Genomic DNA, 72,089 nt, shown 5'->3' with positions numbered 1-72,089 from the left:
CGGTTTCAACCATGGACTGGTCACAGACCCTGTGTTCTTAGTTGTCACCAGGGCTTTTCACCGTGTCTGGGACGAATGCCTCCTTTTCAAACTCCATCTCTCTCGCTTTGCCTCCCCCCTCTTCAGTATTATACAGAGCTTCCTTTCGCATCGGCAATTCGTCGTGTCATCGGGCGACTTTCTCACCTCAACGCGACAAGCGGGGGCGCCGCCAGGCTCTCTCCTCAGCCCCTTCTACTCAATTATGTGATTGATTTACCATTTTCTTTGCTTACTCCTTTACACGTGTATGCTGACGTCGCTGCATTATCCCGACAGCGCCATACTAATATTACGAAACTTAACACTTATTTCACAACTGGACGCGAACTTGGAAAATCAGAATCAATGCAGATAAGAGCACACTTTGAATGTGCATGCAAATTACTCTCGCATATTCCTTTACTATTCAATAAACAGGATTCCGCGAGCGTTTTCTCATCGCTGTCTGGGTATAGTCTTGGATTTATAGCTTTCCATCTTGCCGCACTTAGAATATTGCAGCCGAAAAGCATTAGTCGCGAGGAACCAAATTGTCTTCCTTACTGCCATTGGTTCCTTTCTCATGCCAGCTAAAAGAATAAAAGAATTCCACCACCTCATTCACCTTCCACGGCCTTTCATCACGCCATCAGACCGAAGACCTTCTCGAGGACCTACGCGCCCTGGGAATTAACACTTGCCGTTGCCGACAGTTCTCAGCACAAGGAAAACCCATCGGTGTCGCTGTCGCGATTGCTACATCAAAAGATTGGCCGATCTCAGCCATTAGGCGAAATTAGGTTTCGCATTAAGTGCGAAAAGTGGCGCACTGATAAGTAATGCCGCGAGGAACAACCACTGCGAAATTGCAGTGGACACCGCAGGTGCGGCACGTTATCTATGCCGGCAATTTCACCGCTAAATCCCATATTTGAATGTACCTTTTGTTACCTAGCAACTTCCAAACTGGCGACGAGAATTCGCCAATAGAGGCATCTTTCCGTCCATTGAAGATTCCGATATCCTCGCGCAGCTGCAAACGCTAAACTTCCCTGTGGTTTTTGCACGCTGCATTTTTCTACCCGCCCTTCGGACATTGAGAGGTCCGCAGGCATTAATGAAATCGCCCACTACCTGATGACGACATGCCATGTTGCTTGCAAGAGTTCCCTTGACACGTAGGCTTTTATACAATTCAATCCCATGCAGGTTTACACATCACTGTCACTATTTACCGTAAAACCAATGAATCAGTGCAATGCCAGGCGCAGGCATGGGAAACGTCGAAAAGCAGCCGCCGGCGAAACGCAAGTACAAATGCCATTTTGGGGCCATTTGCTCCAAAATAGTACGACAGTGATGCGGTCTTTTGGGCACTTCGCTTGCCAATTTTCCTAGGGACTGAAGGAGCCCTGCAAAATTCTTGTCGGAATCACACAAGTTCCTTGGAAGAGCTCCATTTTCTACCTGGGCATGCTGCTCGACAAGCACCTTACTATGAAGAACCTTGTCTAGCCAGCAACCGGCATCACAGCATCCGCTGGCGCCCATCCTCACACCACGTCTTTCGCTCCGAAGGAGACCAGCTGTTCACGGCGGTGCTATGCCCGATCCTCACTTAAGCGGTACACGCGTCGTGTGGCATTATGGGCAAGGCCACTGTGAACGTGCTGTGCACTGTGGATAGGAAGAACCTGTGGGCGACACTGCGTCTTGGTTGGACTCCGGGCAACGAGGCGCTCAGGGAGATTGCCGGCCTTCCACCGCTGGATGCTGTACTTAGGGAGCGGAATGTGCCCTCCCTGGAGTGTGCAGCGTCTTCCTCATGGTATCACAATGACGGGGTCTTTCGGGCACTTTGTTCGTCAGCCATTTCGCTACAAAATGGTATGAAAGTGGTGGAGTCCCTTAGGACTGCATTTCTCCAAGAAAAACACAGCTGAGCAGCAATACTGGGCAGCGGCAGGAGCCAGTGTGAAATCAGCCGGACGACCAATTTGGCAATAAGGCATCCGGCTGTGAGCTTAACCAGCCTTTATTTGGACCTGATCTACATTTCACTCTTTGAGACAACGCAAATAAGGCATCACACATATCCTCAACCTGCTGAGCCATATTCCTGCATCTGCAGTGGACAAGGCCCTAACTTCTCCTCATGCCATGGCGGCTTCTTCATCCCTGGTGCATCCTGTCCTTGATCTCCAGTGGTCCAGGATGGATTTATCTTCCGAATGAGGATTAAAGTTCTCGCCCGTTCTCAAGGAGACGCCGATACTGCATCCTTGGCCAGGCGTTTATCGGCCATTCACCTTGCAGAGCGATGATGCCTTGAAGGGCTTGAAGGGAAGGGAAGGAGGATGCCTTGAATGCATGTCGGCCGAAGCTTTCGCGCCGCTATCGACTGGCAATTCTTTCTGCCCGTGACCACTCATCTGAGTCAGTCACGGGCGGTCCCTATGGCTAAGGACTCGGCTCCAGCAGCAGCCCTGGGTTAATCTGATGCTTCTCTGCCATACGAGTGTTTCGCGATCTGATCTGGACCTCTGTCTCCGATCAAATATTCACCATTGCGTACGGCAAATTGTCCACTTGTGTTCAATGTTCTATGACATACTTTAGATCTCTGCATGTGGCGCTTACAACCGCAGATGTCCACATGCGACATTGGCAGGGAGAAAACCACCTCCTTCACCTTCAGGACTTTCTTTGCAGCACGAATTTGGTTTGCATTATTTATACAAAAGCTCTGAATGGTGAAAAGATTTGAATTGTCTTTGTGAAGATGTTTTTGTTTAATTTTCGTGAATATTACTCATTGACGTGAAGGACTGAGTGGAGCTCAATATAAGAAGGCACATCAAGCAAAAGAACATGCTCAAAAGAAAGTTCTCCGAAAAAAAGTGAAATCAGTTTCTTGGGTTCAAAAAAAACTTTTGAGAAACTGCAGGTGCCATCGAAGAAGTACCAAACATCGAGAGGAATGAATCAATTTCGGCAAGAAAAGATCAAGGTGTGAGGTTTAATCAAGGTGCGAGGTCAAGATCAATAGCCTGAGGTTTAAATTTTGATGTCAAGTCTGGCCCGGTCTGGTCAAGTGTAATCTGTAAAGGCGCTTCGCAGCGTGGGGAACATTTCCGAGCACCTTTACGTGTATAGAGATCCACAGCTGTGCTATTGCTGATCTTAATTCGGCCACAGGAGCTTATTTGTATGGTGTTTCCTCTATGCCGGCATTTGTCCAAGGGCCACAGCCTGCAGGTGTCCCACGGACGGGTGCTGAGAAGTGCCCAAGCTGTGGCCGTGACCATGCCACTATTTTGCCTACAGGCGAAAAGTGGAAAGCCGAAAAATAATGCCGCGAGGACAAGTCTCCGTGAAAGCGCCGCGAATGTCGCGGGAAAGGTGCCACCGTCATGGCTGGGAACTCCAAAGCTGGAAAATTCCATCTTCTACTTCTACTCTCATTGCCGTCAAGCAGCCGGCTTCGTTGGGAACGAATGCATGGCGAGGAGTTGACGCATCTCACGGCCCTGCACCAAAACGCCCTGACCTGCATCTGCGCCTTGGAGTATTTCTCTGTGTTGCTGATGCCTGCTGCAAACATCTCGCAGATGGCTGCTTCTCTTCGTATTCCATTATGCAAACATAGTCGTCTCCAAGCATTGGCGCCTCACCAACCATTGGTCCTTTCGGGGACCACGTCCGACTCCATCACCACACTGTCGATACTGCTGACAGAAATGACCTTCTCAGCATCCTTGGGATGCTGCCCACCATCTCAGCTGCCTTGCAGTCGCAGCCTCATGTGCTCTCGACAACGCTGCGGCAGCTGCCTGCTCTTCCCCAGGCCCGCAATGGATAATTCCCTGATAGATGCCGAAACATTGCCATCGCATCCTGGAATGGAGGCGCCGTGGCGAGAAAGACGCCTTAGCTCCATGTATTTCTGTCTTGACAGAGATGAGAGGTTGCACTACTGCAGGAAATATTCCTTGGGCCAGAGGATCGGTTAACAGTTCCCGGATTATGCATCTTTCTGAACCAGTCGCGCTGAAGAGGGACAGTGATATTGATCGCAGATCACCTGCTCGCAGTGGTTCCTGCTGCAGCCTTTTCTTTCCACAGAAGGCCCTACCATAGACATGGTGAGGCAAAGGACCCCTTTGGCTTGCTTTGGTCCACATTCCACCACAGTTCCTTGCAGAGAAACTCACAGCAATTTTCGTGGGATCAGTTTCTGCGAATCATGGCAGGGGACTTTATTGAAGGACCCAGATTGGAAACACTCGGGGATTGCACCTGCGGAGGTGGACTTTGTCTCAGCGGCTTGCTGCCATCGGTCCTCTTACGCCCACTAATTTTGCTTAGTGCAGAACAAGCGACATCTTGGACATCGCTGTGCACGCCAGGTTGCCTACGGAGCTCTCTGCGAGTGCTTTTCCCGTTGGACAGTGATCATCTGCCGTTCCTCTTCCAGCTTGGGAGACATCAGATGGAGGCTGAGAAACGGCCAATCTGGGACTATGCCGCAGCTGACTGGGTTCTCCTATGACGCAAGATTACGGATGACATGACTAATGTCTCGCTGCCTCCGGCCATCAGTTGTCCTGATGAAATCGATCGTCAGGTTGATTTTATTAAGATTATTATTTATTTTAAAACGTGCAGCCAGCAGTCGCGGCTGCAATTCCCAAACGCTGTGCTTGAACTTGGAACCACCTGGCACTTCTGAGGTCCATCCGGGAGGAAATTCAGGAGAAAAATTGGCTTCGCTGTTTCAGACTCCCAATGCCTGGTGGATAACTCTTCTTAATGCTGCCCGGCACAAATCTGCAATAACATACATCTACATATCTTGGCCTTTAGGACCACCAGCTGGGAGAGGAAAGTTTCTAATCTCTCTCCGGAAGATGGCTCCTTGTGGGGCTTAACAAGGTGCCTCAGGGTTGTCATGGGAGGAGGCTCCGCTGCATGATTCTACGGGGATGCTGCAAACGCCGGAGAAAGCCACGGCTATAGCGGTCCATGTAGAGGAAGTATTTTCTCCCTTACAGGACAACATTGACCAGCCAGATCTCTCGATTTTGCATGTATTTCCGCCAATGACGCCCGTCACGTTCGCGACCACGAGCTGCCACCAACAATTTCATTTTGAAGGCAGTAATCACCTAGATGCATATTTCTCTCGCCATCGGGTATATCCCATCCTGGTGGAAGGAGGCTGACGATGTGCATACCGAAGGCCGGGAAATCTTTGCTCGCATATTACCATCCACTTTCGTTGATCAACGTCCTGGGAAAGCTGTTCAAGTGGGTTCTCTTTGAGCATCTTGACAACGTCAGGGAACTTAATGTTCTTCCCGGGCACCAGTTTAACTTCCGCAGCAAATATTCTTCAACACAGTTATGCACCTTCTGAATTTTCTCCGGGAAAATTCCTGAAAGCCCTAAGATTACGCCAACAGACACAATGTAAATGGTTCTGCAGAATCAGGAGATTAAACTACCTGCCTCAGTTCCCAAATTTCCTCTCCTTCCAGATTTCTTTAATCATTGTTACCTTATATCCCATTTCCTGTCTCCTTAGAAAACAAGGAAAGTTATTCTGCTTCTGAAGCCAGGGTAGATGCAACAATCATGGGTTATTGTCGCCCAATTACCCCTTTATTGAACCTGTGTAAAATTTTTCAGCTCTCGGTCTGTTCCATCCTGAGCCAATCCAATTTGGTTTTTGCTCTTGCATTACCGCAACCCAACAAATTCTTTGATAGTGGAAACGTATTTTGCACGGCTTCAACCTCAGTTGATCCACGGATGCTGTGTTCCTTGACATCACCCATGCATTCAGTAGAGTATGGCATAAAGGACTTCTGTACAAATCGCCAGCTTATATATAAATTGCTCTCCAGCTCATAAGCTTCTCGATAACATACGGCTCTTTCAAGGAGAACGGACGTGTCTTTCGTGCGCTCCTTCCTTTGGGTTTTTGTGTATTTTGGTAGTACGAGCCTTTGTGGTTCATCGTGCCGACCGGCGGGTCCCTTGATCCGGCCGACGAGCAACGACCCCGCCCGCCGGGGCCGGTCGCTTGCCTCCCCTCCTCCCCGGAGCCGCCCTGGCGCTCGCCCCGCCCGAGCATTCCCTCTTTCCTCGCCCGCCCCCCTCTCCTTCCCTTTCCATCGTCGAGAGCAACATCTCCGATGTGTCAGGTGAACAGACAATGAGAATAAAAAGCTCTACTCCGCGTCACCATGAATCTGGACCGCTTCGTCACCCGCGCGGTGCGCATGACGTCTCAATAAACATTGGTTTGCGTGGCAATAGCCGTACGACTTCATCGCCTGTGGCGTTAACAAAAGTTTCAACAACCGCTATAACGTGTGATACGAATTCGTGTTTCGCCATGAACGCTACCCCATTGACAACAGAGAGCTTGCGCAAAGCGCTCGCGGCCCTTTCGGTGAGCGAAAGGGACGCAATCCTCGACAATTTCCGTCCTTCGACCGCCTCTGCTCCTACTTCGCCCAAGGACTTGCCTTCTGCCGTTCTCTACGCGACATCCTCGCCTTCAGCAGGAGTCAGCACTACTTCCATCCTTGATGCTCGCCACTCGGCTTCCACACCTGTCCCGGCCGAGCCCATGGAGACCAGCTCCGCTCAGGATGCGGTGAGTGATTCCTTCCTTGCCGGTCATTCAATTCTTGATCCCAATGCGCGACCTGTGCCTGACCGCCAGTGTCAGCAGAGCGCATCCCTTGGCACTGTAAACGAGGTTTCAAATGAAGGTATTTCATCCGGGGAATATTTCCAGGTGGTGTCATCGAAGCGCCGGCGACACATGGCCACAGGCGCTTTATCTGCATTCCCAATCGCTCCGGTTGCGATTTCTAACAAATATTCATTGAATGGAATCAAAGGAATTGAATGTTCCTCACGTAACATATCAACTCCCGTGCAATCGTCGGCGGGAATTCGCGATCAAGGGCATCCTTCCGGCAATCGAGGAATCGGAAATAACGACGCACTTGCAATCTCTAGGCTTCCCGGTGATATTCGCTCGCCATATTTTTTCAACCCGCCCGTCGGACATTGAAAGGTCCCACAAAATTAAAGAAGTCGCCCGTTGTCCCACTACTACTTGCCATATAGCTTGCGAAAGCTCCGTCGACACGGAAGCTTTCCTTCAAATCCAATCCCTCGCGGGCTTACGCGTCGCGGTTTCTATTTTCCGCAAACCCAACGAACCGGTGCAATGCCATCGTTTAGGACATACGAAAAACCATTTTTTATTGCAACCTATTTGCGTTGGATGCGGTGGCAAACATCTGAGCAGTGAATGTACGAAGCCCCGGGAGGAGGCTGCATTGTTTCCTCTGTGGTAACGCCCATCCGGCGAATTATCGCGGTTGCGAGGTCCACAAAGAAGCCAAGAGGTTGCAAGCGGAGCGTAAGAAGATCGCGCCCGCTGTTCCTTCGGCGACGGCTCCCCCTCCCCTCTCTCGCTCCTTCGCCCGGGCAGTGACCTCCAGAGTGGAGTTCCCTCCGCTCACAGTTTCTAAGTCTTCCCCTCCGCCGCTGCCAGCCTGCCACGCGCCCCTTCCCTCCCCGGCCTTCAGCAACCTCCCCTCCTTTCCTCCGCTGCTTCCGATACTACGGACATCCTGCAATGGTTCCGCGGAATAATGTCCGTCATTCAGTAGGCCCCGACTATCGAAGCGAAAAAGATTTTCATTCTCGAGCAACTTCTCCGTCTACACGTTTAATTCCCCGTGTACTTCGTTGCGTCGCTCACTAAAAATCCTATCCTGGAATTGCAATAGCCTGCTAAACAAAAAACACGAACTTTTAAACTATGCCGCGTTACACCACATTGACATACTGCTTCTTCAGGGGACCTTTCTGAAGCCACAATTCTCCTTTTACTCTCCGGAGTACTACACACACCGTCTTGACAGAAACAAACCCGGCGGAGTTGCTATCCTCATTAAGCGGGATATTCCTCATTCCCTTCTTACTGTTCCCATTCTTTCCAGCATGGAAGCTCTAGGAATCGAAGTACATACAACGCACGGTACTATTTACATATTCTCCATTTACCAACTATGCGGTAGACCGAATAAATTGAATAAAGACGACCTCGCGCGCCTGATTTCCCCACGAAAATCGGGCTTATTCATCGGCGATTGGAACGCACGCAGCTTCCATTGGAACTGTTCTAAAAAAAATTACAACGGGAGAATTCTGCAGTCCTTCATTGAATCCCAGTCAGCGCCCATATTGGCTCCTTCCGAGCCGACGCATATTTCCCGATCCCCTTCCTCCGTCAGCATCATACTCTCCCTTAATCTTCCATTCATCTCTCCTCCTTCCGTGGTTCACGGATTCACTTCGGACCATCTTCCCATCCTTTTCCATCTCCCTCTCTCCTCGCCACGTACGCAACCTCCCCCGACCCAGTCCTTTTCCTGGAACCGCTTTCCAGATGCCCTCGCAGACGTCCTGGCGAAAATTTCTCCTCTTTCGTCCTCCTCCCCCGAGGACCTAGACCACCGTGCCGAGGCCGTTTCGGAAGCCTTTGCGGAAGCAAAGCGCCGTATTACGTCATTAGTCCCTCCCAATCTGGGAGAAAAACCGCGGACTCCCTAATCCTTCGCTTGTGCCAAAGTATTTCGCACGGCTTTAACCTTTGTCGCTCCACGGACGCGGTATTTCTTGATATCGCTCGTGCGTTCGACAGGGTATGGCACAACGGTCTCCTTTTCAAAATGAACCTTTCCTCCTCCTATCATCCTAACGGTACGCAGTTTTCTCGCCAATCGCCGATTTCGGGTTTTTTTGGGGAATTCCCTTTCATCTGTAAAGACAGCCGCCGCCGGCGTCCCGCAGGGCTCTCTCTTAAGCCTGTTCTTATTCAATGTATTCGTTAATGATATACCGTCCACGCCCCACACGTCTCTCTACATGTACGCAGATGACACCGCCATTGCTGCCTCGTCCCGGGTACGCTCGGCGAACATTCGGCGCATCAACACGCACCTACGCAAACTGCAAAAGTGGACGTCTACATGGAAAATTAAGATAAACGCCGAAAAAAGCACACACGTCCACTTCGCCCGACGACGCCAACGCACTCCTCACCTTCCTATAACGCTCCAAAAACATGTGATTCCTAGAGCTTCCTCGCACCGCTTCCTTGGCGTCATTCTCGACGATAAACTGACCTTCCGACCACATTTGGACCATTGCCGAACGACGGCGATTGTCGCAAGGAACAAGCTGTCTTGCCTCACCTTGACGACATCGCCACTCAGTCACAAGGACCGAATGCGCCTTTACAAGGCGATCATTCGGCCCATTCTGCCAGCTCCATTTTCGAAAATCGTAAAACTACATGGCGTCACCTGGAAACCATTCAAAACAAATCCATCCGGGGCTTATTGCACATAAGCCGCAGGACACGAATGGCCGAGGTCCGTGCCGCCCACGATATCCCGGCCGTCGCGGACTTTATTCACACGCAGGCAACCAAAATTCCATTCGCGCCTGAAATCAGCGGGCAATTCACTCCTCACGGCCATTTGGGATTACGATATAAATCGGAAACATGCCTATACACTGCCTAAAGATATTACTCGACTATGAGTCTTTCCTATGTCTACTCTTAAATGTACGGCACTTTCTTCGCCATTTTTTCCTACTGGTTATTTTTACTGATGTTTCCCCGAAATGTTCCTGTTTCCTGTCAGCTCGTTCAACTTATATTGTAAATTGTTAGGGTGTAACAGTCCTGTTGCACTTGCGTATTAAGTTTCTCGCTTCTCACAAACACACACGCATACTTTCGTCAGGTTTTTCGCAATGCAAAGGGTTTTATTTATGTAAAATGACCGGTAAAGGTGGGTATCGCCCACCGGGACGGTATAATATGCGCCCGCAAGGGCCGACAATGATAGGGCTGTGTCATAAGCTTCTCTTCTCATGAACAACACGCACACTGACGTTGGTTTTTTTTCATCATGCCATGGTTTTAATTTGTTGTGAATCGACCTGTTAAGGTTGTTTGCACCCACCAGCATGGTACGTGTGCCCACAAGGGCTTTCAATGAGCCATTTCAGACATTAGGTGCGGTAATGCCAAAATCGACTACACAAAGGGTTTCTTTAAAAGGTGACTTTCTATTCAATGGGTATGGCGGCCAAAGGCCAAAATGCCTCCTAAGGGCAAACAACACCAGCCCTTAATTTAAATATGTTGAATGGTTTTTTCCTAAATGTTCACCGAGATCAAAGACGACTTCATTATAACTATTTTAAAATCCCCATTCTATTAGACAAAACTAATACATCCACCACTACTGCTAATGTGCCTTCACAACAGGTAGATAATTAGCTGAATTCAATCCAAACTCAATCTATCATGCTGTAGGCCATATAGAAATTATAATTTAGCTTCTCAGCTCTCTTTAGGTTCTCAGCCCAAACCACTTTGGTGGACAATTAGGTTACCACAAACACATCTGCTGCAGTGTGCCCTCTTTCAGCTGTAAAGACTGCAAAACATTTGACTTACCTTTTCACATTGCTGACACTAGCAATTGGCTGTTGATTAACAACGAAATAATTAAACTCTGTGGCATACTCCCAATACATTACTTGACTAGTACAACAATTATGGTAATAAAATGTTCCACTGTTCATGAATATCGAAGTAGGTAAAATTCTGAAATCCATGACTGTCCCTTTGACACATACCAACTCCCTGGAGACAGAAAATATAATTTTCACTGAGGAGTCTCTTCCTTTCCATTGAAGATGAAGGCAAACAGAATTGAAAAGCCAAGTTTCCCAAGGGTATCAGTTAGCGGAATATGCTCTTCTCGTCCCTCTTACATCCAGCATGCCTTAGGTATCCAATTTGTGGCCAAATATCCTACAACTTGTCACCTGGTTTTTGAAAATTCAGTACATACCCAAGCCCTGTAATTAAAAACCAATCTAGCAGGTCTGGCAATCAAAATAGACTATTTAAAATAATTTCCATTACCTGTGTAGGGCCATAGGTGCCCAGCCATTGGTCATGCAAAAATCACAGCACCTGTCTTTTAAACTGTTTGCTGTGGCTAAGACCACACCACCTCCAAATGTCAAAATTCCAAAGACACCCAGCCATGTGATATCTCTGCAAACAAGACCACACTGCCAATTATCGAGGGTGCCCGGTCCACAAAAACACAAAACAAGTTTTGCTATTGCACTGAGGAAATGCTGGACTTCTTACCACAGCACCTTGTCCAGCCTCTCTCACACAATCCTTCTCTGCTGCTCTCACCAATAACAACTCCTTTCCCTCTTTAACCCATTATTCACCTACAACACCATTCTCTCAACAAAAGACTGATATGAATGAATCTATAGCTTAAATGCCCTTCTTCAGGGACACTTGAGCAAAAATGTCTTCCCTTCCCTTAAGGAAAAGAAATTGTTCTCGCTAGAAAAATGTTTCTCTTCCAGACTGAACTAACAACATTACACTTCCAAACACATCACAACATATATGAACAATCCTGGAATTGCAACAGCATACTACACACACAGAAAGACCATTTATTGAAATACATAGACAAAAACAAATTAGACATTACACTTTTACAAGAAACATTTCTAAAACCATAATTTCTATTACTCTCATAATCACAACATACATCCACCAGACAGAAACATCCCTGGTCACCATATGGAATTTAGACAATCCTCCTTATCCATCTTCATTTTTGACACCCTTGAGGCCCTTGGTATCATGCTACACACATCACAAGGAAACCTACACATTTACTCCATATACCAGCCACCTGGTAAATATGTGAAGAGACGACTTCACAAAACTACTCTCACTTCATGACAGGGCCTTGTACAAAGGAACTGGAATGGCAAAAATAGTGACTGGAATACAATAAAGTCCAGGATTTCTACATGCATTCAGTTAAGTACCTATATCTTTGAGTATGATGTTTATAGGATTGTGTGCATAAAACGACTTGAGCTACCGGGGAGGGAAGGTTTTTGGGAGATCCTTTGGACACTCCTGTCGATCTGCAAGCGGGCACAGCAGGCCTGTGGCCAGGAATCCCCCCATCTTAGCACCCTATGAAATGGACCCACCCAGGTCCTACAGAAGTGCAATGGGAGGCAGGCTTCCTTCTGAGTGTACTGGATTAGATGACCAATTGGGGACACAGCTCGAATGCTTCCAAAAGGTGAGAAGGAGGGACTTAGTTAGCCTCCCCCTTTTGGAGGCTCAGCTGAGGACAGCTTGAATCGTTGTGTATGTCTATTAATCTTTATTTCAACTGTTAATGTCATTGAACATCATGCTCACTTTCCAAAATTGTTGTCCACGACATTCAGTGGTAAAATCAGAACCACAGGACAACCGGGCAGGCAAAGATCCAAGGAAGGGCTGAGAGCAACATTCAATTCCCATGGCCACTAATTATCTATATCTCCATCCAGACCTCTTGCATTGATTCCCTGCTTTCATGGTCCATACTCAGAAAGTGAGTAAGTTGCATGAGAAGAAAATTTATATTCTAGAAGAGGTACTTCAAATGTACACATAATATATGATTTTGTCGTTATTGCATGCGGTTTTTTTTTTCTTTTTCTTTTCTAAATTATGGGTGGTGTCCTAGCACCCCCCGCCACACGCCCTTGCGGCGGCTTGCGGGGTATTGAGTAGATGTAGATGTAGATAATTAATGCTTGCCATCGTCTTTGCGCTTAGACAATACAATTCTTTCCCAGAAATGTAACAACATTCACTGCATAAAGCATGAACTTTTATAGCATCCTACCACACACCACATTGACATAATACTTTCACAGGAAACTTTACTTAAGCTGCACATTTTCTTTTATGGGCGGAATGACACTACACACTAATTCAATAGGCATTCACAATGAGTAACTGTTCTGGTTGAGTGCAATCTCCAATTCTTTTTTAGACGTCCTCGTTCTTACTAATAAAAAGCTCTCTGAATAACTCTTCATCCAACACAAGGATTTTAAACATATTTTCAATTTACCAATGTGGGGTTCTTTCACTCATTTCGGAAAAGAATGACTTTCCTTGGTTTACATCCAAGAGAAAGAACAGATGGTTCTTTGGGGGTTGAAATTCACATCATGGTGCAGCTAATTGTTCCAGCACGGAGAGTAGCAGCTGTATCCTGCTTCCTTCATCACAGGCAAACCTGTCTCTATCCTAGCTCTTCTTGAGCCCACCCAAGTCACCAGGTCCCCTCACCAGGCCTACTCACTATTTTATTTCACTCTCTTCAAACCTCTTAATTACACCAACCATCTTCAATGAGTTTTCATCACACTTTCTCCTTCAATTTCGCCTGTCTGTTTCCATGAGCATGCGTCAGCTAATCACCAAGTCTTTCGCCTCTGCAAAATAATTTGCATGGATTGAAGTCTAATGGTAACTGATTCTGTCTTTTAAGACGTCGCCACGGCCTTCTACAGTATGGCACGATGGCCATCTCTTTAAACTTAACCCCTCTCATTTCCCCCTCCCCTGCTGTTCATCAGCCACAGCTACCTTCCGCATCAGCAATTTGTCAGGGCATTGGGTGAATCCATCTCCCGTCACACAAAGGTGCATCTGTGCCACAAGACTTGATGCTCAGTCCTCTCCTCCTACATCTGTTGGTGAACAACTTACTTTCCACTCCACATGTATGTATGCAGAAAACACCACAATCGCAGCACCTTCAAGACAGTCACAAAAGCTTATCTGGCGTACCACCAGAGAAACCTCTTTCACGCACATCGAAAGGATGCACCCTCCTGAGGCGATCTTCCGGCGGCTTACTCATGAGCGAACTGACCCGGATGGCCGACATTTGAGCACCCCACAACCCAGCATCCATCGTGAAATTCATCTGCGCCATTAAGAGACACCCTTTCAATTGTGGATTCTATGAACTGGTAACCCTCTCCTTCTTAATACCTGGGATTATGCTCTTCCATGTAAAAATCAAGTAGACTGCCTAAATATATCACGTCTAAGAGTCTATCCTATGTCTCTGTGTCATTCTTCTTCCTAGGTCACGTGACCTCACCTTATTACAGTGCATGTTCATTTACAAATAAATTTACACTGTTTCCTTTGTGCCTTCTTTGATACGCCACTTCAAACCGTCTCTTTTTCTCTTTGAGTAGTAAATAATCTTACAAATCTAACATGCCACCTATTCGCACCCCCACCATACTGTGACATTTCCAATTCAAATTGTACTCAATAATTGCTCCGGGACGTGTATACAATGCCCAGGATCACCATGGGCAACCACCCTTTGGAGATTCTACTCTGAATGTCACTAGCGGTGACCCTCATTGATAGCCAAGCAGCTTATTATTTTTGTTATGATAATTTATCTGGCTTTCAAAGATCTTCAGAATCTTACTGAACTTCCAAAGTATGCTTCACCTCACCACACTGCAGTGTCCATCACGCCACTCATCCCTCATGTAGCCTGCCGACTGAGTTTCTGAGATTTAAAAGGACGCGAGGCAAAGAGGAGCCTTGCTGCACTTCAGGTCAATGGCAGTGGCTTCTGTTGACTGAAAGGCTGGCAGTGGGAATCTCTGAGCACTCAAGATGATGAATAACCAAAACAGCTGCTTCTCTCTGCGTCGATCTGTCCTTCTGGCAAACCTGGACTCCTGGAATGTGGTACCCAGGCTTTCTTCTCTCTCTCTCAGGAGGGACCTCACATTTCTGATGGGAGAGAAATGTGAGGAGGCTGGGTGTCTTCATATCCATGACACCACCCTCATTCCAGGGAAGGGGGACCAAGTTGCATTGCCCTGGTTGGGAATTAGCCATGGTGGACAGCTATGAGGAATGGCAACTGCTACAGCGGTGCTGAGATGAGCTATAGCCACGATGGTTGCTATCATCCAGAGGATGCCTTGGAGGGGCCTTCCGTCAGTGGCGTCAACTGCGAGACCTGGTGGAACCCAAAAAAAAACCAGAGATTATTTCTATCAATATTTTTTCAGTGGTTAAGGTTAGAGTAATATATTTTTCTTCACAATTGTACAAAACAATTTTTATAAATAAAATTTATTTAACAGATAAAAACCTACCATCTGGCGGGTGCCTATTCACAATGGAATTATTAGGTGCTATTTCCTTAATACTTGACATTTTTTCCATATTGTTTTTGTGAAACTAAAGGTACTTTTGAAAGATGTTATTTTTTAAACATGCAATGATTACTGTTATAACGTATATAAATAAGCCTGCAGAGAACAGAAAAAATACATCAAACATATACTTTTTGCCAATAATTGGTATGATGTTTCAAGTCAAGAAAGAACTGACACGAGTTCCAACAATAACGAAAAACCAAGGTAACCGTGAAGACAATGTAACAATTACCAAGAAAACTGTACGTGGCCTGCATTTGCAGTGAATCTGAAGTTGATGACAGTACCGATTTGACTAACATGACCCGTGGGATGTTCTATTTTGGTCAGATAAAGGCATCATTGCTGCTTAGGACCAGAGTACATAGAGGTCTGCCTGAAAGTCTGAAATCAGCAAAAGACAAGGAAGCATACCAAAGATAAAAGATGTTCTCCTGCAAATTTGGAAAGACAAGTGAGTGGGAGACTCCCATGATCTCCACCTTTCACTCCTCACCTATCCAACAATCTGAAAAGAGATCCCAGGAATCAGGTCAGAGGTTATTTGATATTAATGCCAGAGGATGGCATAACTATCTCATTTCATGTGCTAACCACAGTACAGCATTGCAATGAACCTGTAATTATTGATGGAATATATTATCCTCATGACACTTTGATTGTCAATTTTGGGGAAACACCCTATGATGGACTTGTCTTCATGGTCACAAGCAGCAATAAAATTTCTTATGGAGATAGGCAAATGAACATAAAAAAGGGGCACCAAACCATTTTACTATCACAGCACCCAAAACATAACAATTGCACCTAATTAATTACAGACTTGAAATTGAAGCCACCAATGTGCGTTTGCTCGGGGATGGTACCTCTAGTAATGTCTGGTTGAGGTCACTCACTCTAGCCGAGTACAAGGACAAGTGGTCTGCACTGAAGAGTTCCAAATGCAGCAAATCCACATGTCAGGTCTGAAGACAAGTTTACCTGGACGTTGGCTGTTTAAAGTTCTAAATCACAGAGAACTGCTGACAATGTAATCCAACACACAGGGCGCAAATGATTAGATAGGATGGACAGCAAGAGAAACCAAAATGATACCAAAGCAGTGCTCTCATTTCCATCTTATCAACAAAGTCTGAATAAGCAGCTATATATCAACACCACCACACCATAACACATTCAAGAGATTACAGATGAAACAGATTAGTAGCCTTTCAGTGGCTTTTCATAGTGGAAAGACCACTCAGAAAAAACGAGCAAACAATTAGGCTGAGCTTCCCGACATGTACAAATCTGCACATAAAATTATAGTAAGAATTATACTTTTTGAGAAGCATTTAAGATTGTTAATAAAAAATTAAAAGATTAGTTCTATAATTCTATGGAATTCAACCTATCGATAGCACAAAAACCATAAATTATTAAAGAAAAAACCATAAGTTACAACGATTTAAACAATAGCCTATGCAAGAGCCGATATATCAGCCCGCCGCACTTTTCGCCAGGGATACGAAAGCCGATGTATCAGCCTGCCACACTAAGAGGGTTAAACAATACAGCAATGGACAGTATGTGTCTTTGAAGACGAGCTGAATCCGACCAAAGTGATTTGTGCTTGAAGGACATCAAAACAAATGATTGCCTGTTTCTTCTGGATAACTGGACAGGAGGCAACTGCACCATTAGAGCAAAGTGGAACTGTGAATTCTCAATGGTACATGAGCATTTGTATGATAGATGTGGTGGGTAAAATAAGGAAAAAGATGAAGCACAAAGGAAAATTCTTCATCGTGACTATGCAAGCTCTCACAGATTGGCTGAAACAACCACCTATATGACTGGTCAAAATGTCAAATTGATGGGTCATCCTTAATGGGTGATAGTGTGACATCCTTAATGGGTGATAGGTGATGCCTTCAAAAACATTTGTTCCTGAAGTCCTTAAGTTGGTGCACAAAAATTGTTACTCAAAATGGTTCGAGCACATGCAAAAGTGCATAGACTATCATGAAAAACAATGAAAACATTTTCAACAAAAAATTACTGCCTTTAAAGTACAGCAACCCTGATAATCTTAGTATAAAAACCTTTCTTGAAAAAACATCAAACCTTGATTTTTTTATTGAAATAATGCAATCAGAAATGGGCAGATAGAGTATTATTCAATACATATTCTCAAGAGAGCAGACTTGCGGTGTAAACTGATCATGCAAAGAATATTCTGCTCAACGGTGATTGGCTAATTCCGACAGTCCACAAGAAAAACATCACTCGACCCATCCTCTGAATCCGTCAAGGAACTGCCAGTGCAACCACCATCATTGCAAGTTCCAATTCCAAGCAAGCGTGCACAGCAGCACCAAATATAAATGCAAATCAAGGGAAAGCTTCTCACCTTGTGCACCGGGTTCAAGATCTGCTTTGAATAAAGAGATTAAATACTAATATTCTTGTTAGTCTTCCATTGTAAGATGCGATCTCCTAAATCAAAGTTAAATGGACCCTCCTTACATTGGACACGAAGCTAAGTACAGAGGCAAGACTGGAGGAAGCATCAAGACCAGGCAAAATGAGCATTGGATACGCTAAGAAGGGAAAATACAATCAATTTTGCACAACCATTGCCTCTGAGTAACCATGGCAACTTCTCCCCTCCACACTGAAGAAGGAAGGCGACTCGAATCTAATGAACACCTAAAGATGAGAAGGGACAGCACCAGGCTTAATTCATTTTCATGTTTCCCAGTGCAGATTACAAAAGAGGTCGTGGAATGGGGAACATATCATCACTTTTGATGAGACTTCTCCAGAGGCAACTGCTGATGTTTTAAAAATGTAAATGACATAGTAAACCAAGAGGGCAAGAATTATAACCCTCAGAAATTTCAGGAGCCTCAAAGGAACAAGATGTTAAAATGGTTAAAGTGGTGCCTTCTGGCGCCACTTGGTGGGAAATCTTCATATTGAAATTAAAACTAACAAACTCGGCAATTCAGCATAGAATTGTTTTTTCATTTACTACCTATTTCGTCATACCATAACGAAAAATGGCAGTAAATTAAAAAAGTGGTTACGCCACTTAAACAGGTGGTTGCGCCAGTTGAAATCTCAAAGTAATAGTTCATCAAACTGTGCTTCTCCTAGCACCGTTAGTGTCTGGTTTCACAGCCAAATTGGGTCGGCTTAAGCCGCTCTTAGTGGAGTCCTCTTCTCTCCTCACTCTCCAAGAGTGAGGGCATATTTGTGCCTAGTCCAGCGTCCGAAGCCACCATTCCTCGGCCAAATGGATGCCCTTGCGTCCCATAACTCCCACCAAAATGCTGAGTAACGCACCCAAAGTGATGGACAGCCCAGCGTCCCCGGACCTAGAACCTCCAGTAAACCATCCCGTAGGTAGTCGCAACTATGAAACATTGGAAACTACCTGTAAACCCGCAACATCCAGTCTGCACAACGCGGCGCTACTGAAGACTAGCGTCCATCCTACCGGATACCTCTCTCTCCAGCAAGCACGAAAACGTTGACCTCCCCTTATGAACAGAATCAATGGACACTGATGGCTTCACCCAAGTCCGCAAACGTAAGCTCACACTCCGCCATCAATTCCTACCAAAACCAAGACTCCCATCTCCACAAATAATAGATTTCAACCGATTGACCCTGAATCTGATCCAATCACCTCTTCTACTATTACGGGAGGCTCACAACCCGATAACTCTGCCCCCTGTGGCGCAGGTCCTAAACTCCTGCCGATCTTCCTGAAAAGTACTACCGACTGTGCTGCAAAGAGCAAAGTAATTAACTCTGTCTGCACTTACTCACCCGTCTCCCACATGAGTGGTAATAACATCTGCATTCAGTGTCAAAATCCAGCAGACCACAGAGCAGTGACCAAAGTCCTAGCTGACAACAACTGGGAGTACTTCAGCTGCCAACTAGCTGAAGATAAGAAAGAGTTCTTCGTCATCCATAGGCTTTCAATCAACTCCAGCACTACTGCCATCCAAGAAGAACTGGCGCAAAAGGGCGTCCAACTCCACCATCAGCCAAATGCTGACGTCTCGTCCGACTGCTGCAGAAAGGAGACACAGAGAAGAGGCTATTCTTCCTTTCCCCAACTACGTGCCAGCAGTGCTTCCTAAGCGCCCAATGCAACTTTTCCAAATCTCCCTTGCGTCTACTTCCATGGAGAGGAAACTGAACGAAGTACACTCCCTCCTAGGGCTCGCAGTGCACTTTGAACACCATCGCCCCTCTCCTGGACCACCTCAATGTACCAGGTGTCAGAGGATTGGCCATACATATAAAGGCTGCGGACTCCTTCCACGCTGTGTCCTCTGCGGCCGTAGTCACGCAGATAATGATTGCCCGCGCCTCTGGAGAACTTTCCACTCCTATCTGCGCAACTGCAAGGGACCGCATTCTTCCAGCTACTGTGGATGCCCTGTCTACAAGACGTGAGAAAAACTTCGTGTTTCTTGCCGTCATACAGAAGCCCCAGCGCCTGTTGCCAACTCAATCCTTTCCTCCCCTACCCTCACAGCCAACCGTTCCCACTCCGCCGGCTCCTGCTACTGCTCTAACCACCAATCCTGACTCCTCAATCATAACTAAACTGAAAGAATGCATTACAAGCCTCATTGGCAAACTACTCTCCCCCTGCTGGAAAGTCCCTCCTAGACACTCTCATAGAAGAGATTATTTCAGGCGCCCTTAAATTCCTCAATGGAAACTAGGCAGATAATTCAAATTCCTTATCCACCTTAAAATGGAATTGCAGAAGCATTACCGTACTAAATGCATGGTGGTGGTGGTGAGAACTTTGGTATTCCCTGACCTCACCTACTCCACCACCGAGGCCTCCACGCTTCACGCGAGAACGTCACGAATCACCACCGACCATCTGCGAAAAGGACCTTAGAGCCTGACGGCATCATGAACACTGTTCTTTCCCAGATTCCGACCTCATTCGCCACGATGCTGCTCTGCATTCTGAATGCATACCTCTCGCTAGGGTACTTCCCCTCATGGTGGAAAGAGGCACGTGTGATTTGCATCCCCAAAGCAGGGAAGTCACCGGGACCGGCGGACTACCAACCAATTTCCCTTCTCGACGGCTTAGGGAAGCTCTTTGACCGAATTCTCCTCGGGCAGCTTATCTACATCACAGAAGAGCTCTACATCATCCCGGACCAACAATTCGGCTTCCGCAGCGAACATTCCACCACGCATTAGATCGCGCGCTTGCTGAATTTCATCAACGAAGGATTCGACCGCCGCCACTCCACTGTCGGCACTTTGTTCGATATCAGCGAGGCGTTCGATCATGTCTGGCACGAGGGCCTTCAGTGGAAGCTGAATTGCTTCGGTTTCCCCACTTGGTGGAATCGAATCATGGAATCCTGGCTTTCTGAGAGGACCTTCCGAGTAAGCTGGAACCGAGCTACCTCAGCTAAGCAAAGCATCCGAGCCGGCGTTCCGCAAGGAAGTCTGCTCTCTCCTCTCCTCTTCACCATCTACACGGCGGACATACCCGGAGACTTCGGCAGCAACGTCATCATCGCCACCTACGCTGACGACTCAGCTATTCAAGCGAGGTCGTCGAAGCGGCTCGATACCTTCAGAGGGCGGTGGACTCCTTAACTGAGTGGTTCTCCCGTTGGCATTTCGGCATTAACGAAAAGAAGACTCAGGCCATCGTCTTTTCCAAGGGACCTATTTTATTATATTTTTTTTTACTTCATTTTAATTTAATTGCTTGTATTATTATTATTATTTTTTATCATTCTTGTTGATGTCTTTACTTTTTCTGCTATATTTTACTTTTTATTAAACTAGTATAAACATTTTTCCCCTTTTTGTATTCTTCCTTGGTTTAGTTTAATGTAAATTCAATATGGCACAGGGACATGTGCAGTTGTTCCTATTTTAGGTCTTTTGTGCGTTGTCAAGTCTCCAAGAGAGTAACTCCATAGGTCCATCAAGAGGGGATTTTCGGTGCTTCGTAATGAAGCGTCCATGTCCGTAGCAATCTTTTTTGCGATGGTCAGGATTGGCGTTAAAGTGAGGTCCTTTCCCAGCTCTCTGTTTCTAATGAACCATGGGGCTTTGACGAATCTCCTAACGATTTTATTCTCCGTCAATTGTATTTTGTTAAGGTACGTTTTAGCAGCTTGTAGCCATACTGGCGCCGCATAGGTTAGCAGAGGACGGATCATGGCCGTGTAGATGATTTATTTTGTTTTTAGATCTAACGGTTATCTTGGTTGCATGATGGGGTTTAACGCTGCCACCGCTGCTGTTGCTTTTCCAATGGCCTGTTTAATGTGCTAGGTCCATCTGAGGCCTTTATCAATAGTAACTCCTAGGTATTTAACCTTTTCCTTTCTAGGGATACAATCATTACCCAAGAAGAGGGGTGGCCCAACTCCTGCCTTTGGCCTCCTGGTAAACATCATATGCTTTTTGCTGTTTGCTTTTAGTTTCCAGTCGATCAGCCACTCGTTTAGGGTATCTAGCTGAGATTGTAGCCTATCAGCCGCCCAAGACGGGTTTGTGGCCTGTGTTGTGATCGTGGCGTCGTCGGCGAATAAGTATAGTTCAGTGCCAGGGTTTCGTGGCACGTCCTTAACGTATACCAAAAAGAGTGATGGCGTCAGAACTGAGCCCTGTGGGACACCGGCATTGATGCTCCTCCTCTCTCAGATGCAGCCGGCATTGTCGACATGGAAGGTTCTTCCTTCCAGGAAGGACTTTATAATTCTTAGGAGGTACGTCGGGGTCTGGGAGTTGGTGAGCTTGAGGAGTAAACCCTCTTGACCAAACACGATCAAACGCAGCTTCCAGATCCAGGAAAGCCGCTTGGGTGATCATTCCCATGTTAAAACCATTTGTGATGTTCTCAGTTAGCCTTAATATTTGGTGAGTTGTTGAAGTCCTTGGCCGAAACCCTGCCTGCTCGGGGATGGTTACTTCATCCAGGAACGGGCTTAGTCGATTTTTAACGGCTGATTCGAAGAGTTTACCTGTGGTGCTCAATAGACTGATCGGCCGATATGATGCCGGGTCGCTGAGTGGTTTTTGTGGTTTTCGTAGCATTTTGATCTTGGCCCACTTCCACTCAGTCAGGAAGTGGCCGAAGTTTAGAGCGGCGTTGAAAAGCTTGGCTAAGAACAGTTCGGCATTCGGTGGGCATCGTTTCAATATTTTGTTGCTTATGCCGTCCGGACCACCTGCGCCTTTAGGTTTGAGTCGCTTTATTAGAAAGCCGACTTCCTCTGGCGTGATTGGGGACGGCTGGCTGGCCTCTGTGGCGTGCGTTGAGCCGCCACTGTTGTTAAACCGTTCTTCGAGTATATTTGCGAAGAAGTTACTTTTTTCCTCGTCTGTGAAGGTGGTGGTGTCTTCGCTCTCCAGTGGTGGAGATCCAGCCTCTGGCCCTTTGAGGGCCTTGGCCAGTTTCCAGGCTGAGGTGTGTACAGTGGAGAGCTCCGCAATTGTCTTATCCCAGGTATTTTTCCTGTGTTCTCTCAGTAGAGTTTGTACCTTGTTCCGGAGGACGCAGAAGAGCTGTCTACTTTCTATCTCTCTAGTTCTTTGCCATTTGCATCTTGCTCGATTCCTTTCTGTAATACTCCGTAAAATTTCATCCGGAATACCGTGTTGCTGTGTGGTATTTTTTTAAGGTTGCCTTGCAACACGCAATGCTGCATTTATCTCTTTTCCCATATGGCGGCAGCTTGGTCTATTTGAGGGGGAGAGTGCAGCGGTAGACTATTCAGGTCTGTCATTTTTCCTTCCAGTGTCTCGCCGAACAAGTTCCAGTTAATTTTGGTTCCTTCATTACTCAAAGAAGGAATTGGTGATAGGTTGATAGTGTACAGAAGCGGAAGGTGGTCCGAAGAGGAGTTATCGAGAGTTATGGGAGTTGGTAAACTGGGTATATTCTTCGAAAGAACAATGTCCAAGATATCATCATTGTTGCTAGGGATATTGGTATAATGAGTGTAGGTGTTAGGTGCACTGATGACGAAGTTTAATTCTTGTTGCAGTCGGCGTAGTCCAATTCCCGCTGCGTTTGCTGCGCGGCATCCCCAGTCCGGATGTTTGCAGTTAAAGTCGCCTCCCAAGATGCACTTTTCCTTAATAATTGCCCTCAGCGCTCCTTCGTCCGTGGGTGTGAGATTGCCTGGAGGCAGGTAGATCGACCAAATATTAATGTTTCCGCCGGTGGTGGCAATGGTGGCGCCTACTGCTTCAAGGCGGATGGGACGTGGAGGAGGTAACATTTTAGCTTGGTGGCAGGACTTGATAAGCACCATTACTCCTCCAGCCTTATTTTTCCTATCACAGCGAAACTGATTTTAGCCCGGAATGAAAAGATTTTTTGACACGCTAAGCAAAGTCTCCTGGAGCAATACTATGCCGGCATGGTTTTCCGATAAGAGAAGGAGTAACTCTTCCTTTTTGTTGCTGATGCTATTCGCATTCCACTGAATGATTCTCATTTTTGATGTTGGGGCGTTTTTCTTCGTAAGAAAAGGATGGCGGCTTTTGTTACTTCTTCTAGAAGTTGTGACGTTGTGCTTGGCGCAGCGTCACTTGCCCAGTTCGAATACGCGCGCCCCTCTCGCGAGCCGTAGAACGGCATGGCGCTATCTGTTGGCGCCGACAACGTATGTAAGAAAAAAGAAGAGCGGGGCGCGCCGCGCGCGGAGAGTGCCGGCCAACACGTGGGAAGCAGGGTTCGTTGTGAGATGCCCGAGAGAGAAGGTCGTGTGCTATCATCGTCGAGTCACCGACAGCCTGCGAACAACGGGGGTGCGCGTGCCAGCAACCGACCTCGCCGTGTGGGCCCCCCGCAGGCCCCAACCGGAACATTGGGAGCCAGCAGTCGACAGCGAGGCGGCCATCTTCGGCTGCAGCCGAGCGGCCACCCAACGTCACCCACAGATAGCGCCCCGCCGTTCTACGGCTCGCGAGAGGGGCGCGCGTATTCGAACTGGGCAAGTGACGCTGCGCCAAGCACAACGTCACATACCCCCTCCCTAAGCCGGACACTCGTCCGAGTGGACCGCTTACAAACGAGCCTGCAACTGAAACCTATGAACACAATATAATAACAACAATTTCACAGATTTCTACCAGTAGTTCACTCAGTTTTGAGATTCTGTCTTCAGCTATTGGATAGAAAATGGATAGCACAACTTTTTCTAATTTTAACCACATTCTCTATGAACATCAAGTAATACATTTGGTATGAACAAACTTTTGGCATGAATCTTTCATACATTCCAAGGGAATTTCTCACAAAATTTCAACAAAAGCATCACTCGCTCAGATAATTCACTCTATAAAAGGCAGTACGTCCTCACCTCAAACACATCACACCTCGTTTGCAAACTTTCATTCACCACAATTCAAGGGCTATGTGCCATAACAACAATAATGTCCGACAGAGATTTTCACATCATTGAAAAATAAATCGCTCACTTTGACACACAGACAAGATAACATGAGGCAAACACACAATGCTGACCTATTGCATAATACCAAAATTCATAAGGAATTTTTTTGAGAGTGTGCTCCATGGGCTTGGCGCTCGGAGAACTCACCACTTTGACGAGTGGATCTTGGTGCTATATATCGTTTCAAGTCACCAATATCTACTTTCGTGTTTTGCTTATTGGAACGCGTTTCTACTATATAGACTGTTGGAGACAGTTTTTTTAGTATCGCGATTGGTCCTTCAAATTTAGGGGCTAGCTTGGCTGAAAACCTATCACTCCCACTGGACAGATGGTGGGTCCTACGCATTACTAGGTCTCCTACATTAAATTCGATGTTTCTTCTACCCTTATTATACGCTCGCGCCTGTTTTTCCTGAGCTCTCTCTATGTTCTCGGTTACTAGATCTCGTAATAAGCCTAACCTATCGGCCCTCTTTTTCCACGCTTGTGGATCCAATCTGCTCTCTATGCCTTCCCCCTTCTCAAGCTCGTGCCGCAAACTCTTCACTGGCAGTGGATGCCTTCCGAAGTTCAACTAGGCTGGCGAGATCTTAGTCGAGGCCTGCTTCGCGGTGTTGACTGCATGCCTTAGTTCGTGTAAATGCTGATCCCAGTCTCTATGGTCTTTTTCTACAAACATCGCGATGGCCGTCTTCAGCGTTCGATTGGATCTTTCCACTGGGTTTGCCTGAGCATGGTATGGAGGCGTTGTTGTATGCGTTATTCCATACTCTGCCAATGCTTCTCTTACGCATTTGTTATCAAACTCTTTTCCATTATCTGTCAAGAGATACTCCGGCGTTCCCCAGCGAAATAGGACAAGCTCCTCAAGTGCTTTAACCACGTTGGCCCCCGTAGCAGCTCTGACCGCCTTTAGCTCCACCCATCTTGAAAATAAGTCCTGAAAGATTATTAAGTACTTGTTCTTGGCTTTGCAAAGCGGAAACTCCATGAGATCTGCTGCTACGACGCTCCATGGTCTCTCTACCGTTCTTTTACCCAATAGTCCCTGAGGCGCTTGCTGCGACGTTTTGAACTGTTGACATTCCTGACATTGCCTCACAAAGTTGTGAATGTCGTGATAGGTCCCTCTCCAATAGTAATCTCGTACGACTCGATCGAATGTCTTTTCCACTCCGAGGTGGCCCGATGAAGGTTCACAATGGGCATCCCTTATGACCCGCTCTCGACATTCTTTTGGAAGCACGAGTTTCCAGCCCTCTTCACAATCAGCGATTGGATCGAGCAGCTCATCGTACTTGTAACGATACAAATGGCCCGCTTCGACCTTCCAATTTTTATACCTCTCCGGATATTTGCTGACTTCCTCGACTCTGCGTTGGTAGTCCTCATCCTTTACTTCCGTAATTTCAGCGATCTTCTCTTCGCCAGAAAGTTGCTCGTACATACGAGATAGTGCATCAGGCAAATCATGGATTTTACCTCGACGATGCACCACCTCGGAGTCCCACTGCTGCAACTCCAGCGCCCATCTCGCGAGCCTACCCGTAGGTTCCTTGAGGTTTCGCAGGTATTGGAGTGCGGAGTGGTCTGTGATCACGAGGAACTTGTAGCCCTCTAAATAAGGCCTTAGTTTTTTTATGGCCCATAGAATAGCTAACAACTCTCTCTCTGTCGTCGTATAGTTTTTCTCAGCTGATGTGAGAACTCGGCAGACATAAACGATTGGATGTTCTCCGTCCTCATTCACTTGAGAAAGAACACCTCCAATTGCTTCACTACTCGCATCAGTTTGTACAATGAAGGGTTTAGAGAAGTCCGGCCTTGCCAAGACCGGGGCTTCCGTAATGGCCCTTTTGTATGTCTCAAACGCTTTCTGCTGTTCCTCTGTCCATTCCCACTCTTGACCTTTGTGCAATAACTTGACCAGTGGAAGCTTGATTTCCGAATCGTCCTTTATGAACCGAGCGTACCATCCAATCATACCAAGAAATCGTCTTAGTTGTTTGAGGTTAGATGGTGCTGGATAATTCACGACTGGAGCTATCTTTTCCGGATCTGGTCTAATTCCCTCTGCGTCTAACAGATATCCAAGATATGCAGCCCTGGTACAACAAAACTCGCTCTTCTCCTTATTGATTACTAGCCCTGCCGTCACACTCGCTAAACTCACTCTAGGCGTGGACTCCACGCCGACTCCCCCTCCCTGAACCGGACACAGCCTATCAGGTTTGTCCTCAATGGTTACAGGGTATGTCACACTCTCACTCGACTCATTCCTGCCCATCCCTTTGTTGGAACACAACCGATCCAGAGTGAACAGTACTTGAGGCAATTTCTCATAATCGCTCTCCTGTTCTGATTTCCGGCCCGCGTGAAGCGACTGGGCAGAATCTACATTCCACGCATGTCTCGGCGGGCTTTGTGGCACCGACGAGATGCTCTGAGGCCTCTCACTCATTCTCTCACTCTCTGCTTGCTTTGGCGGCTGGAGACAGGCTGGCCTGTTCGATCCTACCAAAGACTTGACCCTTTCGCTTTCTTCCGACCTAACGGATTGGCAGAGCGGAGCTGACTCCATCGACCAATGCGCCTTCTGCCCCATATGCGGTTGATTTGGTGGGCGGAGACGGGCTGACCCGCTCGGCTCGGCGAAATCAACGGATGGACAGCAAATATCAGCTTTGCAGTGGAGGTCGGCCATCCGTCTCGACTGCTCAGCTGGAGAGCTTTTCCTGATAGCTCCATTGCATTGGCCAGATCGATAGAGGTTGGCTGTCCACCTCGATCTGTAGATTTCTTCATCCTTGATCTTTGCCAACGCCTCAGATGGGTGGTGGATGTTGGCTGTCCAACTCGACCCAGGAGCAGATGTTTCATCTGGCCCATCTGAGTTTATCTCCCTTCCTTTCTCTATACAATCCTTTACTCCACTATTTACATCTTCCTTGATCGAATTTGGTTCGCAGAATTTGGCTGTCCAACTCGGCTTTTCCAAAATCGAATCACCATTTCCTAACTTAATCGACTTATTCCTATGATTATCTAGATCTAATTCAGCCGTTTCGTGTTCGACGGATTGGTTTGCGGGGAAGCCGCTTGGGCTAGGCGACTCCCCGCTTGTCCGTTTTCCTGCCGAGTAAACAGGTGTTTGCAATTAGGGCAATTAATTGCCAATAAGCCGACCTTGCCGCAAAGTTGGCACTTTTCTTGTGTCCTTCCAGGTCGACTGGGGCAATTGACACTGATATGCCCTCTTGCGCCACAGCTGAAACACTGGACTCTCGGGCACGCATTTGCCCTATGTCCCGACTCTCCGCAGGAATAACAAGCTCCGTCAAAGCCCGGTCCCTGGTCTCTCGCCTGTGAAGGCCTAGACCACGTAGGTCTCGTTATGGCCCTTCCTAACTCATAGCTGATGCTCTGTCTATGTCCATCATCCCCTGATGCATCGTCCGAGTCATCACTGCTGTCAGTAGATAATGACCCGCTCGTTACCTCCGACTCTGAAGAAGATGACGAAGTGGATATTATTTCCCTCCGATACTTTTTCTTGGAACCCTTTCTCAAGTTCACTTCCTTATCGTTCTTCTCACTGCCCAATTTTTGTAAAATTCGGCTAATTCCATCCGTTAGGTTGTTGATCATCTCGTTCTGCTGTTGCAATTGACTCAGCAACTCCTTTATTTCCTTGGGGTTGCGGTCGCTCTGTACTGGTATCTCTTTCTGATTTGATTTCGCTTCCGAAGGCAGAATGCGCAGTTTTTCCTTTTCTCTGGTCAAATCTGACGCTTCTTTCCTTTCCCCCAGCGGCGGAAAATCATATGAGTCCATCAGCGGCAGTTTGGGCTGAGGGCCTCCCGCTGCGTTTGCTGTAATGGTCCGAATGGGGTTCAGTTCCTCATTAATTTCTCCGTCGCTTGCGGCAACTTTCTCCGTCTCGATGTGCTTCTTTTTATGCCCCTTACTGCATGCTCCTTTCATTTTCCGCCCTGCATCTAGGTCTTCGTCCCAGTTTAAGGCATATAAAGCTCCTGAGAGGGTTACATCGTCAGGCTGCACATCCTCGTCCAATTCTTTGACCATGGTGTCCCTAACCGTGGTTGTGCCAAAAGAAGCTTAGCCCGCAATAATCGCTCTTTGTGCACTAAGAGTGGCCCTACCAAGGAGTGTCCTTTACTTGACAACTCATTTTCCACCTCTTCTTCACTCATTTGCTTAATTATTTCAAATTCTGCCTTTACCGCTGAATGCCATAGCAGTCCCCTCATCTCTCTCTGATATCTCGCCAAAAATCCAGTGTCACCCTCCATTGTAAATTAGGAGTAAAAAAAATTCTTAACCTATTGAATAATTAAAGGATTTGCCCCACCTAACCTAAAATACGCTTACTGCAAATATTTAATCCTAATCTAAAGCTTTCTCCCTATTCTACAGTTATTATAACAAATAGGGTAGAATAAATCAGAATTCTATATTAAAAGCATAACCTAACCTCAAAATTCAAAAATTACAAACTCCACTTCCTCTTTTCAAAGGATCCTCTGCCACTCTGGGGATACGTGGCCACGCACGGAGCTTCCCTCAAGCCAATAATAGTAGTTAATCTTAGAAACCGATCGTCCCTCCGCAACTTAACTGGAAACAAGTCGCCTCGGGAATGTTCACAGCTTTCATCCCACCCTCAACGCCAAGCAACCACTCAAAGCAACCGCACAAACCACATTCAAGTACAAAAGATTGAGTAGAAATTATAATCTCTTATTTACTGCTTCCCTCACAAAGAATTTTAAATTTTTTTATTTCATGAAAATGTATAGCGAAAAAAAAAGGACTAATTTATAAATCAAATAGAAAAGTTGTATACCGCTCGCGAAAGAGCTGTACGTAATAACTGGCGCTCGCGCGATGTTAATCACGCATCGTTCCCGCTCACACACACGCTTTGCACACCATGCCGGTATCACTCCGCTCGCTCTCCTTCACACCATTGTTGCCTCGTCAAGGCCGACGCGACGCCATTTTACACTCGCGCCGCATGCGCACTCTCGAAATATAATTGTCACTTTTCTCGCACAACAATAGAAAGGCTGCCCCACGTTGGGCGCCATTTGTGACGCGGTATTTAATTTATATATAAATTAAATACCGCGTCACAAAGTATTTCAGTTGTTGATTTGCCAAGGGGCGGGTTGATAAGTTTACTTATCAAGCCCGTTAGCCAGGAGATAATTCTGTTTTTGAGTTCGTTGATTCCTTCGGCCTGGGGCGCTGGTGTGGTTGCCGAGGAAACGGGTTGGGAAATGGCGTTTGATGCTGCTGGAGGCATCAGAAAATTGGATTTGGTAAATGCGGGAGGTTGTGCAACTGCGGACGTCCCTCGGTTAGATTGGGCGCGACGCGACGTCTTCATTTGAATTATTTCATCTATAGGAAGATTGTTTTCCAAGAGTTCCTCCTTTATGTCCTCGACTTTTAAGTCGACCGTCAGTCCACGTATCACTAGATATGTTTTTTTGTCTTCTTTCAATTGATATGTAAAGAACCCCCGTCTTTTTCCTCAAAAGTGCCGTAACCTTCCTGTAATTGTCGCTCTTGGTACAGCTAATTTTTGTGGGACCCTGTGAAGGAGCATACCGGAGGGAAGTTACAACAAGAAGTAATTTGCCTTTTTTTGATATTCCATTCCGAGTGACCCTTCAAGAAAATTGGTGGTATTCGGTCTCTCTTTTGTGGTCCAGGAGAGGCATCGTCGTCCATCTGCATTGTTATTGGTTCAGGTACCTCTCTCAGGACTTTGTATCTGTTCGCCATGCTTGCGTCTCGTTGAACAGGTTCGGCTTCCCGGGGATATTTTTGGATTTTCCTTTTTTTGGAGATAGCAACGGTATAGCCGTCTTGGTCAGGAGATGTGCACTGAGTACTTTTCACGGTCTCTAGATGTGGCTGAGTCATATTGTCACTGGTTTTCTTCGCTGTGTTGTTTCGTGCATTTTCGGAGTCACCAATCCTTAACTGAACGGGAAGCACTGGACTGCATTCGGCACGGCGAGCACTAACAGGTACGGGGTCAGTAGACATCTCAGTAGGGTCTGGGCGAGAACGGCCCTTGAGAGGACCTTTCGTATGCTCCTTTGTAGGAGGGGCATCACTATGTTCGTTAATTATTGAGCAAGTATCACTCTGCCTCATTAACTTGTGAAATCGTGGATCTTTCAGCAAGTATTTTGGGATGGTGATGGTCACAGATTCTCCATTTTCTTTAGCAGGATCCTTTCTTGTTAGGAACGAAAGAAGAGTATTCAGAGCAGTCGTTGCACTGTCCATGGGGTTGCTCGGATTTAGTCCTTCCGTACTTCAAATTGGGTTTGGAGGAGTCTCCACCTAGTTGGGGGGGGTTCTGCTGCAATCTCAGATGAGGAACCTTAGCGAATCCGGCCGATCCATCCGACAAGCGGAAAGGGCACAGCCGGCCTAAGCCTGGTCCTCCCTAGCCTACCCACTATTCCCTAAGGAGTGGACCCGTGCCGATCCCCTGGGAGTGCACGTGTGCGTGAAAAAGAGCGCCGGTAGACTATTTGGCTGTCGTACCGGTTTGGAGCATTCTTCCGCTAAACTCTGGAAAAATCACGGTGAAGCGGAGGAATATCAAAAATATGCAGGTGAAATTGCAACATTACCACGCCGTGAGGCGGCTCATAGTGTGGGGAGAAGAGAAAACAAAATACTTAACCCAAGTACCATGGGTGCTGACTAGGCGCAGCGGAAGCCCGTGAAGCGGCATGTAAGTTATGATGAAAGAAGGGGAAGATTGCGGCGGAGAACAGATGATTTCTTGACCTTAAAAAGCATAATTAAACCGTGAGGCGGATAAAACTAGGAAGAAAACATGTTACTAAAATTAACAGACATAGGAAAGACTCATAGAAGAGCAATGTCCTTAGGCAGTGTGCATTTTTTCTTACGTGAGGGTGTATAATCCCAGATGTTACGTAGGAGGGGGTTTCCAGTTTGCAATAAGCGCGAGCGAAAGGACGTCGCTTGCTTGAGGATGAATTCCGCGATGGAAGGGAATTAGCGGGCAAGACGGCCATCGGACATCCGGGTCAGTTTGCTGATGCGTAACAAGGCCCGGATGGATCTATTCTGGGAAATTTCCACTTTAGTCCAGATCCACTTGCGGACGGCGAAGACCTCGCAGCCGTAAAGAAGCTGCGGACGGATTATCGTCGTATACAGGCGGATTCGCCCGGCTGGAGAGAAAGGGGAACCACTGGCGGTAAGGCAGCCTAGTTGGTTCCTTGCGACTATTGCTTTTCTGTTGCAAAATTCTAAGTGAGTCAAGAAAGAGAGTTTTAGAAAAGTTCCGAAAAGGAGTAATCTGGACTCGGAGTATCGCGCGAGCGCATGGATATTTAAAAAAGCAACTGTGTCGATGTCGCTCGCACAGGAAACATGACATGTGTTAGCTACATAGCTTGGCCTAGCGGTGATGCCTTCCTTCCGCTCGTCCTCAGACGCATGAGTGGAGAATATTCGGCACACAGAAATCATGGGAAAACCCAGCGAATTAAGGGATTCGAGAATGGCGTCATCCGTGACGGACAGGAAAACGCCACGAAGAGCGAATTCTTTGCGCCGGTTCTCGTGGAGCTGGTAAGTCACAATAGGAATGTCCAACTCTTTCAAAATAGACATCACCGCAGTGTAATCTGCGATGTTACCACATTTAACCACAGCCGAGGATACACTTGTTGAGTGAGAAATGGGCGGAGTAAAACATGCATGTAGCATACGAGCATTAGCTCAGCCCATTTTGAGATGTCCGCCAGTCGGAACGGAGGAATCCTACCGGCGTGCGAAGTTTGCCACGGAGTCACTTCGGGGGACGGCTGCTGAGTCGGTCGTGAGGCGGCCGGGGCACTAGCGGGGGAAGTGGGGACCGATTCACTCAAAACCGTGAATCGGTTCTGAACCGACGTTGAAGACGGCGGAACAGCTGTTATCACGCCTGATGCCAGTGAGCAATGACGCTTATTTGCAACCAGAGTGAACCCTTCCTCAGGGGTTGGGGGAATGCCATTTGCATACGAAAAAGTATTTCTCGATTTTACAAGTGCTGAAGATTGACCGGTAAGTAGAGAGTCACTCACCGGTGGTTCCGGGTCGATTCCTACTGCGACGTCCATCGGCACGGGCGCAGGAGAGGAGTAAAATGGGTGCCGTGCTGCTGGCTGCGGCATCCGGTGGAGCAGGAGAAGAATCGGCGTTGATCAGGAGGGGATCCGGGACCGGGGAGTCGAAGCGGAGATCCGCGAGCATTTCCTGTCTCTCGTTCACGGAGAGGGCGGCTCTCGCGACTGCCACTGCTGAATCAGCGGGTGACTCAGTCATCTTGGGTTCGGACACAACCGTGGTTATCCTCGAAGGGGAGCTAGCATCCTCCGAAGCAGGGATGTACTGTCATATGGCTCGGCGACGGAGGGCTTTTGTCCCGAGACTGATGCTGGAACCATGGGGATGATAAAGGGGGCCTCCGGAGTGTTTTGTCGTCCTTGATTTAATTTGCATATCGTAATTTGCACTAGAAAGGGCGTTGTTCACTCGCCATTGTAAAAATCAACTCGAGGAAAATCCTTCCCGTCGTATGAGGCAAGAGAGGAAGGAGGGGATGGAAAAGTGAATGACCACGGCCGGGCGACGGCGGGGCCTGGGCCGGCACGCGACGCGCAGACTAGACGCGCTGCAGGGGGAGGGGGTGGCACGTGACCGGCCTGGCTGGGCGGTCGACGGCTTCGGCGGGGAAGGGTCCACCGGGCGGCACTCGGAAACACTAAGTCGGCACGGGATGTTCAAAGAGAAAAAGGCGCACACCAAAAACACGTCCGTCCTCGATGGCAGTTGAGCAGAGACTCGTGCACAGAATCGACGAAATGGGTCATTGGAAGTCCTGTGAAGGGCACACACAAACCTTACCAGTGGGCGTTACCCACCTTAACCGGTCATTTTACAATATTTTAATACCATGGCAATTTGAAATAATATGACGTCAGTGTGCGTGTTGTTTGTGTGAAAAATGAAACTTAACCTCTAGCATGTGAGGAACACATACTCACATGATTTGACAACAGGTGACAAGCCGACAGGAAACGGCTTGAACTACTGACTAACCTACGAACTAGACGGGAGAAGGCGTATGTACATGGGGATGACCTAATTCTAAAAGATATATTGAGAAGCATCTATATAAGAAAAGGATGGGAAGTATTTACAGAAAGGGGAGCGCGCGAGTATATGTCCGATATGTAGACAGGGCGTGAATAAGCGGCCGATGAGCGATCGCTAAAAATCTATAATTACCTTGTAGTGAATATTACATCGAAATGGGGAAATATAAACAAAGAAGGTGCGGAGTGAATGCACCTGGCAAAGTGGAGATTTATTTACACTCGATACTCTAATAGGGGACGATAAATTTAAGGTTACGACTTAAGAGAAGGAAAAATGCAGGCATAGGAAAGACTCATAGGCGAGTAGTATCCTTAGGCAGTGTATATGTATGGCGCTTGTCAACATTGTAATCCCACAATGATGTCAGAAAGTGATTACCAGCGGTGGTCAGCGACGCATGAAATGACTTCACTTGGTGTCGCATGAAGTCCGCAATGGACGGGAGGCGATGTGCCACGCCCACATCCGCCATCCGGGTTAGAAGGCTTACATTAAGCAGGCCCCGAATGGCCTTATTTTCCATGGTTTCCAGGCCGGTCCAAATCGTCTTACGACACGCGGTAATTTGGCAGCCGTAAAGAATTTGCGGACGGATGATCGACTTATACAGCCGCATCCTGTCCGCATGAGAGATCGAGGATGCTTCCTAGGCGAGACGGCGGAGTTGATTAACCGCGACGGTGGCTTTTCGTCGGCACAGATCAAGGTGTGGTTTGAAGGTTAATTTGGCGTCAAGAATGACGCCAAGGTATCGGTGGGAGGAAGCTTTCGGAATGGAATGATTCTGTAATCGTAGTGGAATGTGCGGGGGCGGCGTCGGGCAAAGTGGACATGTGTACCCTTGTCGGCATTTAATTGTATTTTCCATGTTTTAGTCCACTTATGGGGATACCAGCTAACACTCCAAAGGAAGCCATAGAAGAAGCTCTTGCGGACGTCGGTTTCCCCGCGGAGAATATTTCTCAACTACGCTCCACCCGGCCAAACCAATACGAAAGGGTGGAAAGGGAAGCCATCCGTAGTGAAAATCCCACTGCAGAGCTTCCACGCATCGACCCCCATCCGCTACCGCTCTACCAGGTCCGAGGGGGGCGGGCGAGGAAAGAGGGTATGCTCAAGCGGTCGGGCGGGGCGAGCGCCAGGATAAACATTTTCTTCGCCTCGAGCGTAGGTGCATGATTAATCTGGGTCATTATACTTCGAAACCATGCCAAAAGCTCCGAAGCATCCGAGGCGGGCGAAGAAATACGGGATGACGGCATAGGGCCGACGAGGGGAGGGGAGGGGATGCGCTCCGGGCGTGGGCGCGTGGCCATCTGGTCCGCTCGGAAAGGGACGCCTTGAGCGAGGAAGCGGAGGAAAAGCAGCTGACGAGGTCACTGCCCCGGCGAAGGAGCGTGGAAGGGGAGGAGTCTGTGCCGCGGTAAAAACATCTGGCTTTCTCTTTGCGGCCTGCAAGCGCTTGGCCTCCTTGTGGACATCGCATCCACGGTAATTCGCGGGGTGATCTTTTCCGCATAGATAGCAGATTGCCGGGGTTTCACGGGACTTAATGCATTCATTGCTGAGATGATTTTCGCCGCACCGAACACAGTTTGGCTGCAGAAAAACAATGATTCTTTGTATGCCCGATTCGCTGGCAACGGTGACATTGCACGGGCAAGTTAGAATTACGAAACGGGGTCACCATGACACGGAGACCCGTCAGGAAGGATATATTCAGAAAAGCTTCCACGTCGACTGCGTGTTCGCAGACGTGAACTGTGGTCGTCGGATATCTCGGGAGTTCGCGAATCCCGTGATCGCGCTCGCTAGCAGATGGGCGAGTGGACGTGATGCGTCGTACGGCGAGAACCGGGTGGCCAAGCGTCTGCAGGTCGCGAAGAATTAAATCATCTTCGACCGTCGGAAGGACGCCGCGAATAGCGAATTCGCGGCGGCGGTTTTCGGGCAATTGGTACGTTACGTGGGGAACCTCTAGTTCCCGGAGTATAGAAGCGACCTTGGAATAATCATCGGAATTACTACATTTAATTACGGCCGCGTTCGCGCCCGTAGAATGTGCGACAGGGGGGAAAGCGCAAGCGCGCTAGATTCGCGAATTAATTTCTCCCCATTTTCAGACGTCTGCGAGTCGAAACGGCGGGATTTTTCCTTTACCTGGGGACGTATTTGGTCCCGCTACGGTGGGCGATACGCGCGCTTGATCACGAGGAGGAGGACGAACTGAATTTATGATACTGGATACTCACTTCATACTGACTGGACTGCACTCACTGGACTGGGACTGGTGCTCCGAGAGACTGGATACTCACTGATTAGACACTACTACTCTCCCGCTTACGGACCTGGACCTCTTGGACTATTCTCTCACAGTGCTGATTCCTGGTTGGAAGTACTTCGGTACCAGTATTGGACAACCTTTGACCTCGCCTGTTTGATTATTCCATACTCTCCTGCACACCGACCCGGACCTCCTGGACTACTCTTCTCTCCTTGTACCATCACCTGTGGACTGTTGGAACATTTTTACTTCCTGAAGTGGTCGGCCCTTTTAAGGACCAAGTCATCTCAGTAGCAGCCAGCCCTCCCGTGACTCCAAATTCGTCTCGAGACTGGGTTTCTTTTGAGACTCCGCATTCCTGCCGTGTACAACCTCCTGAATACCGACTACACCTCTTGCTCAACCCTAATCAACGACGCCGATTCTTGGTTGCCGAAATAATTTCGGTACCAGAATCGAGCATTGCCTGACCTCACCGTGCGCTGCTGTGTACTCTTCTGCTCACCTACGCTCACCTACTGGACAACTCTGCTCTCCTAGTAACAACCTCCGCGAACTACAAAAATTGGAACATCCCGTGAGGTGGACGGCCCTTTTCAGGACCAAGTCGCCTCAGCTGCAGCCAGCGCTCCCGCACTGTACGACCCTCCTAGGACCAAGCCGTCTTAGCTACATCAACGCTCCGGCATATCTGGTATAAACCATCCAGTTGTCGTGACGTCCGGTGGGGAGGGCTAACTAGATCCCTCTTCTCACCACCGGATGGTGCACGGCTGCTGACACACACTGGTCGTCTTGTTCGGGAAAACCAGGCAGAGGGCTTGCACCTCCACTGCACGCCTGGTGGAACCGAAGGGTCCACTTATTAGGATAACACATAGCCCTACTCAAGTCCACTTCCACCTACCTAACTCCTTGGTTATATACTTACCTTAATTCTGCCCTCACCCAGACCCCCATTATGGGAAAAAATGACTCTGACGACCCTGACAACCCTGATTCCCCGTCTTCAATTTCCTCGTTCTCCTGCAACAATTCCCCTTCCTCTGCCAACTCCAAATCATCATCCTCCGATGACGATTGTAACCCTGGTCCTCATCCTTCTCAACCTACGGACATAACTCCGAAGATAGTCACCCGACTTGCCAAGCGTCTCCAACAGGAAGACCCCAAACCCAAAAGAGCTCTACCATCTAAGAAAACTAAACCTCGAGCGGCCGCTCCTGTACCCAGCAAGGAAATCGCCCTTCAAGCTCCCGCGTCCCCAGACGATGTAGCAGAGTGTGGAAGACCAGCTGCAACCAATGAAGCTGCCGATGAAGCACCGGCCCAAGACACCTCTAATTCCCAGGCCATTAACACTCCCGCATCGCCTACCTCCGGAACATTGTCACCCTCCAGCAATATCCCGCTGGACACCGAGCCTGCGACCCAGATAACTGCTGCTGAAGATGGCTGGAAAACAGTTTCTAAGAAAAATAAATTCTCCTGTTCCCCTGTTCCCACTATCCCTTCTGACGCAACCCTTCCACTTGAATCTCGTCCTACCAAAAACCTACCGCCTATTCGCCTGTCCGCAACCCAATCCTATCAGAAGTACATTATCCAGCTTACCCGTCTAACCAATTACCAACCTCGCATATCCTACAATAACTCCTATATAAATATCCACCCGAAATCTCCATCCGACCACCGTAAGATTAGATCCTTCCTAGATTCAAATCACCTCTCCTATTTCACCAATCCCATCCCCTCCGAAAGACGTCGAGCCTTCATAATAAAAGGCATACCTCCCATCACCTCGACCGAACAGGTATCCAAAGACCTGGACGAAGCTGGCTTTACCTTAAGAGGCATAGTAAAAATGCAGTCTGACCTCCACCAAGCCTCCTCCTTTACCCATCTAAAAGTCACATTAGAGGACCCTTCGCGAGAGAGCGATCTGCTTAACCTCAAGTCATACTGCGGTATTATTGACATTAAAATTGAAGAGTTCATTCCCTCCGTCGATCCCGCACAGTGCGTCCAATGCCAGCGCTTTGGCCACACTAAGAACTACTGTCGCCTCCCACTCAGATGCCGAAAATGCGGCAACAATCACTATAAATCTAATTGCCCGCTCCCCGCCGACAGTCCCAGCTACTGCTGCAACTGCGGCGGTCAGCATGCAGCAACTTATCGCGGCTGCCCAGTATTTCTCGAAGCCAAGGCCCGGAAACTGGGCCAACCTTTACCTACTCCTGACCCTGGCACTATCCCTCATCCCCCACCCGCTGAAAACTTCTGGGACAAAAGAATTGCAGCCAGTAATAGGAAGGTTCAAACTAACCCCTACATTGATGAATTCCCCCCTATTCCCCCACCTCCATCATCTACAGCCCCTGTAACTCCATTCATTTGCCCTCCTCCAGAACTATCCTACCTACCCCCGCCACCGCCACCTCCATACTATGGCGAGGATATCCTAGGACTTAAAGTCATACCCCCCCCTCCTTCATTTCAAGACACAAAAACAATTCCTTCATCCCTCACACTGCTTCCTGATCCTCAACTTCCCCAATTGATTGACCACACACCACACCCTCTCTCCCTTCAACCTATTTCTACTCACATACCTGCCTCACACCTCACCTCTGATCCCTCCTCTCCTCTTTTTAACTGGCCGGCATTAATTCAAAGAACTACCGTATTTCTTGCAAAATTACTCAGTTCCCCGGCCCATGAACGGGCGGTTTTATTCCTTAACTTCTTCTCCTCCTTAGCTTCTTCTCTTCTGAACTATGGCAGCACAACGATCTAAAATTTCACACTTATCCGTCCTCTCCTGGAACTGCCATGGCATTCGTGCCAAGCTCACGGAACTCCACCTGCTCATTGCCAAGCACTCACCTGACATAATCACTCTGTCCGAAACCTTTCTTACACACAAGCACGCCCTATACATCCCAGGTTACACTTCATACAGATTAGATCGCCCTGTCGCTGACGGCGCTCATCCGCAAGGAGGAGTAGCCATCAGCATCAAATCCACGCTTCAGCACACACACCTACCTAACACAACCTCAAACCTCGAGCACATTGGCATCTCACTCCATACACTTCTTGGTCCTGTCAACATCTTCAGTGTATACATACCCCCAAACAGAGCTCCATTTCTTCACTCAAGCATCTAACTCACCCCACTGCACCCACCATAATCATTGGCGATCTTAACAGTAAGCACTGCAACTGGGGCTGTCGCAGCACCAATTGCAAAGGCAGAGAACTATTTAAGTTCTGTCAGGACCTGGACGTCTCTCTTCACACTCCAAACGAGTATACTCACATCTCCCAACACCTTGGCACTGACACCTCTGACATACTAGACATTGCTTTATCCATCAACTACCCATTCCATATTCCTGCTAAAGTCCTGCACCATTACTCTTCCGATCATCTTCCCGTAATCTACTCCATCGAAACTGCTACCGTAGATACTCTTCCCATAACCTCACGCACACATAACTGGGGCAAATTTCAACGCAAAATAGCCGCCTTCCCTGACACATACCTTACAGCCCTTGATCAACCGTCCATAGATCACAGCATAGAAGTACTATCTGACCACATTCACTCCGCACTCAATAAGTCGCTCAACAACCCAATTCTCACACCTCTACTATCATCCGCTCTCCCTACTTACATAAAAACACTAATAACAGACCGAAACAGACTAAGAAAATTATTTCAGAGGACTAGATCGCCACACATAAAAACGCAATACAACAGCCTACACGCAGCAGTCAAACAGGAAATACAAAAACATAAGAACACACAGTGGAACAACAAAATAACTACACTCAACCGAGACGACAACTCCCTCTGGAAAATGACACGCGCCCTCAAAAACACCACCAAGTCCACTCCACCACTCTTACACCAAGACAGGAAACTAACCACTGACACCGAGAGAGGCGAAGCTTTCCTCGAAAGGATGCTAGGTGCCTTTTCTTCTCCATCTCTCCACTCACCGACATCTGAAGCAGACATCTATGCGTCCGCTACACTATACTTACCTTCTCCAGAACCACAGACATGTTCCCTAAAAGAAGTGCAATCCATTATTGCTGCTCTGCCTAACAAGTGCTCCTCTGGTCCCGATAACATCCCCACTAAAGCCCTTAAATTTCTCCCCATTTCTTGTATCTCTCTCCTGACTGACATCTTCAATGCCTGCCTTGCCTCCTCCTACTTCCCTTCTTCTTGGAAGTGCAGCAATGTCATCATGATCCCTAAACCAGCTAAACCACTCTCAGACGTCCACAGTTACAGGCCCATTTCCCTTACCTGCGCCTTCAGCAAAGTCCTCGAAAAAATAATTCTAACCAGACTAAAATCCCTTCCGTTCCCCCTTTTCAGGCAGGAGCAATTCGGCTTTGCCTCACATACCTCCACAGTTCACCAAATCAATCGCCTCACAGAATTCATCCTATCAGGATTTAATAGGAAAATGATTACAACCGCGGTATTTCTTGATATTAGCCAAGCCTTTGATAAGGTTTGGCACAACGGCCTACTACTAAAATTACATAGCAAAAATATTCCCATTCCTCATTAAAATTATTCAGTCATTCCTCTGTAACCGTACCTTTTCTATCCTCCATCACTCCTACCACTCCCCATTTCAAAAACAGCTAACGGGTGTTCCCCAGGGAGCTGTGCTCAGTCCCCTCCTATTTAATATATTTATAGATGATCTTCCCTCCCACCCTCTCACTCATCTCTTCTTATATGCTGATGACACCACAATAGCGGCCCAAAGCTGGTGGCCAAGTAAAACGGACGATGCTCTTCAAGACCATCTCTACCTCATAGGTGACTGGCTTGAGGAATGGAAGTTATCCGTCAACCCCGAAAAATGTACTAAACTCTGCTTCTCCCGGTCTCGTTCCAAAACCACCCACACCTATCTTTCCCTTGACCTTAAACTCATCCCTCAAAAATCCACCGTAAGCTTTCTCGGAGTCACCCTCGATGAAAGGCTAAGTTTTTCTCCCCACGTCACTACCAAACTTGCAAAACTCCGTAGATCCACCTTTTCCTTCCAACCTCTACTTTCCCGAACATCCAGAACTTCCTTAACCTCCAAACTATCAATTCTCCAGTCAATTCTTTTACCCCAGGTCCTTTATGCATCCCCCGTATGGGCAAATGCCCCAAAAACTGCAATTGCAGGCATCCAAGTGTGGCTAAATAAGCTGCTAAGACGCATAGCGGGCGCGCCGTGGTTTATTCCAAATACCGCAATAAGGAAGGAACTAAACATGTACACAGTCAATGACCTCATACTGAGAGCCACAAAGAGTTACAGCAGATCGCTCCGCATATCCAAGAACCCTCTCATTTCCTCCCTCTGGTCCGACTCTCTACCTCCAGGTAAAGCCAAATACCCCCAGCAAATCCTGAAATCCGCTCCTAATATTCCATCTAAAAAGAAAATTCCCAAATTTCCTCAAACCACCTCCCTCCACCCTGCTCTGAACCAACCATACATTACCTTTCCCAAAACCAGAAAGCGAAAGTCACCAACTAACCAACCAAACCACCCAGGCCCAGGCGCTCCAGTTCTCCCTCACCTCACTCCACCTGACCCAACCTAATTCCTTAACCAAATGTTAAAGTATTTAAAAAAAAAAAAAAATCTATAATAATAATAAAAATATAACAATTATAATTGAAAAAAAATAAAAAAATAAAAATACTAATAAAAAAAAATAATTGAAAAAAAAATAAAATAAAAAAAAAGTTATAAATAATGATAATAAAATAAATATTTAAAAAAAACCAATTAAAAAAAAAAAACCACCACAACCCACTTTATATCTAACACTCACATTTCCTAATATAACCCCTTTTCCTAGCACTATCCCTTATACTCCATGCCTCCAGTGGAACCAGTTCCGAAGGAGAAGTTATAGGATCACTTCAATCGACTTGGACTTGGAACTGAATTTATGCGGGAAGGTGGAGTTTCACCTTCCGTCAGGAGAGTAAATCTATTTGCGATGTCAACGGAGGACACCGGCGGGGATGACAATGCTCCTGACGCCATATGGCGGCGGCGTTTAGACGTCACGAGCGTGAATTCTGCGTCATTCGAAGTGGAAACACTATTAGTACCGAGATTCGTATTGCCAGGGTATGCGCTCGGATGCATTGCGTCCGTCACAGTGCGCGGAGGCGAATTTGAACGACCGGGGAGGGCGGGAACACTCACCGGGGCCGAGGCGGCACCAAGTTTCATTGGCTCCACTGGCAAGGTAGCTGAGTGGCAAGGTGTCTTGTTGGATGGCGATGTAGGAGGCCGAGAAGTCGTTGTCATGGGAAGAGCAGATGTTGTGGCGTTGTGAAGCACAGGCGACACAGAATGTGGACGAAAAGTTTCAAATAATGCGTCCCTTTCGCTCACGGAAAGGGCCGCGAAGCTGTCCGTGGTCAGCGGGACGGCATCCATGACCGGAGAAACGATATCACTTTGGATTAAATTCGCAGAAATCGTTGCTAAAGCAATTGGCGTGTGCGTCGTACGGCGATTTCCCCGAAGTCCAAGATTAATTGCGATGTCATGTGATCCACGCGATGTTTAAGCGGACCAGCGTCGTGATGTAGAGGCGATGACGATTTAATTCGCATTATATTTCTAAGCACATCGGAGACAGCTCGACGACGGAAAGGTATTGGAAAGGGGAACTGCTCAGCCGAGCAGTCGGGCGGGGCGAGCACCTAGGCGGCTCCTGGGATGGGGAGGGGAAGCAAGCGACCGGCCCGGGCGGCGGTCGGATCAAAGGACCTGCCGGGCGGCACGGTGACCCACAAAGGGATCGTACACAAACACGCAAACGCGCACAAAAATCCGAAAGAAGGAGCGCTCGAGAGACACGTCCGTTCATTCGAAAGCACAATATCGTCTCCCCGATCTCCGTGCCGATATCGATCCTCAGTCTGATGCAGCACCCAAGTGCCGACAAGAATATCCGTACCGGTGGGAGTACCCACCATTACCGGTGGTTTTAACAGCAGACAAGGAAGCGACTTGTGAGATATTGGGACGTGTGCTTATGTTGTTTGCGAGAAGATGAAACTTACAGACTATACTAAGAACTATTTACAAATGACAATAGTGACAAACAATTTAGCGAGATACAATTGATAAAGAGCAGATTATTACATATATATTGATTTTGATGATTATAATGCATTATTAATCTTTTTGTAATTTATTTTAATTTTTTTAAATAAGTAGGTTTTTCATCTTTTTTTATATATAGATTGTTTTATTTTATATTTTCTTTTTCTTTTCTTTTTTCTCTCTTTTTTATTATTTTTTTTCTTTCTCTTTTTTTTTTATTTTGATAATAATAGTATTTGTTATTATTATATATATATTTTTTTATAAAGTCATAAACATTTTTAAAAATAATTCAATTACATACAATTGTAGAAATAACTATAGAATGGTATACAATGACAGCGTTGGTAATATATTTACACACAGGTATAGTAGAGTTAACAACTGAAAGGTCAAGGATTATTGGATAAATCTAACAGTGGGATCACTAATCTATATAAATGTGAGTATATAATAATATATTTTTTAAATACAAAGTAATATATAAAAAGAGAGATAGGAAAGACTCATAGGCGAGTAATATGTTTAGGCAGTGTAATTGCGGAATTGGATGGGATGTCATAGTTCCATATATCGGTTAAAAGGGGGTTGTTTGTGCGTGGGAGACGAGACTGGAAATTTTTCACTAGTTTCTGAAGGAAGGAAGCTATGCTGGGAAGTTTAAGGGCCGAGCGCACATGTTGCATGTTCGTTAGTCTAGAGATTTTTAAGAGAAAGCGGATGGTTTTATTTTGAAATGACTCAAGTTGGGATTTGATTTGTTTATTATTGGCAAATATTTCTCCACCGTAAAGCAGCTTGGGATGGATAATACCCTTGTAGAGGCGGATACGGGCAGGGTGAGACAGAGGAGAGTTCCCTAGAAAGAGGCTTACCATGCTGTTTTTTGCGGCATGGGCAGCGCAGAGGCGGTCTTTTAGGTGGGGTTGGTAGGAAAGCTTGCGATCCAGAATCACGCCTAGGAATCGGTGGCTAGAGGCTCTTGGGATGGGTGTGTGTTTAATTCGTGCGGGGTTGTATCTGTCGTGTTTGCGTCCTCGTTCGAAGTGTACGTGAGTGCTTTTTGTGGCGTTGATTTGTATTTTCCATGTTTGTGTCCAGCGGTGAATTAGTGTTAAATGGCTATTTAGTCTTCTATTGTTCGTGTCGGAGGATCGAGAGGTGGCGGAGATGGCTGTGTCGTCTGCGTACATGTGTAATTGTGTGTGTGGGGATTTAGGAAGATCGTTTACAAATATGTTGAATAGCAAGGGGCTAAGCAGGGAGCCTTGTGGGACACCAGCAGAGGTTGGGCGCACCGAAGAGAGAGTCTGTCCGTCGGCGACAGTGAATTTACGTCGGTTAAGGTAATTGCGGAGGAGTCGGATGAGGGGAGGGGGGAAATCATTTTGAAAGAGTTTAAATATGAGGCCTTTGTGCCAGACCTTGTCGAATGCCCGAGCGATTTCCAAAAATATGGCGTTGGTGGGGCGGCGAAGCATGAATCCTCGACTGATGGCTTCGACTAGTCTTAACACTTGGTGGGTTGCAGAGGTGTTTGATCGAAAGCCGAATTGTTCGGGACGAAGGACATTATTGGAAGTTGCATGGTTAAGAAGGCGGGTAAGGATTATTCTTTCGAAAATTTTTGATAGGTTAGATAGAAAGGTGATAGGTCTGCTGTTGCCAGGGATTGTAGGCTCTTTACCGGGTTTGGGGATGAGGACTTTGCCAGTTTTCCAGATTTCGGGATAGTAGGATTGAAGATAGCAGTGGTTGAATAGGTCTGAGAGAATAAGGGAGAATTTGGGGACTGAAGAGGCAGATTTAAGCAATTTATTAGGGATTTTATCAAGTCCAGGAGCAGTATGAAGAGGTAGGGTATTGATGATGGATTATATTTCAGATGCATCGGTGATGGGGGGAAGGTCGGGTGGGTTATATGGGAGGAAGCGCAGTGATTCGTCAATTTTGTCTTCGTTTAAGGAAGGGGAATTGTCCAAAGTCATAACAGTCTGCAGGATGTCGGCTTATATTTCCACTTTAGTTTTGGGGTCAAAAATGTATGTACTGTCATGTTTTAATGGCGGGGAGAAAATTTTGTTGCGTCTTCTGAGGGAATGTGAAATGGACCAAGTGGAATCATCTTCAAAGTTTAATGCTGAAAGGTGGGTTTCCCAGTTTTTGGTTTTAAATTTGGATATTTCTGTTTTTGCAAGGTTGCTTAAGTGGGAGTATTCGTGCTTGTGAAAGGGGAGTCGGGATTGCTGCCAGTGTCTGCGCGCAGCATTTCTGGCAAGGATGATGTTTTTTATGTGTAGCCGAAGGGAGAGTTTGGATGAATTACTCTTGGGGACAATTTTCGTTATTTTATTAAGGGCATCATGGAGAGTGCTAGTCAGGAGAATGGCTCGGGAGTTCATGTCTTCGTAAGTTGGGTTTAGTAGGGGAGTCAGGGGATCTAATAGAGTGGAAAGGGTGTCTGGAAGTCTGGGCCAATCGGTCAGTTGTTTTTTTGGAAGGATTTCAAGAATGGGATTAAGAGGGATGGAGAGGAGGATAGGTAGGTGGTCGGAGCTGAAGTCATGAATCACTGAGGGAGGATCAAAAACGGAAGGTTGAGGGATATTGCAATGTCAAGGATGTCACTTCTTGCTTTGGTTTGCGGCGGGATATGAGTAGGTTCCAGAGGGGAAAGGATGGACATAGGCTTAAAGGAGATGTAGGACTGGAGAATGCGGCCGTTGTTGTTGGAGGAATGGCAGCCCCAGTTTTGATGTTTACAGTTCCGGTCGCCGACGAACAAGGCCCTGCTATGTAGGGAAAACAGTTTCCCCAGGTCATCCCTGCTTAGGGGGTGAGAGGGGGGGTGGTATATAGAGTATAAGTGTAAGTTGCCTTGTGGAGTGTGCAGTGTAATCCCAAGAGCCTCTAGATTGCTGAGGACGGGGGAAGGAAGAGGGGTGTGGTTCAGACCTTTTTTAATGAGGACTGCGACTCCTCCTCCAGGAGTGGTTTTTTCAAGTCTGTAACAGGTGTAGTTAGGGAAGTGTAGGGAAATGTGAGGTTTAAGAAAGGTTTCTTGTAGGAGTATGATGTCAGTGGCGTGATCAGAAGCATATTTATGTAGTTCAATTTTTTATTAATGATACTGTTCCGGTTCCAGGAGAGAATCGTGATGTGGTTGAGTGTGTATATGTGGTCTGTTTGGTGGGTTAATGGCTCAGTCTGGAGGAGGAGGATTTGTTCTAGAATAAAGAGTTTTTTGTCTTTCACAGATGAAAGGGAGGACATTCTACCCCAGATGTCTCTAAAAGAGGAGTTGAGGGAGGATTGTTCGGTAGATTCATGGGGGTGACTAGCATTAGTCACTGAGTAGGAAGCAAGGGGAAGTGAAGGAGACGGGAGGGAAGGATGGTTATGAAGTGCTGCAGAGTATGACTGAGTGAGCGGTTGAGGAATGGGAGCAGGGGAGAAGGAGGCTGGTTTTCCTAGGCGCATAATTAGGTTCGCTTTAGCTTTTTTATGGACGAGACAGCCTCTATAGTTGGCCGTGTGGTCACTCTGGCAGAGAAGGCATTTAGCCGGGGTGTCCGGTGACTTGGAGCATTCTGAGGAGGCATGAGGACCGCCGCAGCGGACGCAGTTCGGAGGGAGAGTGCAATGGTTTTTGGTATGGCCTAGGGCCTGACACCTGTGGCATTGAACGGGCTGAAGGGGTTTGCGGAAGAAATCTACTTTTATTGCAAGACCGAGCAAGTTGGAAAGGGATAGGAAAGCTTGAGGGTCGATAGCGCTTTCTGTGATGATATGGCAGGTTCGCGTTGGGTATTTAGCGACAGAGAGGGTACCAGACGCTCGCACAGCGTCGGAAGGTCTAGTGGACCATATTCTGTGGACCGATATAATTGGGAAGCATTTAAGTTTAAGCTCGCCAAGAATTTCCTCCTCTGTGATAGAGGGGAAGAGACCGCGTAGGGAAAACTCTTTTCTTCGCTCACCCTGAAGCTGGTACATCACATACAGGCCAGATTTTTCCTTTAATAGGGACGAAACCTCTTTAAAGTTAGCCAGGGTGACGCACTTGATAACTGCAGAGGAGGGCCCAGTTGAGTGACAGATCGGGGGAGACTGGCAAACTTTGGAGATGTCAGCATGAAGTGCTGACCAGTTTGAGGTATCTTCCAGCTTAATGGGGGGAATTCTAATCCTTTGATTATTAGGGCCATTGGTTATTAAGCTGCTTGACGGGGAGATTGGGGATGTACTGATGGGAGGGATACTGGGCTCGGAAGTAGTCGGGGCCTGTGCGCTTTGAGATTCTTCTGGGAGGGAAGTAAGGGGATCAAATCTGTTGCTGGTCGAGGGGATAGAGGAATGGGAGGAATTCTTGGTGCTTCTTGTTCTTTTGGAAGGACCTTGGACTTGGAAATCTTGATCGGTGGAGGGGGAAGAAACACTGTTACTGGAGGCTGAGGGCAAAGAGTTGATTAGATTAGGGTTCTTATCCAGAAAGGAATGGAAGAGAGCTTTTTTCTCCTCCTCAGGCAAGGCTGTGATTACATTAATTAAGTCGAAGTTATGAGGGGGTATTGGATCGGGTTTTTTAGTTGACCTAGCAGCCATTCTGGTGCTGTATACTGTGATCGGGATTTCGGAGTCAGTTGATTTCGGCATTTCGATGTAACTTTAATACGGAAAACACATGATGAAGTATAAAATTAGGTGAGGGTACGGCAAGTAGAGTAATTAACAGGTAAGGGGAAATTACTTCAGCCCTAAGAAGTGGACCCTTCGGTTCGACAAGGCGTGCAGTGGAGGTGCAAGCCCTCTGCCAAGTCTCCCCAAACAAGACGACCAAGAATGTTATGACCGTGAATGAGCACCACCCGGGTGTGAGAAGAGGGGACTGGTTAGCCCTCCCCACCAGGCGCCTCAGCCACTTGGTATTATTAACGACTAGAGCTAAATTAACGTTGCGGGCAATGATTTTCCTGTTTGGTGCTAATAAGGGCCGAAAAAACCACGTGGGTTCACGAGCAAAATATGGCCCTTAAAAGGTCCGTGCAATTGGTAAATGTGGATGCGTCCAGTGAAGAGCTGAGGTCGTTGCCGGGAGAGAAGAGTAGTCCAGGAGGTCGAGGTCGATATGCAGAGCGTCCAGAGTTGTCCAAGAATAAGCAGGGTCAGCCAGGAGAAAAATCCAAGTTCCGGTCCAGTCGAATATAGGTGAGAAGGTTCCCCGTAGGCAGGAAAACCTCCGCTTGAAGATCTGCGCTCCTTCTTTGCCAAGTCTCCTTCGTCACCAAGTCACCACCCTAACCAGTAGTCAGTACTAGTAGTAGTCCGTGCCGATATCATTTTGGCTGCGCTTATATAGCCCTCGCTCTCTCGATGCTGCGTTGTGATTGACTGGTTTCTGGAACACTCTTCCAGGCGTTTGTCAGGTGGTAACCGTCTTCCCGGTTGAAATTACTCGGCGTTTTGGTGATCTCAATTGATTCTCTTATCAGCCGAGGATAGTATATTCTTTCCTTGGCAAATATCTCGGCTTCGTCAAATTTGATGTCGTGTCCGGGTTCGCTCCAGGCATGCTCGGCGACGGCTGATAGGCTGAATTTCTTATTCTTTGTTGCCCTCTTGTGTTCTTGCAGGCGGGTCTTCATGGACCTGCATGTGTCGCCGATATACAATTTGCCGCAAGAGCAAGGCACGCGGTACACACCTTCGAGAAGACCTTGCGGGATCTTGTCCTTGGGCCTTGGAATTATCTGGCTTATTTGTGTCACGCAGTTAAATCTTGTGACAATGTCTTTCTTCTTCAAGACCCTCGAGTTCTTTTTGCTTTTGCCGGCGACGTAGGGGATGATGGCATAGGTTCCTGGCTTTACAGTTTGATGTTTCTCCTTGTCGAGTGTCTGGTGGCGTTTTTCCACTTTAGCGGTCCTTCTCAGGACCAATTATTCTTTGTATCCATTCATCTTCAGTGCCGTCATCAAATGTCCCTTTTCCTTGGCCAATGATTCTGCATCCGAAAGTTTGTATGCACGATGCAGGAGTGTTGCCACCAGTGATGCCTTCTGGGACGGGTGATGATGTGAGTGGGCGTTCAGGTAGCGGTCAGTATGAGTGGCCTTCCTGTATACTGAGTAGCCGATACTCCCATTGGTCCTCTTCACCATTCTGTCCAAAAACGGGATTTGGTTGTCTTTTTCGGTCTCCATAGTGAATTGTATTTTGCCGGATGCTGAGAGTCGAGGTGCTCCAGGAATCTATGCAGTTCTTCAGGTCCATGTGGCCAAATTACGAAAGTGTCGTCCACGTATCTTAGCCGGGTTTCTTATCGTGGGATTCGATCGCCATTTGTTCAAATCTTTCCATATAGATGTCTGCTATCACCGGGGATAGGGGTGAGCCCATTGCCTCTCCTTCGCGTTGTTCGAAGAAACTCCCGTTCCAAAGGAAGTATGAGTTCTGTAGGCCTGGGTGGGCACGCGACGCGCAGACTAGGCGCGCTGCAGGGGGAGGGTGTGGCACGCGGCCGGCGGCTTCGGCGGGGACAAAGGGTCCGCCAGGCGGCACTCGGAAACACTAAGTCGGCACGGGATTTTAAAGAGAAAAAGGTGCACACCAAAAACACGTCCGTCCTCGACGGCGGTTGAGCAGACTCGTGCACAGAATCGACGAAATGGGTCATTGGAAGTCCTGTGAAGGGCACACACAAACCGTACCAGTGGGCGGTACCCACCTTAACCGGTCGTCTTACAATATTTTAATATCATGGCAATTTGAAATTACTTGACGTTTGTGTGCGTGTTGTTTGTGTGAAAAATGAAACTTAACCTCTAGCATGTGAGGAACACATTCTTACATGATTTGACAGGTGACAAGCCGACAGGAAACGGCTTGAACTACTGACTAACCTACCAACTAGACGGGAGAAGGCATATGTACATGGGGATGACCTAATTCTAAAAGATATATTGAGAAGCATCTATATAAGAAAAGGATGGGACATATTTACAGAAAGGGGAGCAGGACCAGGACCAGGAATGAGTAGTGAACCTGTAGTACTCCTTCGGAACTTTGTTCCACTGGAGCCATGGAGTGCTTTTATGAGGTGATAGTTGAAGGAGGATTTTACTTATTAGCTTTTGCTGCTTTTTTTTGTTGTATTTTTTTATTATTATTTATTATTTTTTTAAATGTTTTTTTTTGTTTTTTTATTAAATCTTTTATGTTTATTATTTTTTGATTTTTTTTAATTAATATTTTTTTTTATAATTTATTAATATTATTATTTTTTTTTCAAGGAAAATGTGGAGGCAAGAGAGTAGGTTAAGGAAAGCGGATAAGGATATGCTGCGGGAGGGGCTGGTGAATATCTGCTTGTTGTCTATCAGGTGGGATCGGGTGGAGTGAGGTGAGGAAGGTTAGGAGAGCCTGGACCGGTTCGCTTTTCTTTTGTTGTTTGCACATTCCTTGTAAGGTTATTTCTTTGTGGGAAGGGGATAAATTTTTTATTAAGGGTGGGATGGAGAAGGGTGGTTTGCGGAAACTTGGGTGCTTTTCTTTTCGGGGGCTTTGTAGGAAGCGGCTTCAGGAGTTGATGAGCGTATTTAATTTTGCCAGTTGGGAGGGACGAGGACCATAGGGAAGATATGAGGGGGTTTTTGGAGCTGGAGATGGACCTGCTATAACTATGAAGAGCTTTTTGGATAAGCTCATTGACCATTTGAATGTTTAACTCTTTATGAATGAGGGTATTTGGAACATACCAGGGGGCTCCTGCAATGTGTCTTGACAACTTGTTTAGCCATACCTCGACTTTGCCTATCGCTCCTTTGGGTGCTGTGGCCCATACGGGGGACGCGTAAAGGACTAGAGGGAGTAGTATTGAATGGAGGATAGCAAGTTTGGAGTTTAAGGAGGTTTTAGAAGATCGGGAGAGAAGGGGGTGAAGAGCGTAGGATGCTGAGCGGAGTTTGGCTAGTTTGGATGTGACATGAGAGGAGAAGGATAATTTTTCATCTAGGGTGACGCCGAGGAAGGTTGCACAAGTTCTTTGGGGGATGATGCGGAGATTGAGGGTGAGGTACGTATGGGTGATCTTAAGAGGGTTGCGTGAGAAGCAGAGTTTAGCGCATTTGTCAGGATTGACGTTAAGCTTCCACTCTTCAAGCCAGTCTCCTATGAAGTGTAGGTGGTCTTGCAGGGCATCATCTGTCTTAGACGGCCACCAACTTTGTGCAGCAATGGTTGTGTCATCCGCATATAGGAACATGTGTGTGAGAGGGTGGGAGGGTAGGTCGTCAATAAACATGTTGAAGAGAACTGGGCTTAGGACCGCCCCCTGGGGGACGCCTGTCAGCGGTGGTTGGGATGGGGATTTGTAGGTGTTATGCAGGATAGAAAAGGAGCGATTGTTGAGAAAGGATTGTACGATTTTAATAAGGTAGAGGGGAATGTCTTTCTTGGCAAGCTTAAGTAAGAGACCTTCGTGCCAGACCTTGTCGAAGGCCTGACTGATGTCCAGGACAACCGCAGTTGTAACCATTTTGCTGTTGAAGCCGGATTGGATAAGCTCAGTGAGGCGATTGATCTGGTGACTGTTGAGGTGTTGGGCGCAAAGCCAAATTGCTCTTGCCTGAACAGTGGGAAAGGGAGAGATTGTAGGCAGCTAAAGATGACTTTTTCGAATAATTTGCTGAGGGCACATGTGAGGGAGATAGGACGGGGGTAGTAGTAGTAGTAGTTTTGAGGGGAGGCGACCGACAGCTAAGGTCATTTGCGCCATAGGGGAAGGACAGGAAAGGATGAATGGTGGAGAGAAACCCGGCGTCGGCATTAGCCTACTCTTTACGAAAGGCGCCAAGGGGTCCGCGGCTTAACGTCCGTAGCTCGAGATTTCAGAGAGGGGTTTGGCAGGTTTGGGGAGCATTATTACATTACTTTTCTTCCATAGCAGCGGGAAGTAGGAGGAGGCCAGGCACGCGTTAAATATGTCCGTTATGAATGAGATGCAGGGGAGTGGCAGTAATTTAAGGGCTTTAGTGGGGATATTGTCTGGGCCTGAGGAGCACTTGTTAGGTAGTTTCGAGATGAGGAGGCTAACTTCTTTAACAGTGCAAGTCAGAGGTTCAGGGGAAGGGATGAGTTTAGTAGCATTTGCATAGTGAGTTGCTTCAGAGTTTGATGAGGTTGCAGGCGGAGAGGAGAAGGCGTCTGACATGCGAGTGAAGAAGGCCTCTCCTCTTTCGGAGTCAGTGGTAAGTCTGGTGTTGTTTACTATTAGAGGTGGAGTTTTTTTAGTTGTGTTCCTGAGGGACCTTGCCATTTTCCAGAGTGAATTGTCATTCCGGTTGAGAGTGGCTATCTTGCAGTTCCACTGTGAGTTTCTGTGTTTCTGAATTTCTGATTTGACTGCTGTGTGTAGGGTGTTGTATTGTGCTTTGATGTGGGGAGATCGTGTTTTTTGGTATAGTTTCCTGAGTCTGTTTTTGTCTGTAATGAGTGATCTGATGTAAGTAGGTAAGGCCGCAGAAAGAAGGGGTTGAAGAACGGGGTTATTGAGGGAGCTGTCTAGAGCTGAGTTAATATCTTCTGTCAGAATTTCAATGCTGTGGTCAATAGACGATTGGTTAATTAATAGAGAGGGTGGGGGAGCTATGAATTTTTCAGCAATCTTTTTTTCAAATTTGTGCCAGTTATGGGTTCAGGAGGATATGGGGAGAGAAGCTACTGATGCAGTTTCGATTGAGTATAAAACTGGCAGATGGTCAGAGGAGTAGTGATGTATGACTGTGGCTGGGATGTGGAAGGGGTAGTTGTTGGATACTGCTATGTCGAGGATGTCGGATGTGTCTGTGCCCTGATTTTCGGATATGTGGGTGTGTTCATTTGGGGCATGGATGGAGATGTCCAGGTCTTGACAGAGCTTGAATAGCGCTCTGCCTTTTTCATTAGTGGTGCGACAGCCCCAATTGGAGTGTTTGCTGTTTAAGTCACCAATGAGTATGGTTGGGATGGATCTCTGAAATAGGTCTTTCAGGTTGGAGATGACTGCTTGTTTAGGGGGTAAGTAGAGACTGTAAATGTTGATATGGCCTAAGTGTGTGTGGAGGGATATGCCGACGTGTTCAAGTTTTGGTGAAGTTAGTGGAAGTTGAGTGTGATTAAGGGTGGATCTAATGCTGATCGCCACTCCACCCATCGGGTTGGTGTTGTTTGTTTTGTCGCAATCAAGTCTGTATGTAGTGTAGCCAGGAATATGAATGTTGTGTTTCTGTGTGAGCTTGGTTTCAGATAGTGTGATGATGTCCGGTGTATGTTTTTCAATGAGCAAGTGCAAGTTGATGAGATTAGAGCGGGCTCCATTACAGTTCCAGGCAAGGACAGAAAGGTGATAAATTTTACACGTTTTGGGGGGAGCCATTGTTCATTATTAAAGAGGTAAGGGAGGATAGCAGGGATAATAGTAAGATGGGCTTAATGGGGGCCGGTGCACTACTAACTTGGGACGTAAATGAGGTGAACCTCTGAATTAGCGCTGGCCAGTCGGGGATGGGGGAGGATAGGTCTGAGTGACAATTATGTTGGGCAAATGGATTAATTATATCTGGCTGTGATGGCATAGGAAAGGATACGAGTTGAGAAGTAGGTGGGAAGGCTTCAATACAGGTGGCAGGAGCTCCCAACGGATGGTTAGGAGAGGTATTTTGGAAGAGAGGGGGAGGGGGAATGGCAGGAGTCGAGAGTATGCTAGGGTCAAAGGGAGCTATTGGAGGAGGGGGGAGCAGTGAAATATCAAGGGGAGGCGGGGGACAAGTAGTTGGGATGATTGGGTAAGTAGTTGAGGGCGGAGGGGGAATGGGTGTGTCATTAAGGCTGGGAAAGTCGCTTTGCACGTAGGGTGGATTGGGCAATGCAGTTTTGACAGCTGCTCTCTTATCCCAGAAATTTTCCGGAGGTGGGGCGGGGGGAAGCATAGGAGCTAAGGAGGTGTCAGGAAGGGGTTGGCCTAACTTCCGGGCTTTCGCAGTTAAAAATGCGGGGCATCCGCGGTAAGTAGCGGCATGTGGCCCACCACAGTTGCAGCAGTAGCTGGGGCTATCTACGGGGAGAGGGCATTTGGATTTGAGGTGGTTCTGACCACATTTTCTGCAGCGGACAGGAAGACGACAGTAATTCCTTGTATGGCCAAACCTTTGGCATTGAACACACTGGGCAGGGTCCGTAGATGGTGTGAACTCCTCAATTTTGATGTCGATACCACAGTACGATTTCAGTTCTAGCAGGTCGCTCTCACGGGAAGGGTCCTCTAAGGAAACTTTGAGGTGGGTAAAGGAAGTGGATTGTAGGCCTGACTGGATTTTAAGTATTCCCCTGAGAGTAAAGCCAGCTTCATCTAGGTCTTTAGCGACCTGTTCAGTTGGGGTAATTGGCGGGATTCCTTTGATTACGAAGGCACGCCTTCTTTCCGCAGGAGTGGGATTAGTAAAGTAGGGCAGGTTGTTAGAATCAAGGAATTTGCATATTTTCCGGTGGTCGTTTGGGCATTTTGGAAGGATATGAATATAGGAATTATTGTACGTAATTTTGGGCTGGTAGTTGGTCAGGCGGGAGAGTTGGAGGATGTACTTCTGGTATGATTGCGAAGCAGATAGACGGATAGGAGGGAGGTTGTTGGTAGGGCGAGATTCGATAGGTAAGGTAGAGTTGCTGGGAATTGTTGGGATGGGTAGGGAAGAAAATTTATTTTTCTTGGTGACTGTGGTCCAGCCTTCTACGCCTTCTGTGGCCGACGATTCAGCATCTGCAGTCAAAGTCTCAGCATCTGCCGCTGCGTCAGTGCTGGTATGTTGTTTTCCAGGAACGTTGGATGGACGAGCTTCTACTTCCAGATGCGTGGGGTTGTCGTCGGGCCGTATCACCAAAGGGCAGTCAAGTAACACCACCGCAGCGTCATCCTTTTTGGGCAGAGGTTTGGCAGCTTCTGGTTGGATGGAGTCAGAAGGAGGAACCACCTTTTGAAGGGCTTTTGTCGTGTTCTTGTGTTTGCTTTTATTACTGTTCTCTGGTTCTGCCTGGTGCAGCCTTTTAGCCAGCCTGGTGACTATTTGGGGAGTGGAGTGCTGGTCAGTTCCGGGCTGAGGAAGGGATTCCTGCGTAGAGTCTTCATCAGTCGGAGGAGATTGGAAGGAGTGTGGTGAGCATGGAGAAGAGGCAGAGGAAAAGGTGGATATCGATGAGGGAAGGTCTGGGTTATCCGGGTCGTTGTTTCCCATACTGATCCCGGGGAGTGTGATTGCCGGGCGGGGAGTAGGGTATTATATCGTGGTCTATCAATGATCGCAGGTTGGGAGACCTAACGTACAGCCCTATGAAGTGGACCCTCCGGTTTGACAAGGCGTGCAGTGGAGGTGCAAGCCCTCTGCCAAGTCTCCCCAGACAAGACGACCAAAAATAGGGAGTAGTGAGCGAGCACCACCCGGGGGTGAGAAGAGGGGACTAGTTAGCCCTCCCCACCGGGCGCCACAGTCACTAAGTGCTATTAACCAGTAGTGCTAAAATTGCGGTGTAGACAGTGATTTGCTTGGTCCTAAAAAGGGCCGGAAAAACCACGTGGGTGGTATCGAGAGTGGTGGCCCTTAAAAGGTCCGTCCAGCTGCAAAACGGAGAGAGGTCCTGTGAGGTGCAGAGGTCGGTGCCGGGAGAGAAGAGGTGTCCAGAAGGTCAGAGTCAGTATGCAGAGCGTCCAGAAGAGTCCAGGAGAAAGCAGGGTCAGCCAGGAGAGAAGTCCAAGATCCGGTCCAGTCAGTGTATTGAAGTGAGTATCAGGAGTGCAGCAGGAATATGCGCCGCTCCGATCCACTTCTAATCAGGTTTTCTCCTTCTCAGCGTTCTTCTTCTGGAGTTCAGTCTCAGTCTTTCCTTCAGTCTTCAGTCAGAAAGGGGAGCGCCCGAGTATATGTCCGATATGTAGACAGGGCGTGAATAAGCGGCCGATGAGCGATCGCTAAAAATCTATAATTACCTAGTAGTCAATATTTCATCGAAATGGCGAAATATATACGAAAATGGTGCGGAAAAATTTCACCCGGCGAAGCGGAGATTAATTTATACAAAATACACTAGAAAAGGACGATAAAACTAAGTTTACGACATAAGAGAAGGCAAAATGAAGACAAAGGAAAGACTCATCGGCGAGTAGAATCCTTAGGCTGTGTATGTGTATGACGTTTTTCAACATTGTAATCCCACAATGATGTCAGAAAGTGATTACCAGCGGCGGCCAGCGACGCGTGAAATGATGTTACTTGTCGCATGAAGTCCACTACGGACGGGAGGCGGTGTGCCGCGCCCACATCCGCCATTCGTGTAAGGCGGCTCACATTTAGCAGGCATCGAATGGCCTAATTTTGAATTATTTCAAGGCGGCGCCAAATCGTCTTACGACACGCGGTAATTTGGCAGCCGTAAAGAATTTGCGGACGGATGATCGACTTATACAGCCGCATCCGGTCCGCATGAGAGATCGAGGATGCTTCCTAGGCGAGACGGCGGAGTTGATTAACCGCGACGGTGGCTTTTCGTCGGCACAGATCAAGGTGTGGTTTGAAGGTTAATTTGGCGTCAAGAATGACGCCAAGGTATCGGTGGGAGGAAGCTTTCGGAATGGAATGATTCTGTAATCGTAGTGGAATGTGCGTGGGCGGCGTCGGGCAAAGTGGACATGTGTACTTTTGGCGGCGTTTAATTGAATTTTCCATGTTTTAGTCCACTTATGAATTTTATGGAAGTGCGAGTTGAGGCGTCTGAAATTCTTTGTCTGCTTTTTTTGACGGGAGAGAGGTGAGAATCCCTTTGATATCGTCCGTCGACGTTATCAAGCGGAGATCAGGGGGATTCAACGGAAGAGATTTTAAAAACTTTCTGATTTAAAGATCAGCTGGGGAGGGGGTTGGATCGACGGCCATGGTGGACTCCAGGTGGGCAGCCTGAATGTCCGCCTTTTTAGTCGGATCGAAAATTAATTGGTCGATTAATTTCAGGGGAGGATTTGTAGATTTAAGGTTGCGGCGAAGGGACTTGGATATTTTCCAGAGGGAGTTATCCACCTGCGAAGAAAAAGCCACAATGGAACGTCTGACGTGAGCAGCGAGGCGGTTGTATCGGGACTTGTCCTAAGGCAATCGGTCTCTCTGCCACAGTCGACGGGCGGCATTTCGTGCTTTGATCATCGCAAGAATGTGAGGAGGAAGGGGACGCGATCTCCTCCCAGAAATGGGAGGAACAAATTTAGTGATTCGGCTTTTCGCTTCTGCAAAGGCATCCGAAAGGCTTCTGCTCGGCGATCAAGGTCCGCAGGAGTGGGGGAAGAAAGGGGAGCAAACGGCTCCAAGACGTCTGCCAGGGAAGCGGGAAAAAGGTCCCAGTTTAAGGACGGGGTAGGTGGGGGAAGAAGACGAGGAGAGGAGAGGGGGAGGTGAAAAAGGACCGGGAAATGGTCGGACGAGAAGTCTCTGATGACCGAGGGCGTGCCGACAAAAGGAAGGTTGATCGCCAGACCAAAGTCGATAATGGATACACAGGAAGGGGATCGGGAGACACGTGTCGGCTCCAGGGGAGCGAGAAAGGAAGAGGGTAGGTTTGATGCGAACGCATGCAAAATGCGCCCGTTTCGGGAGGTCGAGGAATAATTCCAATGTCTGCTATGAGAATTCCAATCTCCTATGTACAAGCCCGACCTGTGACGTAACAGCAATAGATTTAGGTCGTTTTTATTCAATTTACGCGACCGGCCGACGAGTTGGTAAATGGTGAATATATTCAGGTTACCCTGCGTTGTATGTACTTGAATTCCGAGAGCTTCCATGCAGGAGAGGATGGGGACGTCGAGGAGGGAATGAGGGACATCCCGTTTAATCAGGATAGCAACTCCTCCGCCTAGAGCGTTGCGGTCTAGACGGTGTGTAATGTAATCGGAAGTGTAGAAAGAGATGTGCGGTTTCCTGAAGAAGAATGTCTATGTGGTGTTGTGAAGCTCTTGTTTTTTGTTAGAAATACTGTTACAATTCCAGGAAAGAATTATCAGCGTGTCGCGCGGTGAAGACGAGTGGATGTTAAACATGAAGTTGGAGGAGTTGCTCCAGAATTAACATCTTCGCCTCGAGCGTGGGAGCATGATTTATCTGGGTCATTATGCCACGAAACCATAGTAAAAGCTCCGAAGCATCCGAGGCGGGCAAAGAAAGACGGGAAGACGGCAGAGGGCCGACAAGGGGAGGGGATGCGCTCCGGGCGTGGGCGCGTGGCCATCTGTTCCACTCGGAAAGGGACGCCTTGAGCGAGGAAGGAGGGGAAAAGCAGCTGACGAGGTCACTGCCCCGGCGAAGGAGCGTGGAAGGGGAGGAGTCTGTGCCGCGGTAAAAACATCTGGCTTTCTCTTTGCGGCCTGCAAGCGCTTGGCCTCCTTGTGGACATCGCATCCACGGTAATTCGCGGGGTGATCTTTTCCGCATAGATAGCAGATTGCCGGGGTTTCACGGGACTTAATGCATTCATTGCTGAGATGATTTTCGCCGCACCGAACACAGTTCGGCTGCAAAAAACAATGATTCTTTGTATGCCCGATTTGCTGGCAACGGTGACATTGCACGGGCAAGTTAGAATTACGAAACGGGGTCACCATGACACGGAGACCCGTCAGGAAGGATATATTCAGAAAAGCTTCCACGTCGACTGCGTGTTCGCAGACGTGAACTGTGGTCGTCGGATATCTCGGGAGTTCGCGAATCCCGTGATCGCGCTCGCTAGCAGATGGGCGAGTGGACGTGATGCGTCGTACGGCGAGAACCGGGTGGCCAAGCGTCTGCAGGTCGCGAAGAATTAAATCATCTTCGACCGTCGGAAGGACGCCGCGAATAGCAAATTCGCGGCGGCGATTTTCTGGCAACTGGTATGTGACATGGGGAACATCTAATTCCCGGAGATTTTAAGCGACTTTTGAGTAGTCGTCCGCATTGCTACATTTGATTACGGCTGCATTCGCGCCCGTAGAATGGGCGACGGGGGAGAAAGCACAAGCGCGCTTGATGCGCGAATTAATTTCGCTCCATTTGGATACGTCCGCGAGACGAAAATCCGGGAGTTTTCCTTTTCCCGCGGACGGATTTGGTCCCGCCGAAGCGGGTGACGCGCATTTGATTACGAGGAGGAGGGGGAACGGAATTGATACGGGATGGCGGGATATAACCTTCCGTCAGGAGAGTAAACCGATTTGAGATGTCGACGGAGGACACCGGCGGGGAGGACAGTGCGCCTGATGCCATATGGCGTCGGCATTTCGACGTAACGAGCGTGAATTCTAGGTCCTTCGTGATTGAATAACTATTGGTACCAATTTCGGAATTGCCAAGGTACGCTCCCGGACGAATTGCGTCCGTTACATTGCGCTGGGGCGAATTTGAACGACCGGGGGGGGGCGGGAACACTCACCGGGGCAGAGGCGGCACCAAGTTCCATGGGCTCCGCAGGCAAGGTAGCTGAGTGGCAAGCCGTCGGGATGGATGGCGATGTAGGTGGCTGAGAAGGCGTGGCCTTAGGAAGGGCAGAAGGTGTGATGTCGTGAAGCACAGTCATCACAGATTGCGGACGAAAAGTCTCAAAGAATGCGTCCCTTTCGCTCACCGAAAGGGCCGCGAGCGCATCGCGCAAGCTGTCCGTGGTCAGCGGGACGGCGTCCATGACCGGTGAAACTAGGTCACTTTGGAGAATATTCGCAGATACCTTTGCTAATGCAATTGGCGTGTGCGTCGCACGGCGATTTCCCCGTAACCCAAGATTAATTGAGATGTCATGAGACCCGCGCGGATGTCTAAGCGGTCCAGCGTCGTGGTGAAAAGGCGATGACGATTTAATTCGCATTATATTCTCCTAACACATCGGAGACACGTCTCGACGACGGAATGGGTAGGAGAGGGGAAGGGAAACTGCTCGGCCGAGCGGTCGGGCGGGGCGAGCGCCTAGGCGGCTCCGGGGATGAGGCGAGGCACACCGGCTCAGTCGGGCGGGGTCGTTGCTCGGCGGCGTCGGTTGGATCAAAGGACCCGCCGGGCGGCACGGTGACCCACAAAGGGATCGTACTCAAAAACACGCAAAACGCACACAAAAATCAAAGGAAGGAGCGCTCGAAAGACACGTCCATTCTCTTCTAAAGCACTGTAGGAACCCTTGGAGGGTATGAGGAATATCCCGCTTTATAAGGATAGCAACTCCTCCGCCGGGTTTGTCTCTGTCAAGACGGTGTGTGCAATACTCCGGAGAGTAAAAGATGTGTGGCTTCAGAAAGGTCTCCTGAAGAAGCAGTATGTCGATGTGATGTAACGCGGCATAGTTAAAATGTTCGTGTTTCTTGTTTAACAGGCTATTGCAATTCCAAGATAAGATTTTTAGCAAACGACGCAATGATGTACACGCGGAATTAAACATGTAGACGGAGAAGTTGCTCAAGTATGAAAATTTTTTTCGCCTCGATAGTCGGGGCCTGCTGAATCTCGGGACATTATGCCGCGAAACCATTGCAGCAAGTCTGTAGTATCGGAGGAAGGCAGGGGAGGTAGTTGAAGGGAGGGGAGGGGGCGGACAAGTTAGCATTACGAAACGGGTCACCGTAGAGCGGAGTGAAATGAGCGTGGGCGGCGTCGGGCGAAGTGGACATGTGTACTTTTGTCGGCATTTAAATGTATTTTCCATGTTTTAGTCCACTTCTCACTGACACTGAGGATACTGAGACTGAAATACTGAAAGGAAACACTGAAAGACTGATTGAGAGGAGATCGCCGAGACTGTGGCCGCTCCAGGATATCTTCGAGAACTCCATGAATTCTGACTGCCTGGACTTCTCTACATTCTCCCGTATAGACTGGACCGGAATATTGGATTTACTCTCCTGGCTGACATTGCATTCCTGGACTTATCTCATCGTTCTGCACACTGAACTGGACCCGTTGGACATCTCATCTTTCCTGGCAACGACCTCTGGACCGTATGGATCAACTCTAATTTTCGGAAGCGGACGGTCCTTTTCGGGACCATATTTCCGGACGCCAAGTGGGATCATCCATGCTGACCAAATTGCTGTTATCATCAAGAATCAGTCTTCTCCTAGTGTAAACACTACGTGGCTGAGGCACCCGGTGGGGAGGGCTAACTAGTCCCCTCTTCTCACTTCTGGGTGGCGCTCACACATATTCACACATTTTGGTCGTCTTGTCCGGGAAGACCAGACAGAGGGCTTGCACTTCCACTGCACGTCTGGTTGAACCGGAGGGTCCACTTATTAGGGCTACACGATACAGTTATTATTGAAACTCTATCCTTTAACATTGTTTTAATGAACCATTGTTAGAACAATGGATCCCGACAATCTGGATACTTTGATTCGTGACGGAGCAGAACCAATATCACCTAGCTCTACCTCTTCATCCTCACTGCAAGAATTCCCGTCTCCTTCATTGCCTTCCAACTCTGATAAATCTTCACTCTCACCTCGTCCTGCCGCCCCTGAGCGACCAATCCTTGCTCAACATTCTTCGACCATCGTAACTAGATTGGCGAAGAGACTACGACAACCTGCTCCACCTGCCATCAAAAAAGGAAAGGCAAAGAGACAACCTAACAACCCGAGTGAACACAGCAGTACTATGCTGGTGACTGATGATCCGCCTACCCAAGAGAATCAACCCGCATCACAAGTTAATAGCCAGGTTAATCCTCAGTGTCAACGAACTACTCCTCAGGATAGTCCTCAATCCTTACCCACCTCTCCTCCTAATGACTGGATAACAGTTGTCAAAAAACATTAATTCTCCAACCTTGAACTCCAACTCCTACCAGCCCTTGCACTGATACCACCCTTCCAATTGAAGATCAACCAGCCAAAAAATTACCACCTATTTGCGTAGCCGCCACCACTGCATACCAACAATACCTCCTTAAGCTCCAAACTATCATCAGCTACCAACCCAAAATCTCCTACAATAAATCCTTTATCCTTATCCATCCTCAATGCCGTAATGATCATCGAAAAATACGCTCCTCCCTTGACACCAACAAACTTCCCTATTTTATCAATCCAACTCCCTCCAAGAAAATGAAATCCTTTGTCATCAAAGGAATCCCGCCCGTAACTTCCTTAGACAAAATAGCCAGTGGCCTTGAATCAGATGGTTTCATTACAAAAGGCATTATACGAATGCAATCAGGCCCTGAACATCCCAAACCTTTCTTCTTTGTTAAAGTCACCTTGGAGGATAATTCGCAAGAAAGTGACTTCCTGGCTTTAAAAACGTACTGTGGCATAGATATTACGATCTCTGAATTCATTCCCTCCTCTGATCCTGTGCAATGCGTGCAATGTCAAAGATTTGGACATACGAGAAACTATTGCCGCCTTCCCTTGCAATGCAGAAAATGTGGTAGTAATCACTCTAGAAGCAATTGCCCACTACCTCCCTCGAGTCCATTCTACTACTGTAACTGCGGCGGTGCTCATACCGCAACTTACAGAGGCTGCCCTATATTCTTGGAGGCGAAAGCCATCAAATTGGATATCCCTGCTCCAACTCTGCCTCAATCGTCTGCCATTTACCCTGCTCCCCCCCCCTGAAAATTACTGGGACAAAAGACAGGCTTCATGCTCAATCGATAACTTAATAGTACCGATACCTTCCTCCACAACCTCCGCCTTGTTAGCTACACCTCCCATCTGTCCGCCACCTCCGCCTCTAGATGTGACCCTCCCCCCATATCCTGATCTTAACCCAAACGGCACACTACTTACAACCCTCATCATCTCTCCTCCCCCTGAATTCCAAGATAACGACCGCAACGACATCCCTGAACCAACCACCTCTTATCTTTCTTCTCCTCTTCTACCTACAACCTCTCCTAACGATCCATATACACCGCCTCTTTGTCAAGAAACTAGGAACATTCCCCATATCCAAATACCAACCTTACAGTCCTCCCCCGACCTTGATTGGCCCCAGCTTGTTAAGCAATCCGTGTCACTCTTAACCGATATCATGAAAGCATCCCCCCACGAACGCTGTACAGTCTTTCTCAAGGCTTTCACTTCCATAGCCCAGCAATTGTTGCAATATGGCTGCAAGTAAGGTTAATGTTGCCCAATTTGCCCCATCTTAAGTTACTGGCCTGGAATTGCAATGGAATTCGAAATAAACTTGTGCAACTCCACCTTCTCGTATCTACACATAAACCGGACATCATCACTTTATCAGAGACGCAGCTGGCTTCAAATCATCACCTCTGGTTACTCCGTTTATCGCCTTGACCGAACATCGAATGCCAGCAAATACAAACTAGGTGGTGGAGTTGCCATTCTAATTAAGTCCTCCCTTAATCATACACACCTTCCTTCTCCCATGAGTAAACTTGAAATTATAGGTCTTTCCCTGGACACTTTACTTGGACAAATTAATATAGACAGCTTGTACATTCCTCCCAAATCGACTGACATAGACTCAATCAATCACATTCTTGACTCTCCTATCCCGACTATCATTTTTGGTGACCTCAACAGTAAACACACCTCCTGGGGTTGTAAAAAGACATCCTAAAGGCTCTGTCTTACTAGAACTCGCTACTGATTCAGACTACACAATTCATGCACCTTCAGAACCAACCCACATTTCAGAACATAACAACGTAGACACCTCAGACATCTTAGACATTGCTATCTCAAACAATTACCCTTACATTATCTCCTCTAAAGTCATTCACCATTATTGTTCCGACCATCTTCCAATCATCTACTCCGTCGAAACAGCACCAGTACTATCCCTTCCTATGGCTGCTAAAGGTCATAACTGGAAAAGATTTTCAAATATTATATCTGACGCATTTCCATCAGATCCTCCTGTTGATAACTTAACTCACGCATCTATAGACTCCAGTATATAGTTTCTTACCTCCAACATAAACACATCCCTTGAGTGCTCTCTCAAACAAACGCCTATCAAACCTCTACTTTCACATGCCCTACCCCAACACATTCTCTTCTTGATCAAAGACAAAAAAAGACTCAGAAAGTTATATCAGAAGACAAGATCACCACACCTAAAAACACAATTCAACACAATATCCAACATTGTTAAACTTGAACTTCAAAACCACAGATCGAAGGAGTGGAATGAGAAAATATCCAACCTTTCCAGAAACGACAACTCGTTATGGAAAATGGCACGAACACTCAGAAATCCAACTAAAACCACACCTCCTCTAAAAACCAATGGTTGCATATTAAACTCAGACAAGGAACATGGAAAAGCCTTCCTCAGTAGAATGACCAATACCTTTGCACCTCATACTACGCAAACCAAAAACACAGACATCATCACCTTTTCTTCCTCCATTCTCCATTCCCCCTCACCCGAACCAATAACTTGCTCCTCTAGGGAGGTTTCCAATGCTATCGCATCATTTCCCAATAAATGCTCCTTTGGTCCCGACTGCATACCAACAAAAGCTATTAAATTACTTCCATCACCTTACATAGACTTTCTCACTGACATTCTAAACTCTTGTTTTGCAACCTCGTACTTCCCAAAAGCTTGGAAGGCTTCAGACATCCTTCTCCCCAAACCCGGCAAGGACCTGTCCGATGTGGACAGTTACAGACCTATCTCTCTTACCTGCACCCTCGGCAAGCTCTTAGAGAAACTTATTCTGAAACGCCTCAAACAACTTTCTCATCCACTACACAGGAACGAACAATTCGGGTTCACAGCCAAAACATCCACTGTTCACCAAATTAACCGTCTAACAGAACTAATTACCTCCGGTTTTAATACAAAACTTGTAACCTCTGCAGTATTCCTTGACATTAGCCAAGCATTTGACAAAGTGTGGCACGAAGGTTTGCTCTACAAGCTGAGCCAAAAGAACATCCCGTTATACCTCCTTAAATTGATTCAATCTTTCTTATCTAACCGCACCTTTTCTATTTCCCACAATTCCAACAAATTGAGCTACCAACACATCTACACTGGTGTACCCCAAGGTGCCGTCCTAAGTCCCTTACTGTTTAACATATACACAGATGACATTCCCATTCACCCGGATACCATACCATCTGGGCCATAGCAGCCCAGAGCTGGTGGCCTTACAATACCACCGACGCTCTGCAAGCACACCTTGATCTAATCGAGTCCTGGCTTGCTGAGTGGAGGTTATCTGTGAATCCCTCTAAATGCACCAAAGTATGCTTTACCCGACAAAATATAACAACACCTACCTTACCTTAAATCAACAAATTCTCCCACAGAAATCATCCCACACATTTTTAGGTGTAGTAATGGACACAAAATTATCCTTCGCTCCTCATATTAATCATAAAATTTCCAAAATCTGCTCCACCGCTTTTGCCTTACATCCCCTTCTTACTCAAACCTCCAAAACCTCTCTTTCTAATAAATTGAATATCCTTAACTCAGTATTGCTTCCACAAATTCTGTATGCATCACCAATATGGGCCACAGCCCCTGCCTTTGCGTTAAAGAAAATACAAGTCTGGCAAAACAAGATTGCTCGCCGGCTTGGAGGAGCCCACTGGTTTATCCCAACAGTGAATGTTTTCAGAGAGCTCAACCTTCCTACCATAAATGAAGCCATGTCTGCCGCCCTAATAAGCTACAGGAAGTCACTTAAACAGTCAAAAAATCCCCTCATCGCAAACCTTTAGTCCTCATCCCTACCTTCCGGAATTTACATCTACCCGCACCAACTAGGCAAATCAGAAACATGCATCCCTAAAAAGAAGAGAAGCCTGAACCTACCAGCAAATATAACCCTTCATCTCACCCTTAATCGACCTCATCGTGATTTTCCCCCACCTAAGGAAACTCCTTCTAAGCAGAAAAAGAATAAAATGAAACAAGGGCCTAGCTCTCCTGATCTCCCAAATCGAACGAACGAACGACTTGCCTTGCCGTTTTTAGGCAGCTTTGTTTATCAGAGGTCGCCTAGTTGGGCTTATGCTCTGTGTCTCAGTATATAATTCCTTTTTCTTTCTGGAGCACCACCAGCATCGTTGTTTTTGCCCTTTTTATATTTATTTAATTATTTTCCGTATTATTATTGGAGTGTGACATTATTAGGTCTCTTATGTTTATCATAGGGGCCTATTTTATTTATTTTTGTGTATGTCATAGCCCCATTTGGGTTTTCTTTTAACTTATCATAGTATGTTTTACACCTTGTTAATAGGAGATCTGAGAGTTTTTCTATGCCTGTTTTTTGGTATACATTCTCATTTTCTTCCCAGGGGGGGAGCCCAAAAGCCAGCCTCAGGGTCTTCCTTTCTGTGCTATTTAATTTGTCCATTAGGGATCTACTGAGTAGTCCTATCCACGCAGGGGCTGCGTAGGTCAATGTTGGTCTTATTATTGCCGAGTATATTAGAATTTTTATTTCCTTAGGGGTTGGCGTTTTGTCGGATAATCGGTGCCAATTGCGACCTTATTGCGGCCGCTTTATCTCGTATCTGTTTGATATGTATTTTAAAGGTCAGTCTGTCATCTAAGTCCACTCCTAAATATTTGATGCTTTGACTCCATTCAATCGGTTGTTGTCCAATCCTGATACATTCACAAGATGCTTTACGTGATCCTGGGTGGACGAAAAGTATTGCTTTGGTTTTTTGGGTATTTATCTGCAATTTCCATTTTTTATACCACGATATTATCTCGTCCAATGCATCTTGTGCTCTTTCTTTTACTGAGGTCATGTTCTTCCCTTTTACCAGGATTGCGGCATTGTCAGCGTAGAGGGCAGTTATACTTCGCCAGTCATTTCTGTGCTTTGGAAAGTCGGCTGTATAAATGTTGAATAGCAGAGGGCCTAGTATGGATCCTTGTGGGACTCCAGCTTTGGCAGTTTTATTGTCGCTTTTTTCTTCGCCCCATTTGACTTTAAAAGTTCTTCCGTCTAGGTAAGACTTTGTCCAATTTATCATCCATTTGGGGAATTTCCAAAACTCCATCTTTTGAATTAGGCCCCCATGCCAGACCTTGTCGAAGGCCTTAGATAGGTCAAGGAAAATACCGATGGTTTTTTCTTTTTTGTTCTAAGCGTCACTTATGAAGTCTGTGACTGTGAATCTGTTGTTCGGTTGAATATCCCTGGCGGAATCCGAACTGTTCTTGTGGTATGACTTCCTTTAGCTCCGCGTATCTCTTGATGTGCGGTGCTACAACCCTTTCAAAGAGCTTACCCAGGCTCGAGAGGAGGGATATTGGTCTCAAGTTTTCCTCTTTTAGCATTTTCCCCCCCTTTTTAAGGATACATTTGATCAAGGCCTCCTTCCAATCTTTCGGGTAATATCCGAGTGCGATTGACGCGTTAAAGATCCTTACCAGATACTGGCCGGCCGCTTCCGGAAGTCTTTTTATTATTTCGTTAGAGATGTTGTCCTCTCCCGGGGATTTCCCGTTTGGGAGCTTGGCTATTTCTTCAACAACATCATCCAGTGTGATAATTAGTTGCCCCTCCGGTGACCCGGCGTCGTTTTTGTTCAGTGGTTTAATTTCGGCTTTTTCGGCCCCCGGGTCGTTGGTCGTAAAAATGTTTTCATAAAATTTTGCCATATGTTTGGCCTTTTCTAGGGACGTCGTCAGGGTCTCTGTTTTTGTTTTTATACTTGGGTCACTGGTAGGGGATTTCCGTAGTTTCTTTGCTAACTTCCATACGGAGTGATTGTTTTTATTTAGTTCTGCTAGTTGCTGATTGAATTTAGCAGTCCTAGATTCCTCAATTGAAGTCCTTATTTTTTTGTTAAGTCCTTTAACCCTATTTTTAAGTTCTCGGGTGCCTAGGCGATAGTATGATCTTCTAAGAGCATTTCTTTCTTTAATGAGGGTTTTTACCTCGTCGCTTAGCTTGAGGTAATCATACGGCCGATTCTTTGCCATCGGTATTCCTTTTTTCATGCCTTCCACAATGGCATTTGTTATTTCTGCTACCATCTCGTCTATCTTCTCAGTTGTGTCTGGGCTGCGGCTCTTTTCTAGGCAGTCTACGATAGATTCCCTGAAGAGTGGCCAGTTTGCTAACCCGAGAGAGGGTCGTTTAGTCCTTTCCAGGTTTATTATCGGTTTAGTCCCAATGCTTAACAATACCGGGTAGTGGTCGCTTGTTAGGTTTTTATAGGTAATGGCTTTCGCTGGGCTCCTTATATTTTTTAGTATTGCGAAATCGATGACATTTTGGCCATGTACCCTCGTCGGTTCGTTTGGGGCTATTATTTTTGCTTTGAGATCATTTGTCCATTTTCTGATAAGTTTCCCGTTTTCGTTCTTTGTCGGGCAGTCCCAGTCATAATGTTTAGCGTTAAAATCGCCACCAATAATTGCTGGTTCGTCAGAGTCTAAGAGGGCGTCAAATTCTAGTTTTACCATACTTTTTCTTGGTGGGAGGTAGCAGGAGTATATTTTTATCTTCCCTTTGTCCATTAAAATTTCCAGCCCTATGCTTTCTAAATTGTTAGAGGTTAAAATCGGCAATTCTGTGGTAGTCAGCTCTTCTCGTACTGTGATTGCTACGCCTCCTCCAGCTTTTTGTCTCTGTGTAAGAGCTCGGTCATTCCGTCTTATTTTATAACCGGGGAGTTCCCAGCTAACGTCAGTTTTTAGATGCGTCTCTGATAGAAGACATATGTCCACCTTATTCCTTCTGAGGAAATGAAGAAGCTCGGGCGTTTTATGCTCTAGCCCTCCGTTAACATTCCACAGGCAAATGACCAATTTTTGTTTATCTTTATGTCTATTTTCCATGATAGTTGGCGCTTGTAAGTATTATGCTGCTTATTTTGGTCATCATTTCCTGCAACATTTGCATTTGTAGTTGCATCATTTTCCCGAACTCGGACATGGTTTTTATAAGGTCGGATATTTCGGGGATATGTCCGTATGTTTTTTCGGTTTCCTGGCTCTCGGTCCTAATAGTACCTGTCAAATCCTTTCCTTCTTCCGTAGATTTTCCTCGTTCTTGTGCCTTTTTTTGCCATGGGTTGATGGCCGGTGCAGGTTTGAAGGTTCTATTTGCTCCCCTTTTCTCCGTCTCTGCGGGCGTTTTCTTTTGTTTGTACTTTTTTGCCGCTCTAATGTAGTCAGGGCATGTCCGGGTGTAAGCTTCATGGTCTCCGCCACAGTTGCAGCACGACACAGGACTTGATCGGGGGCAATTCATGCCCTCATGATCTCCAGCGCATATAGCACCGAGGGGTGGCCTGACAGTACCTTGAGCCGTGTCCGTAGCGATTACATTTGTAGCATCTCTGGGGCTTGCTATATTTAAATGCTGATATGGTCACTGAGTGTGCGCACAGATATTTTATTTCTTCGAGTTTTTTAATATCAAAGTTATCTCCTCTATTTACAGTCGCTACGTAGATGTCTGCGTTTCTCTCGCTAATCGGCTTTACGCTCAGGCACGGGATTTTCGCCCCATTCAATTCTTCTTTTATGTACTCGACATCTATACCGCGGTCAAGGCCATGAATTACGTATCTTACGACGCCTTCCCCTTTTGCGGCCCATGTCGTGAATTGTGCTTGCTTTGTTTCGAGAAAGTTTAAAACTTTTTCGTAGTCATCCTTGGTTTTAAGCTGTATTCTATTTCCGTCAATTGTCTTTTTGATTATGAAGGTTTTGTCCTTTGTCAGTTCTCTAAGCTTTTTGATAAATTCTGTTATGTTTAGGATTTTGTACACAATGATCGCAGGTGGCCATTTACTCCTTGGATTTGTCTGGTTTTCATTAGTATTAAATTTACTTTTCTCCGCTTTTTCCTCCTCTGCTAGATTTATCAATGGCACGTATTTGTTTCTAGTCCCTATATTAAAAGACCCTTGTTTGGGGTTTTCTTCCCTTCATCTTTTCTTTTTGGTTTGTTCTACTGTTTCGAACAAATGTTCATCAACAGTGTCGTCAGTAATCTTTTGTTCCTCCATATCACGGCAATACCCATCAGGGTTTGTACTTCTAACGCTAGCGTCACTTTGTTGATTTTTTCCCTTGTCACTATCCCTTTGAAATAGAATCGTTTGGATTTGGGGCGGGAGGGGTGTTTTACTTCTAGCCTCTACTTCTTCAAGCCTTGTTGGTTTAGTTGGCGATCGCAACATTGTATCGATTTTAGAATCTCCGTAACTGAATTTGGAGGAGTCTCCGTCGCCTATTTAAGGGGAGGGAATATCCCGCGATGGCTCAATTGAGGAACGTAGCAAATCCGGCCGATCCGTCCGACAAGCGGTGCGGGCACAGCCGGCCTAAGCCGGTTCCTCCCTATCCTACTCTCTATGCCCTAATAAGTGGACCCGTGCCGATCCCCTGAGAGTGCAATGAGGGGTTCCCTCTTCCCAGGTTTTCGAGCACGAGACAACCTTGGGGGCGTATCGGAACACCACTTGAGAGTGAGAAGAAGGGACTGAGTTAGCCTTCCCCCCCGAGCGCTTCCAATACGTATTTTTGAGACTCCTCCTCGTATCGTAACCCAGCAATGGCTGCCTTCCCTTGCACCAGTTCCGTTCGGTTCGCTTCCGTGCACCAGTCACCAATGACCATGTCAAGGGTAGTCGGTCATGGGAGTCCTCCCAACCAGTATCCGAATACGCTGACGCACACCTACGAATCACCTCCATTCTCACCTACATCCTTACTACCAAATCAACCCGTTATCACCATAATAACATTTTTTTAAAATTACTTAAAATGAAAAAAATATTCATTAAAATAATAATAAATAAAAAAAAGGAAATAAAATAAAACATGACAACTGAACTCTCCTTGTCACTCTACCAACCTTAATAAAAAAATTACCACAACAAAAGTACCAACCCTGCCTCAAAAGGATGCGAATCCGAAGGAGTAGTTATAGGTTTACTTCCAATGGTCTGGTCTGGATTGCAGGTCGCGAAGAATTAAATCATCCTCGACTGACGGAACGACCCCACGAATAGCGAATTCGCGGCTGCGATTTTCGGGCAGCTGGCAGATTACATGGGGAACCTCCAATTCCCGGAGATTTAATGCTACTTTCGAGTAGTCCTCCGAATTGCTGCACTTGATAATGGCCGCATTTGCACCCGTAGAATGGGCGACAGGGGGAAAAGCACACGCACGCTTGATGCGCGAATTTATCTTGCTCCATTTTGAAACGTCCGCGAGACGAAAGGGTGGGATATTACCTTTGCCCGGGGTCGTAATTGTTCCCACTGCAGCGGGTGACATGCGCGATTGATGCTGAGGAGGAAGGGGAACGGAATGTATACGGGGCGGCGGGACATCCTTTTCCGTCAAGAGCGTAAACCGATTTGATACATCGACGGAGGAAACCGGAAGGGATGACAACGCGCCTGATGCCATATGGCGTCAGCGTTTTGAGGTAACAAGCGTGAAGTCGTCTTCTTTCGAAACGGAATTACCATTTTTACCAATTAATGAATTGCCATGGTACGTGCTCGGACAAATTGCGTCCGTTACAGTGCCTTGAGGTGATTTCGATTGACCGGGAAGGATGGGAACACTCACCGGAGCCGGAAAGGCGCCAAGTTCCATGGGTTCCGATGGTAAGGAAGCCGAGTGACAAGCCGCAGGGATGGACTGCGATGCAGGCTGCATGGAAGGCATGTCCTTTG

The sequence above is a fragment of the Hetaerina americana genome, unplaced genomic scaffold (assembly GCF_022747635.1).
Source record: "Hetaerina americana unplaced genomic scaffold, ioHetAmer1.1.p SCAF_124, whole genome shotgun sequence".
NCBI lineage: Eukaryota > Metazoa > Arthropoda > Insecta > Odonata > Calopterygidae > Hetaerina > Hetaerina americana.
This window is presented reverse-complemented; position numbering follows the sequence as displayed.